We start from the raw sequence: 72,089 nt of genomic DNA, 5'->3' as shown, positions 1-72,089 counted from the left end.
TCTAACAATGGGTTTTATATATATTTGTAATTTCACAATGGCATGCATGATGGTTGCCAGTTCATGCACACTAGAGTAGGCATGCGTTGTATATAGTGTCAAGCCATTGGTAAAAGCTAGTAACCTTATTGGTTCATTGGAAAAGGTTATGTCAGATTCCTTAGGTTTGATCTGCTTATATGGAAAAGTTATGACAAAGCAAGTAGGCCTTTCCTTTTTTAGTGTGAAAATCATGATTTTATGGCAAAAGGCTTTCAAGGATGAATTGTTATAACATTGTGCTGAAGCCTGAAGGCAGGTATTTTGTTACATGGAATCTCACAGATTATCTTATGTTGGGACAGAAAATCCTTCTTCATGGTAAAAAAGACGAGCAGCCCTCCCTTGAATGCCCAACTTTATTTATATCTGAAACCCTAAGGCTGACTTTTGTTGTCCTAGACAAACAATGGATCATGCATGTGTGTCATGACATAGGTCTGTCAGATTTCAGTCTTATTGGACTGGGAGGGGCCCCCAAAGTGTAACCCTCATAGTGGTGGAAGGCTACTGCCTTCATCAGAAGTAAAGCAGCATGGGCAAAGTGGTGGCAGCATACCGTGTAGTGATCAGTTGCAATGAACATGTCCTTTTTACCATGTATGACTGAAGTGAGGCCTACTGGATCACTCACTTTTAAAGTTCTGCTGCTGTTTGCATAACTCAGCCTTAGCCTACGTTAGATTGTTGTGAAGTGTTGCTCAGCACAGGAATGGTGTATCTCCACTGGGCGCATGTGTGACCCTGAAAGGAGCAATACTGGGATAGTGCAGGACTGAGCAATGCATGCATGGTGTATGACTGTGCTGGATGTGCATGTACCTATGAGTGATCCAGCACCTGACCAATGTAGTTCTCAGCAGTTTGTGCATGTGCTGGGTTTAGGTGCCAGTGAGTGGTACAATACATGAAGGGTGCAGTGTGTACAGGATGAAAACCTGTGCTGGCTGTACATGTGCTTATAAGTGCTACAATACATCAAGGATACAGTGCTGGGCAGTGCATGCATGTTAAATGCAAGTGCTGGAAATATGTGTGCTTCTGAGTGATATAGTACATGGAGAACACAGAACAGTGCAGTGCCTAAATGCTGTATACATGCGCTGGGTATAAGTGGGCCTGCAAATGGTAGAAATACATGGAGTGCCCTGGGTTCCATTTTCGAAGACCCAGGCCTGCATGGTGAAACATGGAGAGGAGATAGAGAGATTCCTTTGGACAGATTTGTGTATTGCTGCATCCCTGTAAACTGGATGGGACACACACTGAGGAGAGGAGGACAAGTTCTCCCCTGTACACTTCAAATGATGCTCTTTGATTTAAGAAGAGGTCACAAGGAAGGGGCTTGAGTACATCTGAGAAAGGAGATGGGGCTGATAATAGACCCATAAAGATTAGCGCTGGGGCCCTGGGCTAACCTATTTGATGCACATAGCACTGTCATCTAGGCTTTAGAGTGACTCCTGCTGTGACAAACAAGTTACTTACCTTCGGTAACAATGTACCTGTAAGAGACATCTGTACTTAGATTCCTTACCTTTAAAATTACCCCCAGGCATCGGACTTGACCCAGGGATTTGTTCTTCAGCAGTAGCCCTGCGCGTCTGTAGGTGGTGTTGGTCGAATCTCTGTGTCTGTTGTGTTCGCCGGGATGATGCCCATGCGTGCTGAGGTCTATTCTGACATGACTTTCCACGCCAGAAGCTCAGAGCCATGCATGACACTGACCACTGGCGCACATAACTAGGGCCCTGAAAGGGAGTCCCTATGTAGAGTAGTTCCTATATTCCCAATAGGCTCTGCGCATTGCAATAATATATCCTATAGATGTGAGGTAGGACTTAGGTCGACTAGGTCTCTATCGAATATAATAAACTTAATTGTGAGTGCCAGCTAGCTCAGAGGTCACTAGAAACTTTCTTGAATAAACAAGAAGGGATTAGTTTTTGACAACCGCATAAACATGACAACTTTGTTTCCCCAAGATAAAACTTATCTTCAGAGTCGTGGAAACAATAGATAGATATTTTACTCAGTCATTCGTGCATGCTTCGTTTCACCAGGGGTGCAGAGAAATAGAGAGACAGGCGTTTTCAATAAAAGTATTTATTGAACAGTCTTCTTTCTCATGCAGAAGAAACAAACTGCTACAATCGTAAGACTAGTTGTAAAGTATAATACGTACAGCAGGAAGAGTATTATAAAATAATACTGTAAAAGCATGGTATGGTTTCTAAGCCATAAAATACATACATAAATAAATAAAGACTAAAAGTACTCAACTGGTGCTTCTACAATACACCTAACCTAAGTCTAGTACGAGGTAAGAAGTAAGTGTGGTGTAGCATAAGTTTAGTATTCTTTTGCCAAGAATCTATCCAAGATTTCTCTTAGGGTCTAATCAGCTCCGTACCTTGGTTTAGAATGAAGGAGGTGTGGTATCTCTCTGTCTCCGGACTCGATTTTCCAACACCCCACAAGGGGCGCTTGGAAACACTGGAGCTGGATTTCTCGGCAAGAGAAAAGACAGCGTCTCTCTCAGTGCGTCTGCTGGAGGGTCGTCTTCCTTCGGCACTTGCTGTAGTGAGATGCGTCGGGCAAGTAGATAGTGGAACTGCTCCAAACCACCGTGTGTTTGCTATGGCAAGTGTGGGTATATTTATACCTTGAAGGTGCCGAGTTTGAAGTACAGTTGGACTTAATAACGTCATCAAATAGTCGAGGTTCTTTGAAAACTCCATGAGTTCTTGGACAAATCAATATTCAAGCAAGGGGAAGTCCCTAACTGCTGAAGCCGAGTTTTCCAAGAAATCGTTGTGGCTTTTCGAAACTGGTGGAAGTAGCCATGCCTTATTTGGACTGGATCGGTCATGTCTAAATATGGTTATGATTTCTATGCCTATATAAGGACAAGGTGATTTATACCTATATAAGGGCATGAATTGGGAAAATTACACTAGGGTCCTAAAATGCTATACAACACCTATCCCTAGAAGTCAGTTCGCAGAATGCGGAGGATGTGTGGGTTGTTAAGGAATCTTTACCTACATATGTCTCTTACAGATATATCGTTACCAAAGGTAAGTAATTTGTTCATTTGAAAGAGACTGTAGTTATAGATTTCTTACCTTTAGAATAGATACCCCAGCAATGCCAACCCCAGAGGTGGGTCTGCTAACCAAGTTCACACCAGAAAGTCCTGAAGAACAGAGCGGCTTAAGTAGCCGTCTCTCCGGACTTGGCTGTCCAGGCAATAATGTTTGGTGAATGTGTGCAGAGATGCCCAAGCCGCCGCCTGACAGATGTCAAGGAGTGAGACTCCATGCCCCAAGGCAGTAGAGGCTGCTGTTGCCCTGGTGGAGGGGGCACACAGCCCACTGGAGCTTCCTTCTTAGCCAAGGAGTTGCAGATTATTTTTTATTTTATTTTATTCTTTTATTTATTCAGTTTTCAAAAGTACAACATAAACAGAGGTACAATCACATCCTTTATTTCCCATACCTGACAGATTGTCATTCTGTCGCATTAGTAAATATGACAGGAAAGGCATCCATATATCCTTGGGCCTTGATGCCATAAGGAGTTCCTCGTGTAACAGGCAAATTGATCTTTGCAATGCACTATATCAGTTAGCCAGTGTTCAAATTTTGATGCCCTTCTGCCACCCCAGTTCTGCGCCACCTTTTGCTTTGCCAGCAGCAGCACGATAGCCACTAGCTTCTGACTCCTCGGCTGCTACCCCGAGACCACCCCCAGCAGACATTTGCGTGGTATGCACTCCACCTCCTCCGCCACCATATCAGCTGTAGCAAATTTTAATACATAGCACAACTCATCGAGAGATGGTGGATTTTTGTTCAGCCTGACCTTTTTTGGACCCAATATATCCAACAAAAGTTGCTCGTCCACCCGGAAATCTTTTGTGCGGTTGAGATAGAAAGACAGCGCAAGTTTTGGGTCCAGACAATGAAGTCTCTCCTCCTCCTTGGAAGGGGGCAGAGGTGGGAAGAAGTTCGGCAAAGTGATGGTCTGTCCTATTAGGAAAGAGGTAACAACTTTTGGAAGCCTTGTGCGAAGGACTTCTTTGTCCGGATGAACAGCAAGAAAAGGAGGTTTGAAAGACAAAGCTTGAAGCTCACTCACTCTTTGAACAGATGTGATGGCAACAAGGATAGCTGTCTTCAGACTGAGGAGCATGAGAGGACTATTGCAAAGAGGTCTCGAAGGGAGCGCACATAAGATAGGTCAAGACCAGGTTCAAGTCCCACTGGGGCATTATGAATGGAGAAGGATCAAAGAGATGAGTAATGCCCTTCAGAAATCTGTTGACGATAGGGGACTTGAAAAGAGAAGGCTGATCAGGAAGGTGAAGAAAGGCAGATATAGCTGAAAGTTAGCCTTTAAGAGTTCCCAGGGCAGAACCCTTCTGGGCCAAAGAAAGTATATACAAAAGAACCTTTAACAGAGTGGCAGAAAGGAGATCTACGGCTTTTGCTGTGCACAATGCCACAAACGTGTTCCATCTGCAGGCGTATACCATCATAGTGGAGGAGCGGCTGGCTGCCAAGATTACATTACAGACTACAGGAGGAAAGTCAAAAGCTGTCACTCTGCATGTTAGGAGGTGGAGGCTGGACAGGTTTGGGTGGAAAACACTCCCATGCTGCTGCAACAGAAGATCCTCCCACAGAGGCTGTCTGATCGGAGAATCGATGGCCATGCTCAAGAGCTCTGGATACACCAGAATGGCTTGGCCCCGTCACACTTGATCTTCTTCAGCACTCTGGATAGAAGTGGTACAGGTGGAAAGGTGTACAGGAGGCCGCAGTTCTACTTGCAATGAAAATCGTTGTCAAGCAAGTGCCGCCTTGGAAATTCCAGAGCGCAGAATTTCTGACATTGCGCATTCTCTTCTGTGACAAACAGATCTAACCAAGGCTCTCCCCACTGCTGAAAGAGACCTTGCACCACCATCAGTGAAGACCCCATTTGTGATCCACCAGGCACCAGTGGCTGAGTTCATCTGCCCTGGCATTAAGAGAACCTTCCAGGTGTTGAACCACCAGGGACATGCCTTGATGTTCCAGCCATGTCCAGAGAGGGTGAGCCTCTTTACAGAGGATACACAACCCCATCCCACCCTGTTGGTTGCAGTACCACATGGCGGTGGTGTGGTCTATGAACACCTACACCCCCTTCCCTTTCAGAGAGGGAAAGAATGCAGTCAGTGCTAGATGAATCACCCGGAGCTCCAGCAGGTTGATAGGGAGCATGGACTCCGCCGGAGAACAGACACCTCTTGTTTCTGCCTCTCCCAAATGACCACCCAATCCCAGGAGTGATGCATGTCACCACTGTAAAGTTTGGTTGGCGAACAGAGAGGGATCTGCCTCTGGCCCAATCTAGGTTTGTTAGACACCACCGCAGTTGTTGAGCAGTCCCCTCCGAGATCTGGAGGTAGCCGGAAACATTCCCCTGATGCTGCGTCCACTGGAACTTCAGGTCCACTGCAGAGCCGGCATATACCATCAGGCATGATTCACTAGCAAGAACCAGGAGGCCATGAGGCCCAACAGCCTCACGTTAATTCTCACTGAAATCCAGGATAAAGGCTGGAACATCTGTATCTTAGCCCGAATATCCCGGACTCGCTGCTCGGGAGGATAAGCCCGAAACTGTGCTGTATCCAGAACTGATCCAGTGAAAAGGAGCTTTTGAGAGGGAGTCAGGTGTGGCTTTGGCACGTTGATAGTGAACTCCAGCAAGTGCATGAGGTCTGCCGTAGTCTGGAGGTGGGAGACGACAGCCTGGGGCGATCCCGCCTTCAACAGCCAGTCATAGAGATAAGGGGAGACTGAAACCCCTAATCTGCGCAGACGATCTGCGACCACCGCCATCCTTTTGTGAACACCCGAGGGGTGCTGGTAGGGCCCAAAGGGGAGCACGGGGAACTGAAAATGCTCATGGCCTACCATGAACCATAGTAATGCCTGTGGGCTGGCAAGACGGGAATATGGAAGTATGTGTCCTGCAAGTGCAATGCTGTCATCCAGTCTCAGGAGTCAAGGGCAGACAGGATCTGAGCCAACATGAGCATCCTGAACTTCTCCTTCTGGAGGAAGCAGTTGAGGGCCCTGAGGTCTAAGATAGTACGCAGGCCTTTGTCCTTCTTGGGGACCAGAAAGTAGTGGGAATAGCAACCACGACCTACTTCTGGCACAGAGACCCTTTCAATAGCTCCCTTGGCCAAGAGAGCTGCAACTTCCTGGTGGAGAAAGGCCAAGTGATCTTCCGACATGCAATGGAAGGATGGTGACATGGAGGCATGGGTAGTCTCAAAGGTGAGGGAGTAGCCCCTTTGGACTATCTGCAATACCCACCTGTCCGACATGATGGTTTGCCAGTGGGGAGGTGATGGTGAATCCTGCCGCTCACTGGCCTCTGGTGGCCCAGAAAGATCGGACTAGGAGGCTGCTGCAGGGAGGATATGGATGGACTAGCCCACACACTGGCTGAGTCACACATCTGCAGTCATGCAGAGGCTTGGTAGCTTGCATGGACCAGTGGCCTGAGTGCATCAAATGTGGTGGGGCACCCCTTCTGTAGCCACGAAAAGGGCAGACAGAAGACTGCGTGGTGTGAGAGGTTGTCGCGAGACCCAAGGATCTGGCCGTAGCCCTAGACTCCTTGAAACGCTTGAGCGCAGAGTCTGCCTTGATTGCGCGATGTTATATCACATGCGATACATCGCATGCCATTACAACCTTGTGCCTCCTACAGCAAGTCGGTGTAATGACTTGCGTTGTAATGGTTTGCGATGTAACAAGGCGGTCGTTGTAACGACCGCATTGTAATGGCAATGTATCGCAAAGGCTTCGGGTTCATGGGCCGACAGTCAGGGCACAACTTTGGGTAGTGTTCGCTCTCCAGGCACCAGAGGCACATGAGGTGCGGATCCGTGATGGACATCCCTCGTGAACCAGTAGTCGAATAATCAAAAAAGGCATTGACAAAAAGTCCAAAAAGATTATTAAAAAATTGAAGAAGGGGCAAGCTCTCTCCGGATCTGCGCTAGGCTGGTGTGGAAAAAGAAAGAACTGACGTAAGTTCGTAGGCGGTGAGTGTTTGATTTCCTCGAGCGCTCCGTCCATCATCACCTCTGGTATAGCTTTGTTCGCCTAAGTTGGCAGGGTATGCCCAGATGTGGGTCCCTTGCTCACTTTGCCACTGGATTCAAGAGAGCCTAGTTGATGAGGGTTATGAACCCGAAACCGGTCCCAGGATGCTTGTTTCCGGTCCAGGGAAGACATGGCTTGGCAGTTCGGGCTGGACTGTTACATTGAGGCACAGGGTCAGACTGATTTGCATATGGCCATGGATGAACTGGGGTGGTGGAGTGAGCTAAAGAATGATGATGGATTAAACCCAGATCAGTTGAATGGGGGTGAGTGTTTGATTTGCTCAAGCGCTCTGTCCATCATCCCCTTTGGTATCGCGGTGTCTAAATAGACACTTCAACATCATCCCGGAGAACACGACGCTGATGACGGACGTAGAGTCGAACAACACCACCTACTGATGCACAGGAATACTTCTAAAGAAAGAATCTACGGATCCTACCTGATGCCTGAGGGTAATTCTGAAAGTAAGGAATCTATAACTACAGTCTCTTTCAGATAGACTTCTTTTCAAGAGGAAGAGGGAGCATAGGAGTGGACACTTCAAAAGAAGCAGAACCCCAACAGAAAGAAATCAAAGACTCAAACCTTAAATCACATTTGGTGTCTGGAAATGGATGGTAAGAAGGGGCGACTGACACGCCAAAAATTGTCATCTGCCAAGCTGCCATACTCGCTGTGAGAGGAGGGGAAGCTCTGCAAGACTTCTTCCTGTGACCAGGACTGGGAACCAAGGGCTGCTAGTTTCCTTGATTTGTGAGGGGACATCACCCCAGGAATCCAAGCCCACCTGCCCTGGAACCCGGAGCAATAGCACCTACCCATTTGCCAAGACCAGTGTTTCCTGTGCGGAAGAGGAGAGCGTTGGATGGTGCATGGTCCAGTGGGGAGCCTTGCTGAGTGGACTCCCTGTGCCAGGTGTGAGGAAACGGCTGCTGCACCAATCGAGTCATTACCCATGTACAGGACAGTCTTATTGTCAGTAGAGAGCCGCCGTGAATCGAGCTGTGTGTCTTGCTGCAACGATAGTACCTGAGCCCGTGTATGGTAGCATGCCTGCAAACCCAAAAGCCAGGAGAGACTGCCTAAAAAAAACGCCATGTGGAAAGGGGCTGCATCCCTGTGCGGTAGCAGAGTGGCGACCATGTATGCCAGGAGGGCTGCCAGAGGATGACTGCCCAACGGAAAGGGGCCGTAGCAAAATGGTGACTCCGAATGCCAGGAGGGGCCACCATAGAGAGTATCACCACGAGGATCAGGCCGGAGCTCATGGACTATGAGTTGTGGTGACCTTGTATGGCAGAGGAGGTCCCTGGGAGCATCAAAGACTGCAATTTGTTCATCCCTGGTGGAGAAGTGAGGATGCCAAGGGAGCACTGGTGCCCTGTCACCTTGGCAAGGGACCCAAGACAGGACTGTCTTAGTCAGCCCATTCTGGTGCCGAAGAACACTTACGTTGCAAAAGGAGCTGGAGGAAGCCTCCAGTCACTTCAGGAGCACGACAGCGAGTGAGAGATTCTGCACCCGCTAATTGCAGCCGCCTTTCAGCATGAGTCTGACTTACCTGAACTTGGCAGCAGCTACTGCTGTGAGCGCCTGGGGGCTGGGCTCACAAAAGACCTCCAACCCTGCACACCTGCTGGTGTGGGTAAGACTGGTTCCAGGCCTGTCAGCCCTTGGGAAACTTGCAGCTAATAGAACTGTGGCCCTAGAACCCTGTTAACTTTTACTAAAAGTCAAAGTGGACTCTTGACACTCGGACTACTAGTAGGGCATACCCTGGATGTTGATAATAGTAAGCATCGGCAAATTTTGCGAATCTGGCGTTTGCGAATTTGCGTATTTGCGAACTCGCAATCCGCAAAATCCGCAAATTTTCGCAAATTTGCGGTTTTTTTTGTGTTTGCAAGGGTTTCTGCCAGTTTGCGAGGGTTTTGTACCAGTTTGCAATTGCAAACTTACTTGTCGGCTCGCAACGGTCGCGACTATGTTGTTTCTACGTCTAGTTCATCATCACAGGTTCACAGCACCCTCTGTTTCACCACTGCCACCCTCTGTTTCACCGATGCCACCCTCTGGTACATCAATGCCACCCTCTGGTTCATCACTGTAGATTATGGGGGAGAAAAGCAAGCACACCTGCCCTGCTTCAACTGACATGATTTAATTTGGGGTTGAATTATTAATGTGTCACTGTTTTAAAATTGCAGTCTGGCACCTGCTTCCTTATCTGTAATTTGCTTTCTGTTGCAGTGCAAATTTTTTTTCCAGGACCTTTGTGGCCTACTTGTAGCTATTCTATGAGCCTGCTGTGAGGGTCAGAGCAGGGTCATAGAATAGTTGCAAGTAGGCAACTGAACTCTGGAGGGGCCCCTCAGGAAGCACTACAGGGAATTGTTACTAATGATGAGTTTGAACTTTTGCACCTGCTGAGTGCTTTCAGTTTTGCAAAACTCGTTTTTCTGCAGAACAGCAACTGTAATGCCCCAACAAACATAGGCAACTGAACTCTGGAGGGGCCCCTCAGGAAGTACTACAGGGAATGGTTACTAATGATGAGTGAACTTTTGCACCTGCTGAGTGCTTTCAGTTTTGCAAAACTCGTTTTTCTGCAGAACAGCAACTGTAATGCCCCAAACAAACTTACTTGTGAAAGTTGATTTCTAATCCAAAAGTGATCCAAAGTAAGTCAAAAGGCCTCAAATCCCCAAAAGTGCAGGCAAATGTCAACCTGAGGAGTTATTCTGATAAAAATCATCATTTTCAGAAGGTCTATGCTGCTTGCTAGTGGATTTCTTGTGCAGAATTGTAAATTTTGTAATTTTGCGAGTGCGAGATTGTTGCTGCCCGCCGCACCTACATGTTCGCAATTGCGAACTCTCGTGATGCGTCGCCAAACTCCCACGGGATCCCGCAGCAAGATCCAAAATGGTGCAGCACTCGCAAAATATCGAGAAAAACAACTCAGCAAACGCTGAATGACGGTAAGTGAACGCCGCACGCCGCAATATTGTATCACCAAGAAAAAAAATCCGCTGCGTGCGAATTTGCGGATTTTCGGTAAATTCGCGAGAGTTCGCGGATTGCGAATTTACCGAAAATTTGCAAAATCTGCGAGCGGAACGGATTTTCCGCCCATGCTTAGATAATAGGGAATGTGGAATGACCACTATAGCTAACACGAAGAGGTAGTGGGACAGGGAGACACCATTGTAAACCTGGAGTTCCTATCTCAAGAGGGGTTAGTGTAGTTGTCTGTGAATTCTGTATTTTTCCTTTATGTGGTTAGTGGTAGAAAAAAAATACTTCTCTTTTTTCATAAAAGTGAGCATTTGGCTGTACAATGATTTATAACTGCTGCTGCGTGCATTTTAGGTGGTGAACCTGTGTTCACTATTATTTATCCACACCTTCCCTCCCGAGGGAACCTTGGACTGCTCTGATCATGATATCCTGAGAGTCAAGTGCAGAAGGATTTCTTGGTCCAGTTACTCAGATCCATAGTAGGCCGAGCCCCAGGTCATCAGGAGTAAAAGGCCTCAACCTCTACGGTTGGGCCCAGTAGCGCTTGCGTGCCCCTGGTCATTTGAAAGGGGTTCTGACAACTAAGGGGCATATTTACAAGGGCATTGCGCCACCAGAGCGTCACGTTTTCAGACGCTCCGATTGCATAGTGCCGTGCTCTAAGCCATTTTGCATGGTTTCACACCACCTTGTAAATATTGCCCTCCTCAATGCAGTTTTGTGCAGCAAAGGGTTGTGTGATGGGTGTTGCTGAGGGCATTCCCACGCAACACCCATTCCTTTTTGGCACTGCTCCATATTTACAAGGATCTTTACATCTGAGGCGTTGCGAGAAACTAGCGTCGTTCAAAAGGAGGAGTTAATGTGGTGCAATGAGGAGAATTTATTTTATATCTCCTAGTTTTTTGCTCTTTCTATGTGTGCCATATTCTGCAGCACACATAGAAGCAGCAAAACACCATTAAAGATGGGCAACATGTTGGTTCTAAATGTGGCAGTGATGCTGAAACTTTAAAAAATGATAGAGGGATGTGGTCTGACCGAGCTTGGCTTAGGACATCTCCTGCCTGACCTAAGGACCCCAGAGGCCTTTCTTCAGGCTATTGTCCACAGCAGGGCCACCGACCTATATAACCTTGGCCCCTGGTGCTACCCGCTCCACACCAGGTGGCAGTGGAAGCATTGAGGCTTTACCTGGGTGCAGTGGACAGCGCAGAGAGGACGCTGACATCTTGATCGTAAGCCCGGGAGGCAGCGTCCGCCAATTAAGTAGGGTTGGCAGTTACCAATAGGCTGCTGATGTACCTCGGGGGGGACTCTACCTGGGGGTGGCCCCGGCAGCGGAGCTGTCTACCTGGGGGGGGGGGGTGGATCACAGGAGTCTCCGGCTGAGCTCCTGGAGCCTGAAGAGTGAAGGCTGCCCTGACTGCTTCTCCTGGAGCTCCTCCTCCCCCACAGCGGTGTGCACCCTGGCAGGTTCCTGGCTGTGCGAGCCCTGCTTGTTGGTGCCTGTTGACTCGGCAACAGTTGGGGGAGCATCAGTGGCGGTCCCGTCCTTGTGGGAGGTTCCTGACGCGGCCTGCTCACAGTGCTTAGAGCATCGCATGCCTGCAGCGGCCCGCTGTGTTCCCCGGTAGGGCATGAGCACCTACTTGTGGCCACCGTACTGTCCGGCTGGCAGTCAGCTGCTGCCCACCTGCTGTCCGGGTGGACACGAGTACTTTACGACAGGTCCCGAGGCTGGACATTGCTACCCAGGGAAGAGGTGAGGAGGGAGCTGGGGAGATGTACTGTGCTGTAGGTTCCCTGGACTCTATTGCCCTGGCTATTACCTGACAGATGCTTTTGCCCTGGACCCTTGAGTGCAGTGTGTAGCCACTGCATCCCCTCATTGGGGACCCCTGCCCTCTGAGCTGAAGGCGCCAACTGTCCAATTAATGGGGGGCCATTTTCCTGGCACCATGGGGCCATTGACACTGGACCTGCTAGTGGACCACCTCATATACGTAGCAGAGGGATTCTGTCATGAACTCGAGTGCCCTTTGTCCTACAGAGTGCCTTGGCTTGTTCCTTCTCTACTCCCTACCCCTCCCCGGTGCCACACGGTGATACTTGAACTGCGTGATATAAGTTTTGCCCCTACTCCTTGGCATGCCCTTGGCAAATCCAGTTGGGCCACTTCCAGTTCTGTAGCTAAGGACATCTCAGTAGCCTCCCTCTGGAATAAGGCGAATACAGTACCAGTGGAGTCAGCTACAACAGGGCTGGAATCCCCAACTGAGAGGACTCCATTCAGGAGCTTTGGATGGAGATTAGCTCCCTCGAGGCTGAATTAAAGACATGCCTTCATAAAATTCAAAGAGATGTGGAGGGGCTCAGTAAACGGGTTAATGACATGGAACAAACTTTGACCTCTCGCAATGAAGACCTTGAGGCACTCTGGTGTCAGAAGGCTACCCTGGAAGACCAGCAAATTGATCTTCAGTTAAAGCAGGAAGACACTAAAAAGCGTAGTTAGAGAAACAATGTCCATGTCAGAGGCATCCCAAAGGGCATGGAGGGCTCGGATTTCATAGGTTTCAAGGTGGATCTGCTCCATGGCATACGGGGGGATCCAGAGGCCTTCCCTCCAGTTCTAGACAGGGCACATCAAGTGGCGATGACGCCGGGCTAGACAGACTTCCGTCCCGATATTCTTAAACGAGTGCACTACTTTGTAGAGAAAGAAGCAATACTACAGGCCTCTCTGAAAAAAGCGAAAAAAGAGTGGGAGGACAAATACAAGACTTATAGATTGTTGTGGGAAGCCTCCTGTCTTTTGAACATACTGCTGAATCCAGAGGGGACACCCCTTCCTCCCCTAGTTCTCCAACTTGCCGAGCGCTACACCCAGCCTGGTCTACTCTCGCTCCTTAGATGCTTCCAAGCAGAACAGGGAGTTTATGTCTTGTGAAATCAAAAGGGACATTGTTCAGCACCTTCCCAACATAGAGGAATCAACTGCGCCCCCTCCTTTGACATCGGAGTCGAATTAAAATGCTGCACTAGATGAGGCCCCCAGGGGTAGAGATGGCCTAGAGATCTCTATCCCCTCTTGGACAGACTTTTGTCGTTGAGGGCCTGTCCCTGATGGGTAGAGGTGATTGGAATCGGCATGGGCTGTGTGTTGCATGGCCTGGACTGCTCTCCTACCTCCCTTACGGTCTCATTATAGGTGCTGCTCCACCATAGGGGATACATTGGTGTCCTGCTGGGTCCTGGGGTCTGGAGGCCCTGGAATGTGCTGTAGCCATTGACCTGTCCCACAAACCCAGACAACTGGGGTGGGTCAACCCCTGTATGACCGGCATTGTTAGGCGTAGGTCCTACCCAGTTCTGGGTCACTTGTTCTGGCCCGGTTGGCCTTTGATACATGTTCACTTCCACGCACACTTTTTTTCTTCAAGGAAAAGGCAAAACCATCACCTATGCACTCTGCAAGTTACAAGCCTCATTATATAGCCCCTCTACAACAGGTATTCAAAGAGTACTCAAAGCTAAGCTAAAGCCGGCCCTCACTTATGCTCAACAAGCGTTCCCGGGTAAACTCAACAAGGACTTAGAAAAAATACACTGCAGAGCTTATAAGAGACTGTTCCACTTACCAAGGTGCACCAGAAACACGCTCGTCCGTCTAGAGTTCTCGCTCAACCAGCAAAATCTGGAAGAGATGGCCGCCTTAAGTAAATATTACTTCCTTACAACAGCGGCACACTGGAACAAACTCATGGCTGTATTGAAACATATCTTCACGGAACCTGGGAATCCCTGGTCAGCCACTCTTAATGCGGCAAAGGATCTTCTCCACCTAGCCACAGAGTCCTGGAATCCCGAACACGTCAGTTATACTGCGATCAAAAATGCAATTAAAAAACAAGTACGTGCGCGTTCGCAGGAACTAGACCTGGAGTCATTGGTTAAAAGAAACTTTCACGAGTCCCTATGCCTGCCGCACACTGTGCACAACCCTAAATCCCACCTCACGCAGGCTGTGGGCCGTGCAGCCCTTCACAAGATTTTAGCCTACAGACTACACCCCCTGCCCCTAAAAGAGCTATACGCCACTGAATTGGCTGGTCTAGCTGCATGGGAATATAGGCTCTGCAGGTACAAACGAGAGTCACTGGCCCACCTCTTATTTTGTTGCCCGGCGCTGCGTATGGCTCGCAGTCTCTACCTCAGGCCTATCTTAATACAAGTGGGGTCACGCACCACAAAGGAGGCAATTTACCAACTATACACACTAACGATGGTAAAACAGATGGCCTCTTTCGGAAAATACATCGATCAGACACGGTCCAAGCTGATGGCCACCCAGGGCACACATGAATAGAGACCTTGCAGACACACATTGGGCTGCCCCACTATGAACCCTTCTTACTGTATCCACCAGCGCCCAGTACATAGACTTGCTTGCTGACACTCTCTTGGTTTTAACTTTTGCAATTTTGTATTCTGGTTTTTAATGTAATGGTTTTGGGTAACCACACAATAAAGTACTCATTCACTCATTCTTAGGTTATTGACTGTCCATGTGGACTACTTTTTAGACGTACAGTTGCATCAGTTGCAGCACATGCATGACACATTCTTCCGACTCACTGGAGAGGACCTATCCTTCCCTTCCTTCTCCTTGATTCTCCCCTCCTCCCCTTCGCCTATTGTCTCTGTCCTCCCTAGAGACACTCATATCTGTTATGGGAGTATATTTACCAATCCATGCATTTTACTACTGAATCCGGGGTTAAAATCCTTACCCTCAATGTGTAAGGATTCAACGTGCCCAACAAGACAAACCAAGTGTGGCGTTATCTCCTTCAGCAGAACGCCAATATTATTTTCATCCAGGAGACCCATATCCTCAGACAAGATACTCCCCGCATGACACACCCTGCATACCCCCTCCGTTATTGGGCCTATGCTTCACCAAGACGGCCGGATTGACGATTTTTTGCAAGTCCACATTCCGTTCTAGGGACTTGAGGGTGTTTCAGGACTGGGAGGGTCGCTATTTTAAATTAATGGTACAACGAGGCTTTCGCAGCCTCACTCTTCTTAACGATTGTGCCAAATCAGGCCCAGGACGCATACCTTAGGGACTTGCTCAAAGTCCAGTTATGTTGGGAAGGGGGATGTGCTTTTTGGAGGAGACATTACTCTACTGTGGGATTCTGACCTCAATTGCAGCGCAGAGTACTCCAGGGCAGAGGAGCTATGTCTGCAGCCTTTAAACAAGATATCACCGGCATGGGACTGGTTGATGCTTTGCAACATCTGCACCCAGACGGCCGAGACCTTTCATTTTTTCGCACTTTCAACAACTTTATTTGCACATTGATTATCTCTCTGTTTATTGCGCAATCTAGACACATCCCTGATATCGGACATTTCAATATATGACCACGCTCATCTCAAGCTTCTTTGGACATTACCAGAGGGTAGGACTCAGTCTTACTCGTGGTTGCATCTTCCACTGCCACTACTGTGTGCCCCAGTAGATGTGGGGAACATCCGACGAGCTATAGTTGACTACTTCGAAATTAACTCACATCCTGATACCTCAACACATATCCATCGGGATGGATTTAAGGCTACCATTCGGGGAGCCATTACCACTATCTCAATTGCCTGGACTCAAGAGGCCAGGCTGGCGGAGACAGGCTTTACAGCCGATGTTAGGGAACTGGAATGCCTCAACCACTCTTCCCCATCCAGGAGTACTAAATGGTGTTTAGAGTTGTTGAGGGGCCAGCTATGGGTACACCGCACTAACAAGGCTGAACAACATTTATTCTCACTTAAACAAAGATAATATGGGGGAATGAGGTGGTAATCCTTCTGGCACAGAAGCTTCAGCAGCAGCAGACCCGCACCTGGTTTATTGGGCTTCGGAATGCAGATGGCACCTGGACAAACTCGGAGGAGGTCAGACGGCGGCTGTTTCATGACTTTTACCATGCCCTTTATAATGACGAGGACGCTTTTTGGGAGACTATAGAAGACTATCTTGTGGGATGCAGATGGGAGGCTTTAGATTGGATATACTTGGAGGCCCTTGAGGTTCCTGTCTCTTCTGAAGAGCTTCAACTTGCTCTAAATGCTGTCTCTCTGGACAAGACCCCGTGCCTCAACGGCCTCCCGTAATCCTTTACTGTACATTCTTACCTCAACCAACAGGTGCATTTACTTACACTGTTTAACACATTCACAGCCAATTCCGACTTTACCCCCACATGTCAGAAGCTGAGATCACCTTGATGCCGAAGCCAGGCAAAGATCCCTCCTCCAGTGCTTCTTACCTCCCCACCGCACTGTTAAATGCAGATGCCAATCTCTATACAAAAATGTAAGCAAATAGTGGAACCCTATCTTTCAGGTCTTATTGAGCCTGACTTTATTCGTAACAGACGGGGCAGACAATGTTCGCCAAATGGCGTACCTGGTAGAAAAATCACACAGCCACGCTATTGCGTCTTGCCTTCTCTCCCTAGACACAGAAAATACTTTTGATAGGGTCAGTTCGCCATTTCTGAGGGCAGTGCTTGACAGAATAGGCTTGGGGCCTTTGATGACCTTGAGAATAATTACTTCTTATGTCTCCCCCAGTGCCAGGATTGGGGGAAATGGAGGTCTGTCTCAGTCCATCTAGTTGAGGAGGGGTGCACAACAGGCCTGTCCCCTTTCTTGTTTTCCCTTGCAGAAGAACCCCTGGTGATTGTCATACGACAATCGGAAGACTTTGTTGGTCTATCCTTTGGGGGGAGCCCTATATGCCTATGATCTCATATTGACCCTTGCCCAGCCTGAGTCTTCTCTCCTGGCATCGATGCAAGCATTGATCACCTTTGAACAGGTCTCTGGCTTTAAAATTAACAAGGCTACATCCCAAGCCTTGAATTTAACCATTGCCCCCAACCCTTACCTCTGGTGCAACCTCTTACACCTTTTCAGTGGGCCCCTGCACTCTATTCGATATTTGGGCCTTAACCTGACACCCTCCCTAGCTATGTGGACGAAGGCCAACTGGCCAGAGTATTGGAAAACCATTATGGAAGACCTTCGCAGTTTAAAGCCACTTCAGGTTTCCTGGCTCAGTCAATTACATGTGGTAAAGATGTCCCTCCTTCCCAAGCTCCTGTACCTCTTCCAGATACTTCCTACCCCGAACCCTCAAGATGGGATTACACGCCTTCAGCGTGACAAACGCTTGTTCATCTGGGGGAACAAACGTTCTTGTTTTTCTAATTCCATATTGATGCTACCCCAGGACGGGGGGGTGTGTTTGGGTTGCCCCAACATTCTAGAGTATTATTGAGCAGCTCACTTGCGATTTACCTCAGAGTGGGTGGTGAGGGAAAGCGACAAGCACTGGTTCCCCATGAACCGTGCCGTGGCGTGTCGACCTCTATGGGATTTGGCATGACTCCCTAAGCATGTGAGGCCACGGAGTGCCTACATTGCTGTCCCTATGAAAACTGTCCCTGAAATATGGGATATGGTGGCCTTAAAACGAGTTCTTACTACCTTCCCCTCACCCAATACCCCTCTTGCACGGAATCCAGAATTTGTCTCAGCCTTGCAACCACACTATTTTCCACATTGAGATTTGATTGAGGGTGACTCATTCGAAACGTTCGACCAATGCCGCAGGACTTTGGTCGCCCCTTATCCACAAAGCTACAATATATTCAACTTCGTCATTGGGCCCTTTCCCCGCCCAACGCCCAAGAAGCCACTCGTCAGCTCTCTGCTTTCAGGACCTTGGTCTGATCGTTAGATGGGACTCAAGGGCTGATCTCCTGCACGTACCAGGTCCTACAGCATTCTACCCCCAGCCCACATCCTTATCGAACACAATGGCGAGGGGAGTTTGGTGAAGATATAATCACGAAACAATGGGACAACTTTGGTGAGACATTCCTAAAATACCTAAATGCATTACACATCATGAAGCGGCATATAAGATAATGACACACTGGCATCTCACACCTAAGCGCCTACACTTTATCTTCACTGCCACCTCACCACTCTGCCGGCATTGTGCAACAGTGCAGGGACACTTCATACACATATGGTGGTCCTGCCCCAATCTTTTGGAAAGACATTCTTAGTGATATTCCCCCTCCCAGAGTCCTACTCGACCATTATTACAAGCGTCCGACCTCCGCTCTTGCAAGCCATGTCAGGTACGGACAGGCATTTCATCAGCCACATGTTAGGGGGGCAGCCAAACAACTGATAGCGTTACATTGGCAAAAACCACACTCTCCCAACGTGGCTCAATGGCTTACGCACATGCGGCAGGTCCTCGCTACCCACCTGGAAAAGAGAGTCACTCGCATAAGGAGACCCCTAGTACTACATCTATCGAGATTGAGGCACTCGTGCTTCACACCCCCTAGGCTTAAGGCCCTCTGGCTCTTCAATTGAATTTTTACGCCTTGTTTCCGCTGCCCGTCCTTGCTTTCTCTGCCCTGCACTCCCCATGAATGGATCCTCAAGAGATATTCCCTGGAAACAGACAACTGTCTTAAACTATACGCTAACTCCCCTTTTACTAGCATGTTTTTATTTTTTTTCTAGGTTGTATTGTTGAATGTTTATTTTCTCCATTAGGCTGGCACGTTAGCTAGATTACTGGCAAGGTTCCTTTGGCCCTTGGTGATTCTGTCATAATAATGGGGGTGTAAAATGGCTACACTGTGACAGGTGACCCCAGTGGGACATCATACTGGAATGTTGCAACCTTGAGGTAATCAGATGATGTGGCTTATTTACTGCTGTTCTTGTACACAAAAACTGTTAACAAAGAGATCTTTAAAAGAACTTTAAAGAATGATAGTCGGTGGATAGATGAATGGATACTTGAGTGCAAAAAGGAGTGCCAAAGTACTTTTATGATGACCTACTGAGTGCCTAAACCTATCAGTGACACAAGAGGCACCACTTTCATTTATGAGCTAGACCTATTGCCATTGCGTGTTCCTTCTGTGTATGTGTTCTTTGTTCTACAGCACACATATGAAGAGGGAAATTCCTTACAATACAGTATTTGTACCAGAAGGCACCCCTTCCTGTACAAAAACTATGGGGCATATTATCAAGGACAGGCGATACATTATCGCCGCTTTGATCGGCAGGAAACTGCTGATAAAGCGGCGATAATGGCCTTGATAATATGCTCTATGAATTCCAATCGAAGCCCATGTTAGATGTGTTCACATTTAACATGGGCTTCGATTGGAATTCATAGAGCATATTATCAAGGCCATTATCGCCGTTTTATCAGCAGTTTCCTGCCGATAAAAGCGGCGATAATGTATCGCCTGTCCTTGATAATATGCCCCCATATTTGCAATAACGCAGACACCCTTACATTATGGCGTAAGGGTGTCTGCGTTGGTACTCATCAGCCAAAGGTGGTGCAGGGCCAGAAGAGAGCAGAACAGCAAAATCTCTTAGTAAATGTGACGCTGTTCTGTTCTTTTCCCTTCCGTGCTGCAACTTTACTCGCTGCGATGTGTTGCATGATTTCGCTGTAAATTTGGCTTCTAATGTATTGCAGAAATCAATGGGGCATATTACCAAGGCAGGCAAAATGAAATTATCGCCGCTTTTGCAGGCGTTTTCGGCCGCAAAGCAGCAATAATTTCATCGCCCTATTAGCAAGCTGTCTCTAACAACAGTTAGCGACAGCTTTTAGGTGACAGCGAGCGGTTTGGGGCCCACTTTGCATGTCAGCGATATTTATCGCTAATGACATGCAAAGTGGGCGTACCCAACCTGTTAGCGACGGAAAGCAGTCGCTAACATAGCTATCGCCTATTATCAACGCAGGCTTAGCGATTAAATAATTCGCGCTAAGCGCGAATATCGCTGAAAACTATCGCCTGCTAAGACCACTTCTTAACCTGTATATCCAATGGGAGTTGGATATTCAGGTTACGACCCTATTGACGTTAATGCCTAAATATCGCTGAATTCCCAGCGATATTCACGCATTTCGCCACTATTGCCGGATATTTTATCTCATTAGAGATAAACGTTGCAAACAGCACGTTATCGCTGCGATAAAATCCGGCGATGCGTGGCGATAAAAAAACATGTTGCTAAGCTTATTTAGCGATAAATATCGCTAGTTGTTGATAATATGCCCCAATATTCCTATCCGGTTGAAAGTATTTGGAGTGACTTGGGGGCATATTATCAAGACAGGAGATAAAATTATCGCCGCTTTAGCGGCAGAAAACTGCAGCTAAAACGGTGATAATGGGCTTGATAATATGCTCTATGGAATTTCAATTGATGCCCACGTTAGATATGAAGGACATCTAAACTGAGCTTCAATGGAATACCATAGAGCATATTATCAAGCCCATTATCGCCGCTTTAGCTGCAGTTTTCTGCCGCTAAAGCGGCGATATTTTTATCGCCTGTCTTGATAATATGCCCCTTGGAGCTTATTTTATTCACCAGTATACTTCGCCCAAGGGTACTCTCTTAATTCACTTCACTAAGAGGCTGGGCCTGGAAATCTCCCGGATGGAATGCGTACAACTGGATCCAATTCCAAATCACAACTTTCATGCAGGAGTCCTACATGATTTCAAAAGAGTACTTACTTACAGTGAACTATGATTGCAAATGGTTAGTTTCTTTGGTCTGCTACACACTTAATGATAGGTGCTTAACTGTTGCTTTCCCACTCTTGTCCTGCCCCCCTCCCGCCTTCACACATCTTTGGACAACTCGGCTTCAGTCTTTAAAGCTGCCATCTCCTTCCGTCACAATAAATTGCTATAATTGGTTATCATTGAATGTAAACATCAACAGAGAGTGGCAATCTTTTTATTAAACATTTTGCCATGTTTCCTTGAAATTGACAGTCACTTCCCTCAAGGTTCCTTCTGATGTTCTGGGGTTCAGGCCTCAGTTGGCCGCGATGATCTGGTCAGCCCAGGCCCTGAGCTCGGTGACGCGGGCGTAGACGCCAGGAGAGGATGGGGAGCAGGTATTGCTGCCCCAGGAGACGATGCCCACCAGGGTCCATGCACCATTCTCCTGGCACACAAGAGGGCCGCCAGAGTCTCCCTGGATGAGGAAAGAAACAGGAGTGAGTTAGCAAGTTATGCTCTCAATGCTGGCAAAGCCTATCGCCTCATTTGTAGAACCAGAAACCATCAGCCTCCCATCGGTCCATGTCTGTCCATCTCAACAACTAGTCCTACCGGTGATGGCACACTTGACACATTCAACTCATATACAACTCTATGGTAAACTTCCCACACCTGGGCCTACCCTTCTTGCTGGCAAATCATTATTTGCTGTGTTCACTTTGGCTGGCTCCATTTTGAATCCTAACAGTTTATAATCGGTGTTCATATCCTTACACATTAGATAGCCGCCAGCTTCCCTCACAAATGTCTGCACTGGATTCTGTGATAGAGTTGGGCTTTCAGACCCAATGATTGCTTGAGTTTACTTTGATTACAATGTGCACACTGCAGATGGTGGAGGGCCCGATTCACAGAACTAACTTAAGACAAAATCCTAAACTTACTACTTTTGGTATTCACAGAAGTTAGGATTTTGTCTTAAGTTTGTCTTAAGACAGACTTAAGATAGACTTAAGACAAAATCCTAACTTAAGTCTGTCTTAAGTCTGTTTTAAGACAAACCTAATACAAAATCCTAACTTCTGTGAAAACCAAAAGTAGTAAGTTTAGGATTTTGTCTTAAGTTAGTTCTGTGAATTGGGCCCATAGAGCGTAGGCACTGAAATGGAATACATACATGAAAATGGCATTTAGTATGACATGATCTTACATAATAAAGTTTAGCACCAGCTTACAGAGGCCAGATACCCAGGATACAAAGATCAAGTTGCAAAGTTGCATAGGATGCATAGGATACATAGACAATACAATGTACCTGGCCGGGTGCTATGGCTGGGCAGTGTAGAGTAATGGGACTAGGACCAAGAGGCAGTTGCAAGGCCTAATAAACATTAAAATGACGAGGCACAAACATATATGAGATTATTCAGTAAAACATGTCAGGAGTGGTATTGAGGCAGCAAACAAGATCAAAAGGAAAAAGGGTGAAAAATAAATCGAGGGGCAGATTTACAGCAAAGTAACGCAGCACGGTGCAGCAAGTCATTTTGCTGAGCCGTGCTGCGTTAGTTTGGAAAGCACAGAGATGCGATATATTTACAAGAATATGTTGCATCTCTGTGCTTCCCCTCTGCTGGCGCACAAACTGCAGCCATGCGCCGGCGCAGGAACACTTGCACCATGGTGCAAGGATGCCTGCGTCGTGGGGAGATTGTTTTTGTGCAGGAAGAGACACCTTCTTGTACAAAATCAATCACAAGAGGTAGTTTCCTCTTTCAATGTGTGCTGTAGAATGCAGCGCGCATTGAAAGAGGAAAAAAGGAGGAGAAATGAAAACCTTTCTCCTCGTTGCGCCTCACTACACTACCTTTAGGGTGGCGTAGCATTCACACGCATCTCCAGATTTACGATTTCTCATAAATCTGCACGTGTTTTGTTCCATCGGTGTTGCGTGGGAACACCCATGGAACGCCCCTTCCAAGCACAGTGCTGCGTGTGAAGGGGCCATATTTACAAGGAGATGAAAAGTCATGCAGGGTGGCTTTTCCTCTCCTTGTAAATAGGGAGGAGCCCCCTGCGCTACCAGTACGCCATGAAATGTGACGTAGTAGTGGAGCAGGGGGCTTGTAAATCTGTCCCACAGTGTTTAGAAAAGGTGAGTATTGAGACTCATAACTGCCTCGTTGATGAAAAGCAGTGTGTTTTCACGGACAGCTTGTGTTCACGAGGCGAGGATCTGCCCCAGTCATATAGGCGGGGCTGGAGGATCGAATCTGAGCAGTAAAGGTTCCTTGATGAGGTTATGGCATCGTTTTTTTCTGCAAATAATTGTGGATTGCGCCTTTAATGTATTTGTGTTTTGGCTAGAACATCTTGGGGCAGATTTACAAGCCCATTGTGCCACTTTTGCGTCACTTTTCACAGGTAAAAAGTGACGCAAAATTGGCGCAAGGGGCTTGTAAATCTGCCCCTTTGTAATTCTTTCTCTTGCAGGCAGCCGGTGTAGACTTTTGAGGTGCCCTGCTAGAGGTGCATGTATTTTCAGACCACGAATCAACCACCCAAGAATGATTTGCACCGTACGGAGTGTTTTGTTTTGATTTGGTTGGCTGACTGGCAGCCAATGGCACAACGCGTTGTCCATAGTTCAGGCATAATTTCACCAATACCCCACACACAGGATGGTACTGGATAGAATGAATGGGCGGGTTTGTCCTATAAATCTGACTTGATGGAATGAGCTTTTTTTTAATTATTGAGTTTCCTTAACACAAAAAGTTTAAGAAAAATAATCTACATCTGTTATAGCTAATGTTGATACATATACTACCAGTGACAGAGGCTGGCAAAATATATAGGGGCATCAAGAGCAACCAATCAGGTCTCTGCAGTGATGAAAGTGTAAAAACACCGTTACATAGACCAGACTACAACTAAAATATCAGCTGTTTCCAACACCACTCATAATGTGTGCCTCTATTAGGACAGCGCAGTACGAAACGCAAAAAAGTCACTGGCGAGCTCACAAGCAGTGTGACAGTATTTTAGAAAAATTGTAGCAGAGCCCGGATGTCTTTCAGTGGATTGGCAAGAGGTGACATTGAGTAATAAGAGCCCAACAGTCCATTGCAATATATCATGTCCAGCAACCACCTTTTAACCATAGGTGAACGACTCCTGCCAGTAGGAGCACCACCGATGCCCTTAGGAAGTTTAAATGTATAGCACCATGGGAGGAGCTTAATAGGTTTCGCCTGCACAGCGCTTGCACTGTGCTAATGAAATCTCTTGTATTTACTATATCTTAAAAGGGGGCTCTTATCATTTCCCATAGCCAAATTATGGTGTTCATTCGTTTTTGTGTGGAACTTTTTTTTTTTACTTCCCCTGGCTGCACACATTTATGATACTTCTACTAAAGCTGTTCAAACTGTTTGAGCCCCATTTACTGTCAAGATCAGATCTCTTCCCACAGAAAAGGCAGACAGATTCTCACACAGTATGCTGGGAGGCTTGCTTCTTAGGTTTTGCCTGCACAGTGCTTCCACTGGGCTTGAGAAATCTATTGTTTTTAATATAAACATAAAAGGGACATATATTCCTCTCTTTCCTGGTTTCTTATTGCTTCCTGTGTGTGCCAATTACCTTTCCTTCATTTTTATTGGCTGTTGCATATTTTCCTGTATTTACCAATGTTTGTCATCTGTTTCTCTCATCAATTTCCTGCCGCTGAAATACTGGTAATATTCGCTTTGATGGAACTATAGTTTCATAAGGTTTTGCCTTTTACTCTTGCAGCATATTTATATAACAAGTTATCACACGGAGAGATAAAGTGATTTGTGATTTGCATAAAATCACAGGATGGTGCAGGGCGCCGCCGAGACTCGAACCGGTAACCCTAACTCTCGAGTCAGCAGCTCTAGCTGCTATGCCACATCCTCTCCACTACTGTGTAATCTGTCAGGGAGCTCTTTCCTTCTCCCGGACAATGATTGATTAAAACAAATCTTTATTCATTACAAAGGCGAAACCGATGCATTACCAATGCTTGTTTTTATTTAGTTGTAAAGGAGATGCTTTAGCCTTCGAACATTTGTGGCATTTCCTATTCATGCCTCAGTACCTTTCTTTGCACTTTGTAGGCATTATCGGATAGATTTTTTCAACTTAAACTATTTGGTCATTGCAATCAAATTCTAAATGTTATAATAAACATTGAGCTTTAACAATACAGACAATATACAAGAACTAGGCAATATTTTCCTACTAAACAGACAGCCACCATTACAGTTACCTTGGAGAAAACAGAGTCATGATTTGAATGGTGCAGCAGTTGCAGTGGCACTGGGCCCAAAAATTGTCATAATTGCAGTTACCTTGAAAGGTTGTCAGAAATCCTCTAAACACCTAATATTGTTATTTTGTACTACTATACAGGCAGTCACAATTGCAGTTACCTTTCAGTGAAAAGGGGCTTGATTTAAATGGTGTAGCAGGTACAGTGGCACTGGGGCCAAAAGTTCTCATAACACCACTAAACACCAAATATTGCAGTATTTTACTACTACCCAGGCAGACACAAGTGCAGTTATCTTGCAGGCAACACAGACCTAATTTGAATAGTGCAGCAGGAGCAGTGGCACCAGACCCACAAGTTATCAGAAACAAGCCGAATTGGTATTATGGACTAAGGGCGCACAGCTATGAGTATGGCTAATGTAAGATTTCAAGATGTATTAGGCGACTGCTACTAGGCTGGAAGGAAGGTTACCAGACTTCCTTAATAGTCCTGGACTAGTCCAAGATAAAAATGAATTTCTATTCCTGCCGAGCAATATAACTCCAAGTTATATTAAAAAACAAGAGATGTGTTATTAATCAAAGTTAAATAACAAGTTTGACGACAAAGTCCAAATTCACATCAGATAAACATTCAGACACCCGAATCTTGGAGTACATCAATCCGTGTTTAGATGCCAAATTTCAAGGGTCAATCCTGTTTCTCAAGTCTTTTTATTCATTCAGAAGTATATTCTCAATTTCGAAGTTCATTCCAAAATCAGATTCCAAGTTTCACAAAAACGTCCACTGCAGCCTGGATTCGGGTGTCTGAATGTTTATCTGATGTGAATTTGGACTTTGTCGTCAAACTTGTTATTTAACTTTGATTAATAACACATCTCTTGTTTTTGAATATAACTTGGAGTTAGATTGCTCGGCAGGAATAGAAATCCACAAGTTATCAGAACTCCTCCAAACACCTTGGGGCTTTTTTACAAGCCCCTTGTGCCACTGGGCCGCTGGCACAACCTCCTGCCACATATTTACAAGGATACATTAAGCCACCCTGCTTCCTTGTAAATATGGTCCCTTCTCACGCAACACTTTGTGTGAAAGGGGAGTGACATGGGTGTTGCTGTGGGTGTTCCCATACAACACCAAGGTATTCTGCAGCATTTCCAGATTCACGAGAATTTGTCAATCTGGAAATGCGTCAGAATGCTACGCAACCACAGGGAAGGCGTAGCTAGGAGATATGTTTAATTGTATCCTCGATTTTTCTTATTTCCAGGGGTGCTGTAATATGCAGCACACATAGGAAGAGTAAATCACCTCTTTTAATTGTTTTTGTTATTGTTTTTGTGCCGAAAGGTACTGAGGTTCCGGGACGATTTGAACCCGTGTTTTCAAGTTTGTCGGAAATACATAATATTGGTATCAGCGAACCGCAAATGATCCATTTAGTATATCCTGGTGTTTTCGCTACGCAACGAGCAAGAGCACTCCTTTTATAAACACATTTCTGATCTACCCACGGCATCCATCTTAGATCATGGCCGCCATTTTGTGTTTCTTGCCCTCACATACGCAATAACCTCTGATCACTTCCCCTTCCTGCACAGCAACAATCTCCCCACAACACAGGCACCCTTGCACCATAGCGCAAGGAACCTGCATGGTACATGGCCGCTGATGGTGCGTCAGCGCTGGGGAGCGCACAGGGATGCGTCATATTGTTGTAAATATGACCTATCCCTGTGTTTTGAATGTACTGCAGCATGGCGCAGCCAAAGGGCTTGTGGTGTTGTTAATGTTAATATATATTTATAAAGCACCAAATCACCAACGCTCTCTAAGCGCTAACACATTGACCCAGAACCCAAACACCCCCTACTGCCAAACGATCAGACAAAGGTGGGGAAGGTTATCCAAATGCCTCAATAAACAGAATGGTCTTCAGCTCCCTCCTGAAAGGAAGTAGCGTTGATTCTCCATGTAGGCTCTCCGGTAGCTTATTCCAGAGCTGGGAAATTACTATGGAGTAAGACCGCCCTCCCAGCGTAGTTCTATTAAAGCGCGGACAAGTCAGCAAATTTCTCCCGGATGAGCGGAGACACCGACTAGGAGTGTACGGCTTCAGTCGATCTTTTATATAGCTGGGAGCTGCTCCGTACTGAGCTTTGTGTGCAATACACAGGCCCTTTAACCTGACCCTCTGCTTAATTGGGAGCCAATGTAGTTGTTGTAGCAGGGGTGAGGCGCTAGTTTTACTTGGCATCTTAAAAATCAGTCTTGCCACATCATTTAGTGTCACCTGGAGTTTCCCCAGGAGTTTCTCTGGGAGTCCAATGTAGACTGAGTTGTAATAATCCAGACGTGATAGAATTAATGCGGACACAATGGTACGCATGGTGGAAACTGACAGCAGGGGAACCAATTTCCTTAGTTGTCTCAGCAGATTCGCCCAGCTCCCTACAAATGCTGCTTCCTGATAATTCATTGTTAGCTTGGTATCTAACCGATGCCCAGGCTCTTCACAACTAGCACTGGTATCGGAGTGGTGCCACGCTCTTGTGGCCAGAAAAGGCTGGATAATGGGTTAGCCCCTGCGCTGTGGCACTTTCTTGAGGCCCCTAATATTGCAATTTTAAGCAGGCAGTCACAAATACAGTTATCTAGCAAGTGTCATGATTTCAATAGTGCAGCAGGTGAAGTGGCACCGGGAGCAGGGACCAAAGTTGTCATAACTCCACTAAACACTAAATATTAATATATTTTACAACTATACAGGCAGTCACAAGTGCAGTTATCTTTGAGGCACTAAGGTCATGATTTGAATGGTGCAGCCGGTGCAGTAGCACTAGGAAAAAAAAGTTCTAGGCACGCCACTAAACACCTAACATTGCTATATTTTACTACTAAACAGGCAGTCACAAGTGCAGCTACCTTGCAGGCAACAGGGTCATGATTTGAATGGTGCAGCAGGTGCAGGGGCACCAGAGCCAAAAGCTGTCAAGACTCCTGTAAACACCAGATCTTGCTATATTTTACGACTAAACAGCCAGTCAAAATGCAGTTATCTTGCAGGCACTAGGGGCATGATTTGAATGGTGCAGGAGATGCAGTGGCTCTAGGTCAAAAAGTTGTCAGAACTCCTTTCGAGTTACTGAGATGTATGTCATTCAGACTTCCTTGTTTCATGATTTTGTTTTGATGGGAACTTACAAAAAAGAGATTGGGGCTATCAGTGGACATCTATAGGTAAGAGAACAGCAAGGCTAGGGCCCATGCGTAGCACTGTAATGAATGAAGGGTCGCGGATGTGTAGTGCAGTGATGGTACCTTGAATCTGTCACGATTTCTCATTTTAACTCATTACTGTAAGAGAGTGGAAGCCCTAGGCCATGATGCTCTTTTACCTACAGATGTATTGTACCCACCAAAACTAAATCGTGAAACATAGGAAGTCTGTGTAACATGGATCTCAGCAACTCGAATGTGAGTCCCCTAGCAAAAAAGCTCCTCCCATGGTGCTGCTGGGCTATACGTTTAAACTTCCTAAGGGCATCCAGCACCTGGCATCGCGGCGCTCCTACGGGCAGGAGTCGTTCACCTGTGGTTAAAGGGTGGTTGCTCCAGTGGACAGTTGGGCTCTTATTACAGTTCTACGCATGGGCAGTGGGAGGGAAAGGGACATATATCTAGAAGGACAAAAGAAGCAGAAGACGAGCTCTCAAGTGACGCCATTTTACTTTGTGCTTTTAGTGCTTTTATTATGGCACTAGCATACTTATAAGCATTGTTTGAGGAAAAAGAGGTTGAGTTTTTAAGTTTGAGAACCACTAATAAGTATAATGATGACAGAACTGGACATTACATCTCATGATCTTTGGCAAGATGATGACATCACAGGATTCAACGTTATGTGTTGAGTGACCCACATCGGAGAAAAGTGCCACAGGACTTCTGACCTAATGTCATCAGGAGAATTGAATGTTCTGCACCATTATGTAAGGGTGACTGCTTTGGCGCTAGGAAGCCAAAAGGGCACCAGCGCTGGGGAAAAGGCAGGAATGCGCCGTATTTACTTAAATAACACGCATTTCTGCGCTTTCTCTGCCATGCTGACCCTTGATTTTTCCAACATGGATAGTGTGACTTCTAGAGGCACAAAATGACTCAAAACCTGCAAGAAGACGATGCATTGCTGGTTCTGTTTGGGTTAGTAGTACCACGTCGTACGCAAAGAGCAGTATTGGCTCTTTGTTTATTTTTGTTATGTCTAGATCAAGGTTCGTTAACGCTTTTACAACATCATTTATATAGCAGTTAAATAAAGTTGGTGCTAACCTGCAACCTTGCTTAATGCCCTGTTCTATTGGGATCTCTGCAGTGAATTCACCCATTGTGCTGTATTTTTCCTGAGTGGTAATCTCAAAATGTATTATAACTAGCAGATCAAGGGGCATGTTATCAAGGACGGTGTTAAAATTATTGCTGGTTTAGCGGCAGAAAACTGCTCCTAAAGCGGCGATAATGGGCTTGATAATATGCCCTGGAGAATTCCAATAGAAACCCATGTTCACACTAGAACACGGACTTCTATTGGAATTTCCACGGGCATATTATCAAGCCCATTATCGCCGCTTTAGCGACAGTTCCTGCCGCTGAAGCAGCAATAATTTTTAACACCGTTCTTGATAATATGCCCCTTAGTGACTTATGGGGGACACCCTGTTGCTTTAGAATTTGCCATACAATGGAATAGTTAACGCTGTCAAATGCCATTTGAAGATCAATAAATACCAAGTATAAGGAAGATTTTAAATGGGAAATGGATTTTGAGCAAATGAGATTTCATCTCATTATTTGGTCCACTGTGCTCTGGCTCATCCTGAAGCCTGCTTGATATGGAAGTAGTAGATCTTTTTCAGTCAACCACTGGTCTAGGAGAGATATCAACAATTTTCCAAAGATTTTTCTGACTCCATCAAGCAGTGAGATTGCCTAATAGTTTTCCAGTTGTCTCTCGGCCCCTTGTCATATAATGGGACAATTGCTGATTTTTTTTCCAAGAAGATGTAATGTCTTCATGAAGCCAGATGTTTTTAAATCACCTAGTCAGTGCAGTTGACCATAAATGTAAGTGGTTTTCAGAAAACATCTGTTAGGAATTTTTCTGGGCCAGCTGCTTTACGCAGTTTTTGGGCTCGAATCGCTTGAACAACTTAATATTTAGTGGATTCGTTGATTTGCCTTGGGTTTAAATAATATAAAGGAGCGCCTGTTGGATCATCTGACAGAATGCAGAAATTTGGCAAATTAACCAGGGTTCTTAAGCGGGCTGTATTTTGATGTACGAGTTTCCAATTCACGCTCATATGTACACTCCTATTTGCCTTTGAATCAAAATATCTGAAAATGTTTTTCAATTCCTTTGATACATTTCAAAGGGATATTGACCTTTAGGTGATCCTGGTTTTGAATGACTTGACCATTGGTTATTAATAGGAGTTTTACACCTGTGTTCGGATAAAGGATTGCATAATGGTTGAACCCGGTTTGTGGGCTTATGTTCAGCTCTAGGTTCCTTGCAGGGTCCTCACTACCAAACAAGTAGTAGCCTACCTCCGAAATCAGTGGGGTCGGCAAATATGCAACGTTGCGCGTAATCCCAGCTGGGATACCCAATTGATACAAATCTGAGAGTATCAATTCTCTACTGGGGATAAATGTATGAAAAGATCCAGGGAACTATCATCTCCTCTAACATATACTCAATGATTTCCAAGCTATCTTGCAAGCAGTAATGCCATTAAACCATGACCAGGGACATTAAAATTCCCCTTGTTCTTTTACTTAATTTCATGCTAACTTAGTAACGTAGCAGACATACCTATGTGAATAATTTGTATGACCTTCTTTAGGGTGGAAGATTTGCAGGGCATAGTTCCTCTGTGTATGTACTCTCAGCTGAGTGCCAGGGAGCCGATGCCCACAGATGGCATTTGACCAAACCCTAGAGTATTTTACACCCAAGCTTAGGGTTTGAGGATCAATCATTCCCATATCGGTGCTGGAGTTGGTGAAATAACTTCCATGTCTGACATAGTTAGGGGCCAGATTTAGCAACACTTTGCAGGGGTGCAAAGTCAACGAAAGCGACACAAACTGGTGCAAAGTGTTGATTTGGGATTTACTATCCAGTGCAAAACTTTTTGCATTACTTTTCATCAAAGGCCGTACCCAGGGGAAGTGCATGGGCATGCCCACTCTGTCACCTTTGGTTTTTGGCACAACACCCTATCTGCTAACGATGGAAATTGGGATTGTGCGCTAAACCGGACTTCTCCTCAGGGCAGACACAAAATTGGAGGAATGCTTTTACTCCTTCAAACTTTTCGGACTTTGCACATGTGCTGTGTACAGCACACATAAAAAGTGTAAATAGTTTTAACGTTATCTAGGCATAGTATTTTCTACTTGAAGGGTCCCTTTCTGTATAAATCCTATGAAAGACTCATAAACACACCTTTGTACTATGGTGCAAAGGTGTGTGCATGGCCCTAGGCAGCCTGTATGTGTGCCAGCGCATGGGAAGAGAGTAGCAGCATCTATCTTAGTACATGTATTGCAGTCTTGCTCTCGTCCAATCATGCAAAGAGCAGGGTAACCTGAAATATCAGCAAATTTGGTCCTTAGAGCCATAAGATACACTTCTTCAGAATTAGTATTCCCCTCATGACTGCTCGTGCCTTTTCATAACCTTTGCAGATTTCATTGTATATTAGGGTGATGCAATAAAAAGAAGGAAAACACTTTTAATCTAAATATTACTATTATTTTTAAAAGGAGAAATGCGACTTTCATCCCAAAATGTAGGCAATGTTTAGCCTGTGGACACTGACGCTTGGAGGATGAGCCGCAGCAAGTTTCGGACCCAATTAAATTTGACCACCATTAGACTGGACCATGTGGTCCTCTTCAACAAGGTCTAAACATTGCCACCACCCATTTCAACCCTTAGTTACAGTATTGACCAGTGCCTAATTTGACCATGGGGTGCAGGAGGAGCTCATTGGCACTCGTTTTGGGGGGACCAGCACATATTATTCCTCAACAAACTATGTTCCAGAGCAAGAAAAAACCAAACAGCAAAGGGGGACAGAAAGAGCAAGAGAAAGATGACAAAATATTGACAAAGGGAGAAAGCAGGGATGAAAAATAACCCGCAAGAGTGAGATAAAGAGGCAAGGAGGGCCCGATTCACAGAACTAACTTAAGACAAAATCCTAAACTTACTACTTTTGGTATTCAAAGAAGTTAGGCTTTTGTCTTAAATTTGTCTTAAGACAGACTTAAGACAAAATCCTAACTTAAGTCTGTTTTAAGTCTGTCTTAAGACAAACTCCTAACTTCTGTGAATACCAAAAGTAGTAAGTTTAGGATTTTGTCTTAAGTTAGTTCTGTGAATCGGGCCCGTAGTGTCTTGTGGCGGATTGAAGCAGCATTAGGTCGAATAAAAACTACGCAGTCTTGGTATTGGGCTCCTCAACCTTTCTAACATCAACGTCGACCTTCTGAACAAAACTTTGGGCCGCTTGACGTATTCATTTACAAATGAAAAGGAAATCCGAATTGAAATCTGCCAAGATGCTACATGTGCCCTACTCATGTCCCTGTTCAATCTAGCAGCACTTTAGGGATGCCTCGAAGAACCAAGAGGCAAAATGAACCGTATCAGGACCATTGCACCCCTGAACCTGGAGGAGTCCCCAAGTTTCCTTTATGCACAAACATGATGTGGTGGAGAAACCCTGAGACTGCGCAGAATGTGGGGGCATTTTTACCATTTTGACTGTTTTTGGGGCATGCATGCACCCTCCATCACAAGGGGAACTCCATAGATCCCCTGGCAGTACCACATCCATGCATGTTTCCTGTGAGACACCCAGAATTTTTATTTTATCTGGGTTACTTGCACACTACATGCAAGGAAAAATACACTCCAGGCCTCATTTATGGCATTCTGCAGTAGGACAGTGCAACAAGGCACCTAGTTGCATTGATCTAGGCCAAAGTGAAAGGGATGGACTGCACTGTATTTAGGCAATACGATCCATTCCTGTCTTTACGCATGGTGCTGGTGCCATTTTGGCAGCCTAGCGCAAAAGTAGGCACCCTTGCGCCATGGTGGAAGCGTGCCTCCATTGCAGGCAGGATTGGTTTTGTGCAGGAAGCGGCTCTATCCTGCAAAAATACAACCCTACAAGGCGTTTTTCTCTGCAGCACACATGGAAAGAGGAACTCCTTACACCTCGACTCGGGAGGCCCCCGAATTTGGAGCTTCCCCTGGTTTACATTGCATTGTAAATCTAGGGCAGCGACAAATTCCATGGGACTTGCAGAGGAAAACCCACCTCAATGACCATGGGACGTCTCCCGGGCGAAGAATAAGACGACGCAGTGATTTGTGCTGCATCACCTTACTCATGATTCATGAGGCCACTCAAAGCCACGCACTGTGGCTTTCCTTGGCTTCATAAATCTTTATGAGAGACCTGTGTCATGCATTTACCTGTTTACGTTGTGCAAAAGTGATGCAGGGCTCTCATAAATAAGCCACTCCCTGACCACAAGGAGAGGAACACAAGGTGCTGACCCAGAGTTCCAGGGTGAAAGCACCTGATGTTGCTCTCCTGGTACTCAGGCGTACCTAGGGTTTTAATGGGAAACATCCTTTACAACGGAACCGTTACAACGCGGTACCGTTACCACGCAGGATTTACAACGATAGTCGTTACAACGACTTTCGCTGGAGGGCGCTCTAGGATAGGGGATAGTTTAATTTACTATCCAACACCTTACCTACTATCCACGGGGACTCGCGTTGGAATAGTAAATTAAACTATTCACTATCCACCGACCCCCAACGCAAGTCGTTGTAACGACTTGCGTTGTTAAACCTGCGTCGTAAAGGTACTTGTTGTAACGGTACGCGTTGTACCGTCATACATCCGGTTTTAATGGCCTCTCAGTCTGTCTCTAACTAAGCACCTCTATTACATATCCCACCATCTTGTCTTGCTATCTGGCCATGCGAGAATTGGTTAGTGAGTACCTCCTCCACATTTCCAATGGCACAAGTTTGTCAGGCCCCTGATTGGCCGTGGATCACACCGCCTAATTCATGCAAACTATGCCTCTAAATGCTGCCTTTGGTGGCACGTGATGGGAACTTACCAGAAGGAGGCCACAGCTTTTCTCTGCCGAATCCTAAATGAGCGAGAAACATTATGCCACAGGAATATGGAACTGAGATTTGATATAAAACACTGTATTCCAGATAGAGGTATGCAGTTGGTTATACTGGCTGGCAGGCAGATGGATGGGCATGAGGCGGGGGTAGGTAGTCCTATGGAATCTTACTGAGCATAGGGTCAGATGATTAAATGAGAGGATATATGAGTTAATGGGGCATTTCGAGTTGGGGAATCTGCACATTTCTGAATGACATGGATGGGTCATTTGATTGATGGATCAGTAACTTTGACATGTAAGTAAATACTGAGGGCCTCATTTAGAGATTTTGTGCCGTAGAGCAGGGAAGCGGGCCTTGCTGCTGCGCTGCAAGGCAAAAGAAATAGGCAGGAATGGGCTTTATCTATTAGATACAGTGCATTCCTGTGCTTTTCCCCTACGCTGGCGCACAATGGGCTGCCATGCGCCGACGCAGGCACCTTTGCACCATCGTGCAAGAGTGTCTGTGTTGCGGTGATGACTATTTTTGTGCAGGAAGGGAAACCTTCCTGCGCCAAAACAATCACAAGAGGCTTTTTCCTCTTTCTGTGTGCTGCAGAATGTGTCCCTTAGACATCCCTTGGGGAGGATTAAGTTGTTGGCGCTGCCTCAGACTTACGATTCTCGTAAATCTGGAGAATGATCAAAAAGCAATGGATGTTGATGGGAACGCCCCCAGCAACACCCATGGAAGGCCCCTTTCATGCATGAAAAGGACACATATTTATAGGGCCACGAAAAGCCATGTAACGCTTGTAAAAATGCCAGTGGCACATTGCACCACCTGAACGTCCAAAAAGGGACGTTAAGGGCCTCATAAATGAAACCCTGAGAGTTACCATTCCAAGAGGTGAAAACGACAGACAGAGATGCTGAACAGATACAATGGACAAAGCAGGAGTTGATGGACAGGTGACAAGAGGAGGCTGGGTACACAGACAGCCAGTGAAAGTGCTAGATGTGTTACCATGCAGGAGGAAGCCCCATCAGCTCCGGCGCAGATCATGACGTCGGCGATCTTGTTGCCCCAGTACTGCTTGCACTCAGGGTTGGTCAGGAGTGGCAGGGCTACTTGCTGCAGCTTCTCGGGGGTTTTGCTTGCTGCAAAATAAAAGACAATTACAGCTGCCATTGATCTATAAATACATCCTACGACCCCCAGCAGTTTTAAAGTGCCCAGCACTCCAAAGAAACATGACATGGCTGCTAAATGAAGGCGGGTTTGTTAGGCATGTTCAACGAATGCAGGTCTCTTAAGGCTGCCCATGAAAGAAGCCAAGAGAACTCTTTCTCCAATGAACCACAATGGCTTCCTACCATAGCCAACATTTTTATATCGATCTACAACACACTTTTGCACCGCTGCTGCGTCACATTTTGTTATGCAGTAACGGCGTAAACAATGCACCACATTGTGCCATATTTACAAGGTGGCGCATCTAGGCAGATGCGTGACCTTATAAAGCCCTGCACCACATTATACAACACAGCCTCGTAAGTGTGGCATGGTGAAATGTATTAGATTTATCTGCACTACTTCTAGAACGCCACTGCGTCAAAACCTTACGCCTGCCTCATAGCAGGCATAAGGGTGACGCAGTGCTATGCGTGTGGGCCTGCCTCATGCATTGCTGGAGTTGCGTCTTGCTTGCGACACAACTCCAGCAATGCATAACTTTTGTGTAGACAGACACGTCCGGTTCCTGATGCACCTGTCACTCCTTGCAACATGGAGCACCATACAGTAAATACAGCGCATCCATCGTGTCGCAAGGAGGGCGCAGTGAAAAAGGTCCCATCGCTGTTATCACGCAGCGATGCATCTGTTTTTATAATTAAGCCCCATTGATTCTACAATATCAACTCCTAACATCATCGAGTTCAGGAGATGTGGAGTTACAAGAGTAAGTTTATAATTCTGCATCTTTGATTACCTTGACGATGTTTATAGTCAATACTGTAGAGTGGATGTATATGTAGGTACAAATTCATGAACTCGATATTTTGGCATATCACAAATCTGCCCACTCACAGGTAAGAGTCAAGCAGCAACAATAAACTAGGGGTGTTTGAAATTTGTAGAATAATTGTTTTCCTAATTCCACAAAATTCGGTGAAATTGTGCAAACTAGCACACAGCGCTACATTTTATTAAAAATTGCAAACACACAAGCGCTGTAAACAATATCCACTAGCATTCTGTGTTTTCCCCATGCTCCTATGCCAATGTGTTCTCGTTTACACACACTCGTAATATCATATTTTAAGGTATTTTGTGTAACAAGTATAAAACTATGAGGCATATTATCAAGTCCCTTATCGCCGCGTCATTGGCACTTTTCTGCCGATAACGCGGCGATATTAGCATCGCCCTATTATCAAGGCAGCGTTAAGTCAATTAATGTGGCTTAAAGCCACCTTAATTGACTTAACACTGCCTTGGTAATAGGGCCCTTTCACGATAAACTCCTCGTGAAAGGGGGCGAGCAGTGGGTGTTGCGGTGGGCGTTTCACTGCAACACCCATTCACTTTGACGCTTCCACCTATCATCAAGAGAGGAGATAATAGGTGGCAGCGCCGAATTTAAGAACAGGAAAGACCAGTTCTTAAGGTGGCGAAACGAGGAGAAGTGCTTCATTTCTCCTCTTTTTTGCTTTTTCCATGTGTGCTGCGTTGTGCAGCACACATGGAAAAAGCCAAATGCCAAGGTTTGTTTATGTACAGGAAGGTGTCCCTTCCTGTACATAAACCTCTTTTTAAAAATGCCAATTTGTAACTTACATGTGTGCTGCATGAAGCAGCAACATGTAAGTTACAAAATGGCATTTAAGCATTGTTTATGTGCAGGAAGGAACACCTTCCTGTACATAAACAAACCTTCCCTGCCTGCGCTGGCGTTAAGTTGTAAAACTTATCGCTATCGCAGGGGGAAACGCTAGGCTGCACCAAGCCCCCTTCTCTAGGAGTTGTCTGCACAGTAATGAAACGAGTAGAAGCTGTCAGTAGGCGCTCCACTGTTCTACTCTTCGTGGTGTCAATCAGAAGCCCAGAATGAATAGTTGGTTCGAACTTTATATGTGACTTGTCAGTCACATCAAGACCTCTCAAACATGTTCAACAATCACTGACTTGGTTGGGTGGGTCACTGCCCTGTGTAATAAAGAAGTGAAGGGTCTGCTAAAGGCTGCGCCCTAGCCCTTGAGACCAGAAACCATCCCTTCATACATGAAGTCTGGCGCCAGGTCCACAGGGACAATACTCCACCGTACGTACCGCTGGAATCAGTGAGGCCCCATCCGGTGGTGACACACCTCAAGCCACCGCTGAAGCTGTCAGTTGAGTCCGCCAGGCAAACGGGGGACACTCGGGCAGTCAGCTGGGCGGGAGATGCCAGCTTCAAGAGGGTGATGTCATTCTTGATGGTGAACATGCTGAACTGGGGGTGCTTGAAGACCTAAAACGGAGGAAGAGAGAGGAAACAAAGACGTCACACATACAAAGTACAGAGAGGAGAATTGCGCATGTGGCTCAATGCGCAGTGACCAGCTCTTTCACCCAGGGCTTTAAGTCAGCCGGGTCTTGCCGGTGCTGATCACCGGCAGTTCTAAAACAAGCATTGGAAATGCAATAGGTCTCGCACCATTAGAGTTAGTGCTTTTAGAATTGTTTATGGTTTTTTTTTGTAAATGTTTAGCATTTTTGTTTCCTTTAGCCAATGCTAAAGAATTACAAATAAAAAAAGCCATAAACATTTTTAAAAGCTCTAACTGAAATGGTCTGAGACCTATTGCACTGTGTGAGGGTGAGGGGTTGAGGGTGAGTGAGGGTGAGGGTGAGGGTGGGTGAGGGTGAGTGAGGGTGAGGGGTTGAGGGTGAGTGAGGGTGAGTGAGGGTGAGGGGTTGAGGGTGAGTGAGAGTGAGGGTGAGTGAGGGTGAGTGAGGGTGAGGGTGAGTGAGGGTGAGGGTGAGGGTTTGAGGGTGAGGTGTTGAGGGTGAGTGAGGGTGAGGGCGAGTGAGGTGTTGAGGGTGAGTGAGGGTGAGGGTGAGTTAGGGTGAGGGGTTGAGGGTGAGTGAGGGTGAGGGGGAGTAGTTGAGGCTGAGTGAGGGTGAGTGAGAGTGAGGGTGAGTGAGGGGTTGAGGGTGAAGGTTTGAGGGTGAGGGGTTGAGGGTGAGTGAGGGTGAGTGTGGGTGAGGGTGAGTGAGGGTGAGGGTGAGTGAGGGTGAGTGAGGGTGAGGAGTTGAGGGTGAGTGAGGGTGAGGGTGAGTGAGTGTGAGGGGTTGAGGGTGAGTGAGGGTGAGGGTGAGGGTGAGGCTGAGGTGTTGAGGGTGAGTGAGAGGTTGAGGGTGAAGGTGTGAGGGTGAGGGTGGGGGGTTGAGGGTGAGTGAGGGTGGAGGGTGAGGGGGTGAGGGTGGGGGGTGAGGGTGAGGGGGTGAGGGGTGAGAGTGAGGGGGTGAGGGTGTGGGATGAGAGTGAGGGGGTGAGGGTTAGGGGGTGATTGTTAGGGGGTGTGAGCGTTAGGGGGTGTGAGTGTTAGGCGGTGTGCGGGTTAGGGGGTGTGAGGGTGAGTGTGAGTGAGGGGGTGTGAGGCTTCGGGTGTGTGACGTTGCGTGAGTGTGTGTGAGGGTGAGTGAGTGTGTGTGAGGGTGAGTGAGGGTGTGAGAGGTGTTGTTACGCAGAGGGTGTGTGACGGTGTGTGAGGGTGAGGGTGTGTGAGGGTGAGTGTGAGTCATTGTGAGGTGTTGAGGGTGAGTGAGGGTGAGTGAGTGGTTGAGGGTGAGTGAGGGTGAGGGTGAGTGAGGGTGAGGGTGAGTTAGGGTGAGGCGTTGAGGGTGAGTGAGGGTGTGGTGTTGAGGGTGAGTGAGGATGAGTGAGAGTGAGGGTGAGTGAGGGGTTGAGAGTGAGTGAGGGTGAGGGTGAGTGAGGGGTTGAGTGAGGGTGAGGGTGAGTGAGGGTTGAGGGTGAGGGGTTGAGGGTGAGTGAGGGTGAGGGTGAGTGAGGTGTTGAGGTTGAGTGAGGGTGAGGGTGAGTTAGGGTGAGGGGTTGAGGGTGAGTGAGGGTGAGGGGTTGAGGGTGATTGAGGATGAGTGAGAGTGAGGGTGAGTGAGGGGTTGAGGGTGAGGGGTTGAGGGTGAGTGAGGGTGAGGGGTTGAGGGTGAGTGAGGGTGAGGGTGATCATGACGTGGCACAATCCGCTTTCGTAGAACAGAGGCTTGGCTTGGCTTGGCTGTTTCCAGGCCTCGGGCGAGACATTACAAAGACACAGGTGCAATAGGGTGCGCACTTGGCAAAGGTGAGTGCGTTCCTAGGACACCACGAACTGTGAACACACAAGAAAGGCAGCAGTGTGACGGAAGACTGTTGCACAGAGAGGGCCAGGAGCGGCCCAAGACAAAAAAATTACCAGCGCTTTTCACCCCACATACAAACTACGGATATTTGTCGACAGCACTCAAAATGAGGATCCGAAGTTAAGCAGGACTGACACTTTTCTGCAGTTCTGCAGTTGAACATAATGTGAATGGGAAGCACTGCCATACTTAAATGGAACAGTACTGACACCTTTCAGCGGCGCTGCTGTACTTTCAAGGAAACAGTGAGTCACACCTCAGCAGAGCGGCCACACTAGGAAAGGGCAGTGCTGGCACTATTCTTTGGCAGGGCAGCACTCGTCCTCCCAGGAGCACCCTCTCATCAGTGCAGTGTCTTCTATGGGTGGCTCGCTATATATGCAGATGAGGCAGATGTAACGATCCAAGCTTCTGAAATCATGTAGTAAAGTTCACCTTTACACCACGCCACTCTCTCAAGTCAGCTGGTTCGTTCTTGGCGATCAGTGTCTGGAGGAGGCGTTTCACGGCGCTGTCTAGATTGCCATATTTAGCCGTGGATTTCCTGCACCTATATTTGTAGACCACACTTTATGAATTGTACACGCGAATTACTTGGTTGTACAGTTCACCTGCACTGGCATAGTAATTTAGCCAAACGGTATGATAACAAGCACTTTAACGCTTTTAAGAGGCACAGAAGCAGCACTTTGAAGGGAGCGTGCAGTGAGTACTCGCACCCAGTGCTCCATGTCAGACCGAGGCTGCTGGCTCGGGATGTTCGGTCTGTGCTCTCGGCCTCAGCTCCGTCCGCTGACTCCTGATAGACAAAGTGGCAGGATGACCCACTGGCACCTTATATCCTTGCTAATTTGCTAACTATTTTCAGCACAGCCTGCAGCACTTCCGGGAGAGTGTCACATGCTGTCAAACAAATTGTTGATGCCCAGAGCATCCCAGTGGGTGGCGCTAGCATTCCACGGTGAACATGAAAAGGCCGATGCGTCGCCCTAGGAATGCGTGGATGAATCAATAGCCTTCAAACATACATTATTGGAGGAGGGGGTGGGAGCGAAGACATCCGGCTATAAGCGGCCTTTAGCATCATCTCTTCCCAGGAAGGCGTTTAACATGGTTAGAGCCCTGGCTTTGCTCACGGCCGGAGCCCAGCAATGAATCGGCCATTGTTACTCTGCAAAGTATTCAACGGCCACTAATGCTAAAAGTGCACAAAATGTCACCTTGCCAAAGTGTTCCACGGTTCCTGCTGGAGAGAGTTCAGTGGTCTATACAGGACATTATCCTATGGAGCCAGTGAGATGCTTTTCAACTCCTTGCAGGGAAGCAGCCACTGTTTTCTGTAAAGGGCTAAAACGTTTTAAACCCAAAACGCGTTCGAGACGCATAGAAACAGACTCCGATATTCCATTGTTCCGTGGTACAAAGTATTAGATGATCCAAACTAGAATACAAAGTCCTCTGATGCAAGTCGTTCAAGGGTCTCATACAAGAAAAGATTACAACGGTCCCATCATGGAAGCTTTCCAGGGTCAATGGACGGAGGCTTTCTCTCAATGGAACCCATTGGTAGACATGGCAGGCAGGGGAGGGGGCGGAGCGGGGGTGTGGGAGGAGTGCGGGAACAGACGGCGAGGGGAGGAGAGTAGGAGGAGGAGAGTAGGGGAGGCACGGCCTAGCGGCCGTGCAATCAAGAAGTGAGGGGGCGGGAGAGTAGGCAAGGCAGGCGGCTGGGGGCATGTGCACGCGCTTTTAAGCTCAATGCGCATGCGCATTGAGCTTAAAAGTCACGGGCACTGCAAGGAATCGCCACGATTCCTTGCAAGTTGGACAAAGAGTGGATAAGCCCCCATAGTCTCGCTTGCTCGATGCGCATGCACATCGACAGGTGAGACCTAAAAAAACAGGGGGCATATTATCAAGACAGGCGATACAATTATCGCTGCTTTAGCGGCAGAATACTGCTGCTAAAACGGTGATAATGGGCTTGATAATATGCTCTATGGGATTCCAATTGAAGCCCATGTTAGATGTGAAGGACATCTAACATGAGCTTCAATTGGAATTCCATAGAGCATATTATCAATCCCATTATCGCCGTTTTAGCGGCAGTTTTCTGCCGCTAAAGCGGCGATAATTTTATCGTCAGTCTTGATAATATGCCCCCAGGTGCTGAGACGGAACCCCATCGGGCCCTCTGCTTTTGCGCTCACCCCCAGGGTGAGGAACACATGTTAACACTGCAGCAGTGTCACCCTTCACTGCCTTTGATGTAACTACAAAGAGATACCTTGGGGCATATTAGCAACAAATAGCGATACTTATCGCTAAATGCGCTTAGCGCATTTTTTTTATCGCTGTCTATCGCCAGATATTATTGCAGAGATAACATTCTATTAGCAACGTTTATCTTTAATGCGGTAAAATATCCGGCGATAGCGGCTCAATGCGTGAATATTGCTGGAAATCCAGCGATATTCAGGCATTAACGCTAATGGGGACTTAACCTAAATATCCACCTCCTATTGGATACACAGGTTAAGTCATGGTCTGAGCAGGCGTTAGGTTCTGGCGATAATCGCGCTTAGCGCAACTTTTTTAATCGCACAGCCTGCCTTGCTAAAAGGCGATAGCTGTGCTAGCGACTGCTTTCAGTTGCTAACAGGTTGGGTACGCCCACTTTGCACGTCATTAGCGATAAATATCGCTGACATGCAAAGTCTGCCCCAAATCGGTAGTTATCACCTAAAAGCTGTCGCTAACTGCTGTTAGCGACAGCATGCTAATAGGGCGATGAAATTATCGCCGCTTTAGCAAGAAAAAGCCAGCTAAAGTGGCGATAGTGCCCTTGCTAATATCCCCCCTTGTTCTTTCACAGTCTCGTCATTTCAGAATGGAAGCATTTTCAATGCTATATACAATGAAGCCATAGTTTAAGCAACAAATAACCGTTGAAAAGGAGTAGCCTTGGCTTGTTGTAAGTTTAATGTTACTTGTTGTATCATATATCTGGATGCAATGACAGAAGCAGCAAAATACCAGTCAGGCAGAACACTATGCTAAGCACAGATTTTAGTTTGTGATTTTGAGTCACACCCTTAATTACATAGACCATGCCACTTTTAGAGACCCCCGCCAGTTTTTTCACCCCACTTAAAGGCCTGCTTCTACCTGCCTCAGGGGCAGCAAGTGGAGTTTAGCGAGAGGAGGACCAGGGATCAGCACACCCCTTACCTTGGCAATAGTCATGACCTGTATGTCCTCGCTCGGAGAGGCGTGGTCGAATTCTCCCAGAATCACTCGATGGCTGGTTCCAGAGGACAAGGTGAGTTAGAGATGAGCCACTGGCCAGAGGCAGCATCTAGAGATGTTCTTTACTTCAGTGGCAACAGCTTGTGTATGGTAAATTGTTACCCCGCCCCTGAGTGCCCTACTGTCCTTATTCCTCGGGTCCTGGCCACGCCTCTGCTTTTCTTTAACGCACAGTCCTGAAGCTGAAGCAGTGGTTTAGGAGCAAAAAGATGGTTGTAAAATCAGTGACCCCTGTCCATTGAGTATTGAGTTGGTCTTCTTGCGTGAATTCAGCCACGTCGCGGTGGACCAGGTGGAGGGGTGTGGGGGGGTCATCACTATTAATAGGAGGGAAGGGGCTTTACTGGAGAGCTGTGGGTGTGTAGACAAAATATTGGAGAACAAATATTGAGTGGACAAAATATTTTATCAAGAATATAAAGGACAAAAATATCGCCAAGGTACGTTTCCATAGATAAGCAAAGATTTACTATACATAACTCCACATACATGTACCTTGACGATGTATATATCTCTTCAAGGTACGTAGATGTGGAGTTATGGACAGTAAATCTATACTTACCTATTTGCACTTACCTTCTCAATATTTTTGTCCTCAATATTTTGAACGCAATATTCTGTCACTGCTCTGAGCTGTATAGGTCCAAAACATCCAGGGGCATATTAACAAGCCCCTATCGCCACCAGAACGTCACTTTTAGTGACGTTGTGGTGGCTATAGGGGCTTCACCTTATTTTACAAGGCAGCTTTGTAAATAAGGCCCCCTTTCACTCTATACTTAGCTTGAAAGAGGTGGGCAATGGGTGTTGTGGTTGGCGTTCCACCACAACACCCATTAATTTTGATGCTGCCCCCTATTTACAAGAGTGGCATAAATAGGAGGCAGCTCCAAAATTAAGATCAGGGAAAACCTGGTCTTAACCTGGTGAAATGAGGAGAAGTGCTTTATTTCTCGTTATTTTGCTGTTTCTCTGTGTGCTGCATTGTGCAGAACACATAGAAACAGCAAATCTCCATGAATTCATGTTTAAAAAAATTACTTTTTGCACATAAACAATCCAGAATGGAGATTTCAAATTCCTATGTACAATAAGGGAGACCTTCCTGCACATAAACAATAATTCCCTCAACACAGGGACCTTTGCACTATGGTGCAAGAGTGCCTGTGTGGGTGCTAGGCAGCTGAATGTAGCACCAGCGCAGGGGGAAACAAAGGGGTGCTCTATATTATTGTAAATATGATGCATCCCTGCGTTTCTAAAGTGACGATGCACACTGTTAGCTATTTTGGAGCTAACCCCCTCACCGCCATTTTGTTAAATATGCACCTCGTTCTTATCCAGAATAGGGGACTATAGGTGTTGAGTTGAATTCAATACAATCAAAAACCTTCATGCAGGGCTACAGGAGTTATGGAGCGGGGAGGTCCAAATTATGCGGCAGGTATGACTAAATTATGTGGCAAGAAAGTGCGAATCATGCAGTGTAGTGCCTGCATATTTTTGAAGCAGTGTTCACTACTTTATAATTTTTACACATTAGTACTGCATGGACAAAGGTTTCACCACATTAATATCAGGTTAACATCTAAATACAACAATCTGCATCTGTGCGACAGAAGGGCTTCCCACGCTCAACAACACATGTGGTAGCGTATTTTACTAAGTTTTGATCTGTTTGAGCTGGGAACAAAACTACAATTTTTTATTACATTCTGTAAATTATGCAGTTGGTGATGGATAATGTGACAAGTGCGGCAAATCCATAACTATGCAGAAACTGCCTCAGGATCGTATAAATGCAGTTGGCCTGCTTCTAATGGGAGCTTTACAGACATTCGGAAGAAACCATTTAGCCAAACGTCTGGTGTAATGTCCTGCAGCATACTGCCACTTGTGGTTGGAATTTATCTGAGTTTAACCCGTTCCGCGCTGCACGTATTTTCGCACTGTGCGGACGTTTTATTGAGTGGGCAGAGTTCGTATGGCCGCGGCCGTCCTCCGCACATGCCCACCGTGACGTTGGATGGCTGGGGGCCGTCCGAAGCACACAAGGGGTTAAAAGGATACACACAATTTGCGGGAGCCCCATCGATACAATTCTGAGTGCAACGGACTATGCCAAAGATGTAACGCGAACCTCTGCCGTGTAATGGCAGACGATCAGAAGGGCGGGCGTTGGAGTGTGTAGCAAGTAGGCCATGAGCTCTTTTGAAAGACTGTTGCCTGACTTGATACTAAAAGACAGTCAGAAATAAAAACAAAGTGGGTCTCTCATGCACTTTGGTCACGGTGCCGCTGCACTGTGCCCTGGCTGGTTGACCTTGCAGTGGGCTGCACAGTTATGAACAGTCATTGTAGCTGAGATGGGTGATTTTGAATACACTCTTAGCCACAGTGTCACATCCTATTAAAACACATGGAAGACGTTCAACAATCATCAGGAGACTGATGCTCCCTGGGAGGTGTTGGCCAGTCCTGTGTGTTGGCAGACCCTAGCAAGGCACCCTACGGATATGGGTGCTCCTGAACTTGATCAGTGGGTGAAGGTGGTCAGCTGGTTAGCTGGGGTAAGTGAGTAAACAGCATTCACATAACACAAAGCCTTAGCAGCATCCTTAGGTATGACGTTTGTACACCCTGCTATTAGTCCAGCCAATGTTAGTTTGTGTACTGGGGAGTGAGCGCAGATAGCGTCTAAAAAATTGATGCGACAGAAAAAGGGATTTCTTTTTTCTGTTGCATGCATTTTCAGATGCTTTTTGTCAGTACTCACTTCGTCTGGGTTGCTGAGCTGCTCGCTGACTGATCATTATTATGGTGGCCATTTTGTAACAATAAACGGATGAGTATGTAGTATTCTGTTGAACGATGGCCACAATTTCTACAACCATTGGTGAGCATACAGTAACACTTGGGAGCAAGCAATGGCAAAAACACCTGCAACATGGCAGCAGGAAAGAAAGCAACATTTTTAGGTCTGGCTTGACAGCACAGCTGAAGGTTACCTCATGTTATCAACCAAAAATATCTTTGAGATCTACTGAGAGAAGGGCTTAGACTTTCCCCACATTTTGGCTACCCTGAGTACTTGATTTGATTGGCCAGAAGTTGTGTGCTTCCACTAAAAAGAGTGCTTGTACTGTTAATTGTAATCTCCCAGATTACCACAATAGTCAGGGATTTTTCATGTTGACCACCCATTCAAACAAGCCTTGAGGTTTTTCACTGTGATGATTCTTGTTAGGCCCTATTGAAAGGGGATGTATATTGCCTGGCAAACTGTATTTTTCTACATATTTGTAATTTTATAACTGTACTCATGATGGTTGCTAGTTTATGTGCACTTGGATAGGCCTCTGTTGGTTATGGTGTCACGCCATTGGTAAAGGTTGTAGGCTTTATAGATTCTCTGTGAACAGGTATGCCAGATTCTATCGATTTGGCCATATTCTTGGAAACATGAGAAAGCCAGTAGCTCTGACCTGGGTGGTTCTAGCGGTACAGATATATACAGTGATTATCTTAGCCCACTTTATCTTTGTGGCTGATGGCGTGGTAACTCGCCTACTGTAAGTGTTCAATTTCTTTCAGCAAAAACGAAAAGGTGGGGGGATTCTAAATTGAAATAGGCACTAACAAGAATTGCTGAACTGAATCTAGGGATGTACAGAATTTAGACTAACACACTTTTTCAAAATGTATTAATTTCACATAATCTCAAAAAAACATACGACATATGCAACATTGTGGCTCACAATCAATAAAAAATATATACACACAAACTATTGACAAAACATATAAAAAGTACAAGGTGAAAAAGGTGTCCACAAAAGACGGCGAGCTAGCCCTTATTTGAGGGCACAAAAGAAAACACTGTCTATAGGTACCAGTATCTATTCCTTTTAGACTGTCTAGTGTATTTCTAAAGATAATTTGTGGAAACAAAAATTATGTGGTCTTCGCCCAGTCTGGGTAATTGTCTTTGTCTCATGACTAATAAAGTAATCAATGGTTTTGGTCCTAGATTGTAAGGGCGATGCGTTTCGGCATCAAAATTGTGGCCTCTTCAGAACAAAGCAAGACTAGGATTACCCAAATTGCATGTCTCAACCGATGTTTATGGGGTGCATATGGTCGTAGTATGGATATGCCATCACAAAATATAAGTATATATCAGTACTCCGAAAAGTGGACCAAGAACCTCATGTGGCGAAGGTACAGAGAGAGGCACGGTATAACAGCTGCAGCCATCACAGCACCATGAGTGAGCACAACTGCCACAAGGGACCTGACCGGACAGACCTGGCACCACCGCTGGTAGTTAGAACATAGATGAGAGAATAATCACCAGCTGAGATTTCCTACTTACCTTTGTTGCAGTTAGGCCGGCTGAACAAAGTAACTTAAATCTTGATCTCGGAGGGTTGCGTGGATCCGCGTAGGCCATGCGTTGCCTAGCCGAGGCGATGAGTTGGTTCTGAGATGCGATGAGGCTGTGGTGCGAGGTCTTGATGTGTCGAAGTTAAGGATCCTGTTGATGGGGCTTGTGATGTGAAGTCTGGTGTCAAGGATGAAAGGCGCAGCTGAGGGGCTGCGTCCGTTCCGATGAGCGGTGAATCTGGGATGCAAAGTTTCATCATCTTCATCAAAGCTGCTGGCGACGATGGATGCAAGAAGCTTGCCCAGGGAACAATGTTGTGCAGCAGCCATTCCAAAGATGATGTGATGGTCTCAAGATGTGGGTTGCAGCGGTGATGCAAGTCTTTTGCGACGGGTCCAATTCACGCAGCAGCTACAATGAAGCAGTTCTACTCGGGAATGCGCCACTCAGCCGAGAAGTTGCGTTGGTTCGGCTTGTGGATGTATCACTCAGCAGATAAGATGCATCAGTTCCACTGGCAAGGGTCTAGGTCTGGGGAGGCACCACTAGGCAGGGTAGACTCACAGATGTCAGAGTCCAGGTACGGGGTTGGAAGCCTTGTATGTTCCTGAGGCTTCAGATCAGAAGGCCAGCCTCTAGCCCTTGGAGTCACTCTGGGTTCTGGGGTCGAGTGATGCAGTTCCAATCCTTTTCACCCAGGCAGGAGGGCAGCAGACCAGCTGGTCGGCACAGCAAAGCAGGAGTCCAGCAGAGTAGTAGTCCAGCAGAGTGGCAGTCCTTCAGCAGTGCAGTAGTCCTTCTTCCTGGCAGAGTATCCACAGGTCCAGACGTGTACTGAATTGGTGATGTCTGAGGTCCAGTACTTATACCAAGTGGTGTCTTTGAAGTGGGGGAGACTCCAAAGACATGCCTTTGAAGTGCACATAGGCTTCCCTATCTGCCCTGGCAACAGAATCACTAAAGAAGGTATGAAACCCTTTGTGTGTGGACTGGACAAAGCCTATTTGGGTGTAAGTGAGGCTGTACCTAGCTCCTTCCTCCCATCCTGTCAGAGATGGCCCACTGAGACACACTTATGCTCCCATTGTGTGTGGCTGTCTTCGAGCAATACATAACCATAAAAAACATTATTGTTCAGTTTATTAAAGCTTACAATTTATTCAAGAGATCAAAAGTTAAAACATTGTGCAATAACATCCATGTTTACATATATTTGTAGTTAGCCTTCATTGGTATACAAATTTAACATACCTAATCCCCTAAACAAGTATCATATTAAAAGGATTAATAATGAATTTACAATATAAAACAAGCAAGATTCTTCACGCAACAAGTGCAAGGCTAAATCGGAGAATCAGAAGAATCAGCAGACATGCTACATAATAGCTTTGTTAATGCCAAAAAATTGCGTAGTGCTTAACATGAGTACCCTGTCGTCATACAGAGGGCAGGAATCACATAATAGGTTTACAAATGTAAAATCATAATAGGTCAAATACTCAAGGAAAGCTGCTTAGTGCTTGAATTGGTTAGCAAATCATCAAGAACACAAGGAGTAAAAACTACAAAGTGTAAAGCATAGCTGTCGTGATGCAATTCTTCTTTATCATTAGTTTAAAAAATCATTGTAGGTCAAATGCTGAAGGAAAGGTGCTTAGTGCATACATTGGTTAGCAAGGCATCATACTAAAACACTAAAGATAAAAACTGCTAAGACTAAAGCGTAATGGCTGTCCTTATGTGATACTTCTGGGAGAAAGTTCTTATTGCTTTGAAATTGGGTCCTCCATCATGAGGACCAAAAAGAAGATATCTATTTGTCAAAAGACAAAGAAACCAGGAACTTAATACAGCATACTCCTTCTTTAACACTTTCTTTGTTAATTTTGAATCTGCAATGCACATAAACTTGAGGAATTTCCCACAGAAAAAAAGAAAATCATGTCCTGTTCATGAAATCTGTCTAAAAGTATTTGTGAGAAAGTTATTACATTCAAAAAAAGTTTGCCCTTTAGAAGACTTGTCTAAAAAATATTACAATTCACTTAAGTGAATTATGAAGAATATGTTAATAAATCACAAGGGTTAATGACCATTAACTTATTGGTGCTTTTTTGTTGAACCAGTACACAAATCAGGAAGCTAGATCTTTTGCTTACATTATATTGTTAAGATGCCTACTCTAGTTGTCATTAAGTGTCCACCCCCTTTCTTTTATAAAACATTCTAAATGTGGTATTTCCAGAATTGCAGTTTAAAATATGACTTCAACATTAGTTTGAATTTTAAATTGTGATATCAAAGACAACAGACTGGAAGGGTTTATCTCTTTCCAATTGGGAATTACACTTTTAAAATATAATACGTTAATCCCAATGTTATCTTATGATAGAGATAGGTCTTGCAATAATGAAAAATGAATTCAAGAGTTTTTCACTACCAGGACATGTAAAACTTAAAAGTACATGTCCTGCTTTTTAAATACATTGCACCATGCCCTCTGCATTGTTCAGAAGGACCATAGGGGTGACTTATAAGTATTTAAAAGGAAGATTTGGACCTGGCAAAAGGTTTATTTTGCCAAGTCAAAATGGCAGTTTAAACTGCACACACAGGCTCTGCAATGGCAGGCCTGAGGCATGTTTAATGGGCTACTTAAGTGGGTGCCACAATCAGTGCCACAGGTCCATTCGTAGCATTACAGGCCCTTGGCACATGTATTGCCCCAATACTATGGACTTATAAGTAAATTAAATATGCCAATTGGGTATAAGCCAAAAATACTACGTTTAGAGAGAGCGCAAGCATATTAGCACTAGTTAGCAGTGGTAAAGTGCTCAGAGTCTTAAGACCAGCAAAAGCAAATTCAGCAACAAGTGGAGGAGGAAGACAAAAAGTTTGGGGTGACTCTTCAGGAAGGGCGATTTTTTAACACGCATGTGGTAATGTTTCAGTCCATATTAGTCATTTGCTATCTTACCCTGTGAATGACGGCATTTTCTGATCATGTGCGCACATTTTCATGAAAATCAGTGTGTTTTAGTGTCAGGGCTGGTTGGCCAGTCCTCTATTTTTTGTTTTTTTCCCTTCTATTGTTCCCCTCGAATTTGTTTTCATCTCTCTTTTCATGTAACATTTTCTTAAGTGGATGCTACAGCTCCCCGGGCAGTGTTAATAAACCGTTTTTTGTCATTCATTTCATCCATGTTGCTACTTCCTCTAAACCAGGCAGCCATTATTGAATACTGCTGTCCATAGGGTATCATTCGTTTATCATTCCAAGATGGCTAGCATGCTGGTTTTGAATGTGGCGGCCATGCTGGTACTTTAAAACAAAAATAGGCTGTGTACAGTACCACTGCAAGATGGGCACCTACTGCTGTTTTAGATGAGGTATTCCAAGCATATGCCCACATCTTTAATAACAGCATGATTATATTGTAATTTTAAGTTTGTGTGTGATTTATAATTATTGCTTCAGAGGTTGAATACATTAATGAGCCAGCCGATAGATGAATGGATGCATGATGGACAAGGTGACTGGCATTATCCATCTATGATGACTTATTGAGTGCTTAAACCTATCAGTGACACAAAAAGCACTTTTATTCATAAGCTAGACCCATTGGCATTGCCATGCTTCTTTTCTGCAGCATCTATTTTTCAGACTCCTTTATCACCTTTTACTCCCCCATTCTACTGGGCTGCTAACAGACTTAAACTAATCTCTCATAATTTCCAGTGCAGCTGAAGGACTGACAAGCCAATATTAAAATGACCACATCAATATACGCTGGTGGCTGAGCCAAGATGTGATTGACTATGTTGCATAGCAAGTGTCCACGGTCTCAAGGCAAAAAATACCCACTGGTTGAAGGTGGCTGACGAAGCCCCTTAACCCCTTCGAAGCTAATGACGAGCTGGGCTCGTCATGGCGCTTACCTGCCGTGCGCGGATGACAAGGCCAGCTCGTCATGATTTATGGGATTTTTGTTTTTTTAGCGCAGGACGGGAAAACGCCTAGCAGCCATGTGGTTAAAGTAAGCATAGAATGCAGTACGTGCTCGATGAATGGCACAAGTGCCTTACAGGTGAAACCTTAAAATCACATCATACAATACCTGACGTTGCAGTGGGCTGCAGTCACCACCCAATTCTCGTTAACAAGAGAGCCACCGCAGAAGTGGAATCCAGTGCTGTCCTGAAAAATAGAAGGGATTGTTAGCAACAGATCTCAATGATTGACGATGCCAGTTGCTCACCTTGACTCAGTGGTGTTGTTACCACAGTGTAGGGTGTCTTGGAGACCTTGTAGAGTGCATGCATTTTCTCGTATAGCACTGCAAACCCCCACATTTCTACACTGAATATTACACCTTCTGAGGTTCATAGCAGAATATTGGGACAGACTCACCTACAACACGCAGACTGCCCTCTTATTAATCTGACTGTTAGTGGGACTTTGTTAGTTATGGTGAAGAGAGAGACCAGAAGTTTTCAGTTTTCTGTACTCTCCACTCTCCTATGTTAAGCTCTGTATCGACTCTCAACACTTTTCTTTTTTCTGTGAGCACATAAGAAGTCATTGAGTGAAAGGTGTTTCAGCATTCTTAGAGTCTGAGGGGTCTATTTACTATAGCCTTATAGCCTGCCGCAGAGGGCTATACCAACTATTAAAGGCCCTCTCCAGCGTCAAAGGCCCGAGCCGAAGGCGAGGGCCTTTAACAAGGGAGAGGAACTTTAATAGCTGGTATAGCCCAGCTATGAAGGGCTATAAGGCTATTAGAACATTCTGCCACTAGAGGGCAGAATATTCTAACAAAAAAGAACACAGCCTTATGGGAGCTGTGAACAAAGAAACATTGGAATGTTGGAGCTCCAAGCTTATACCAGCCATTATAACCCAGAGCACTCCATTGTTTTCAATGGAGCTCCCAACATTCCAATGTTCTAATAAGATTTAAAGCAATGTTTGCATCACAAAAGTGATGCAAATTGGAGAAAAATCTTTTTGACCTATTTACCTTCCACGGTTAAACTTGTTTATTGCTGGAAAATCACTTGAAAGTAATGCAAAGCAGCACTATGCGCTGCTTTGCATTACTTAGCACCAAGTGGGCATTCCATGGGTGGTGCATGGGCATCCCCATGCAACCATCCAAGCGTTATGACGCTAAGCCCTATTTTCTTAAAAAAATAGGAGGAGCAATGCTTTCACTTCTCCTTCCCTTTCCGACTCCGCATGTGTGCTGCACTGTAAAGCACACATACAACGTGGGAAATAGTTTAAAGTTAGTCTGAGCACAGTATTCACGCAGACACCCTAGCACTATGGTGCAAAGGGGTGATTGTGGTGCACGGCAGCTAATTTCAACACCAGAGCTAGGGAGAGGGTAGGAGGGTGCCATATTTCTGTAAATATGGTACTCTCCTGCTCTCTTCTTCTCGCGCAACCCAGCACAACTTTTTTACCTACTGAGCTGCGTTGCGTTAAAATTTGGTAAGTCTGCCCCTGAGTGTCCGAAGATACGCCACCACCACATCGCTTAAAGGTTTTCAGGGAAAACTGAGATGTGAGTCATGCGGTCGGCTCATATGTTACTTCTAAAGACAGACATCAAAGCAGGGTTTCATCTTCGGAAGTAACATGTCTAATGTCATCCACACACTGAGGGGAGTCATATTTCTTAACAAATCATGCAGGGCAGCAACTCTCCTTGCTGCACTGCAGGATAGGGAAAGAGCAGGAATGTGCCGTACTTAGCACTGTATGGAACATTCCTGCCTTTTCCCAAAGTTGTTGCACTATGTGCTGCCTAGTGCCAACACAGACACCCTTGCACCATGGTGCAAGGGTACCTCCGTTGGACGCAGGATTGCTTTTGTGCAGGAAGGCGCCTCTTCCTGAACATAAACAATCCTAAGAGGCCTTTTCCTCTGCTGCAGCAATACGAAGAGGAAACAACGAGGAGAAATAAGGTTATCCCCCCCCCCCCCCGTTGTGCCGCTTGGGGGAAAGTCTACAGTTCTGACGCATTCCTAGTTCTATCGGGAATTCGCCAGAATACATTGTTAGATGCTTGGGAACACCCATGCTCTACCCATGTAATGCCCTCACCACGCATTGTACCGCAAGGCAGTGACTTGCGTTGCCTTGCGTTACACTAGATTTACCAAGCCACGCAGGGTGGCCTTGCATGGCCTAATAAACCTCATTGTAGGTTTTTCACCGCCCTTTGTGGCTCAGGGCGACACAAAACCTGAAATAATTATCCCTCTGGGAGTTTCCTCATGGGGACATTTGAGGACATTCTTCTTGTCTCATCTGTTTTAGACTATTTCATAAAGTTTTCCCTGATTTCTCCTACACAACACTTCGGGGCACCTTTATCAATATTCCATGCAGCGCAGCAAGTCACCTTGCGGCGATAAGGGAAAGGGAAAGGCCAGGAATGCGCCATATTTAACATCATACTATGCTTTCCTGTCCTCTCCTTGTGCTGGTGCACAATGTGCTGCCTTGTGCCAACACAGGGACCCTATGGTGCAAGGGGGCCTGCACTGTAGGCAGCATTGTTTTTGTGCAGGAAGGGACATCTTTCTGCACAAAACAATCCTCTGAGGCATTTTCCTCTTTCTATGTCATAGAAAGAGTTAAGAATTAGTAGAAGTAACGATATTTCTCCTTATTACGCCTCACTTGGGGAGGCACAGCATTTTGACACTTTCCCAGGTCTAGCATTAACCCCTTAAGCGCTGCCGTCGGCCAACGATCGTCGCGAGCACTACCTTGCCAGTGCTGCACACGACCGTTGGCCGACGGGCCAGCGCTCGTTATTCGAACGTTCAGCACTGGGTGCTGAACGTTCGACGCAGCTATGAGGCTAATGGAAAATCTGAGAATGCTTCAGAATCCATGAGCAGATGTGTAGGAAGCCCCACGCTCCACCCATGGAACGCCTCCCTGGGGAAGAATAACACACACTGATTTGCGCTTCATTACATTACTCTGGAATCATCAGGCCACTCCGGGCCGTGCAAGGTGGCATTGTTTGGCTTGATAAATCTTACTTAGTAGTTGCGTCACTCTTGCACCCCATTGTGTGGCGCAAGGGCATCACAACACTATGATAAATTTGCCCCAAGTCTGCAAACAATTGGCTCCGTGCAAGGCGACCCCTCTGCTAGCAACATGTGTGAACAATGTAATAAAAATTAGTCAAATGTCAGTTTCCATTTGCTTTCACCAGTTGAAGCACACTGAATGAGTTTTTGTCTCGCTCATCTCAGAAGGTAACTTTTGCACCCTCAGATGGCGCAATTCAACAAATGCCTATGTATGCCTATCAGAGGGCTTTCCCAAGCAGGGGTGTGGCTTGGGGGGAAGGGGGTGCGGTTGGGGTGTTCCACCTCTTATAAATGTATTTTCTGGTAAATATTCGGGTATGGGTGCTTTCAGTCAGGTATGGTGAGATGTCTGTTGGATTTCACCAGGAATATACACAGAGAAAAATGCACACACTCTATCCCTCTCTCTGTTTTGGAAGTCTTCAAAAATGTTTATTTTACAAAATATTCTGGTTTCTCTTACTTAGGACTCATTCCAAAACGCATTCCTCTTTCTTTTCATGTCATGCGCCCTGCTTGTCGTAAAATGTATTTTCACATTATATGATTGTTCTAAAATCTGAAGCTCTTATTGACCAAGCTACGCCCGGTAACTAAGGGGGCCATCGACACATTTTAGTGCATCACTGACAAGACAAAAAGTCGGCTTCTCACCTGCAGTGACACCTGCCAGGGCCAGGATCCGGGCACGGCCTCCTCACCGTTCACAATCCTGGCATAGCCGGAGAGCACAGGCTTGATGGCGGGAACACCGCAGCCTGAGAAAAGCAAGGCAAGACATCTGTGACATCCGCGGCAGATTCATGCATGACAAACACTTGCAGCGGTACATGCAGGAGAAAATAAACCCTCTCTGGGCTCAAAAGGGATGCAGTGTCTGCCCTAACTCCACAATGCATTTAATGGACACTGCTTACTATACTGAAAGGCCTGCTCAGTGACACTGAACAAAGGTGCATTTTGCCCTGGGACAGCCTTGTTCAATGATGCTAAACAACCCTATCATGCCTCCTGGAGCAGCCCTCTGGACTGGTGCTGATGCAGACATGCCCACTGTGAAGAGACCTACCATTCCAATTGGCAGAGGTGCTGTCCGACCCACTTCTCGATACTCACACCTAAAGGGGCGCCTCTAACCACTTGGGCTGGAAAAGCTTAGGTGCTGGTAATCCGCCATGTAAACCATCCCTACTTCCTGGTGGTAGGACTGGCCTACAGGCTAGCAGTAGGAGACTTTCATGACCATACGTAGAATACAGGTTATACATAGACACAGCGCAGGTTATGAATGAGTAGGTGAGGTTATGAGTCTTAGGGACAACATCTCCCAGAAGATCTGGGGAGAAGCGAACACTTTCAGCACCAATCACGAGACTACATACGCTCCACCTTCACATGATCAGGTGCTTGTCGAACTGTATTCAAACGGCTTCAGTGAACCTTGCCAGTCGGCCGCGCTGGAGCGCTTGCCTATTGACTGCCTTTCTGAACACGACTCTGCTAGTGCAAATTTGTTCCTTGTGCATTAATGGTTAAGGACATGCTCTCATGAGGTTCCATGACAGGGGATAAGGTTGCTTAGCTTCAGACATCACCTCGCCGTTCTCAGGACCTAAGGTTAGGGACCTTCTGTCTGTACCTGACCCAGACCCTACTAGACGAGCCCTGCCAAACAGCCTTTACTACGACAACAAGATTTTGCTTCTTCACATGTTCCCTATTTATTAAATCTAATACAAGTCGGCCAGCTTCTTATGATGCAAATATTTTGTTGTGATTAAGAACTAGTAGCCAAAGAGTATCTTTGTAGTTTCTTTATTGGTCTAAGATACAGGATGGTAATCATGTACTTCAGCCCCGCCGGGAGCAGCCTGCCTGCTGCTCAGCCCATCTTCTACTGTCACACCTCACCACACAGGCACCCAAACATTCCAGTCCTCTCCATCACACCAACATTCCACTCAGAACACTCACACTGGCTGAGCAGCTAGGAGCCAAAGTAACAGGGGAGATGCATGAGAGCCTAAGAAGTATATAACATATCCTCCCCATTTGAAACAGAAACTAAAATTAAGTTACTAAGTGGGGACAACTGTTCACAAAAATGTACACATGAAGAAATAGTTCAGAACCCTAGGATGTAAGGTAAAACAAAACATCTCTGGAGAAACTGAACAGTAAAGATCGCAGCGAGGATGAATAAATAGATACACAAGAATTGTCACCCATTCCCCCATTATAAAACATAATAAAAAGAAGAAACAATGTCATATAAAATGTCACAGGAAACTAGCCAGTTGACCAGGAAGTACTGAAAAGCACTAAATGATAAACTGATACACATCCAGGCCCATGAAAACACAGCAGACATGGGTGTGAAGCACCCGACCTTACATCTCAATACAGGGCAGACAAATGTAACGAGTAGCCATGGGTGACACGCACCCCCAGAACCCTATCACTAATGTTAGGGACACAAGAGGGTAAAAAATAGACATGGGTATACTGCACCCCATACAGAGATCCCTCATGTAAGGAATTGAAAAGTATATGTGAAAATGGGACTAAAACCTATCTTGACACCCCTCATGCAAGGGTCAATTAATTGCAGAAATGGGACAATTACCCATAAAGGCATCCCTTGTTTAAGGGGTTTTATTGTAACTTGTGTAAATGGGACTGACACCCATTTAGCCACCACTCTTCTAAGGGTCAGAAAATAATAGAAATGGACTACAACTCATATTGAACTCCCTCATGTAAGGGTTTGTCATGTGGGGCCTAAAAATAGGACTAAAACCCATTCCCATCCCTCATGTAAGGGAATGTAACGTGCAATGCAAATTCAGGCCAATTTCACCCATATGACAATCCCCCCAGGAAAGGTGTATAACTACAAACCTAGAGATGGGTGACCACCACTCACTAAAACATTAAGACCACTCTCATGTAAGGGTACCTAGACTAACCAAAGAAAATGGGCCACTCCGGCCCATAACACAATCCCAAGAGTAAGGGATATGTATGGTCAAATGCAAATGCAGCAGCGTGCCATGAAATGTAATGTAAAATGTCAGTTTCACAACCATGCGTAAAAGAGAACATGCAGCCATGCAAACATAGCCAAACCACCAAAAATAGTTTCTCCTGTAAAAATCTTGAAGTTCGTCTAGACCAACAATGAAGAATTTTACTAGACCAACCACATCTATGTCGCTGCATCACCACAGTAGCGACACTTTTGAGCAGAAATAAACTTGCGGACACTATAAAAGCACTCCATATGTTGCAGCAGAAACCATCCAAAGGAAAAAAAAAACTTTGTTCATCATGAAAGACAATCAGGCAGAAGCAAAGTGTGACTTGGCAAAATAAACACTTTGCCAGTGAGCAAGCTCTCCCCCAAATAATATCTCTCTAGGCACACAGGAGGATATTACCAACAACTAGCGATAATTATCGCTATGTTGGCTTAGCGGGAATATTCCTAACGCCGCCCTTCACCTGTTTTTATCACTGAGATACCTTGCTATTATCAAGGTTTATCTCAGAAGCGATAAAAAACGGGCGAAATGTGTCAATATCGCTGTCAATACAGCGATATTCAGGCATTACCGTGACAATGCTCTTAGCCATGTTATCCACCTCTCATTGGATAACATGGCTAAGAACTGGTCAGGGCAGGCGTTAGCTTTTGGAGATATTCGCGCTTAGAGCGAATATTTCCAAAACTGAGCCATTGTTGGTAATAGGAGATAGCGATGTTAGTGACTGTTTCCAGTCGCTATCATCTTGGCACGCCCACTTTGCATGTCACTAGCGATAATTATCGCTGACATGCAAAGTGGGCCCCAAGATGATCGCGATCGCCTACTAGCTGTCGCTAACTGGTGTTAGCGACAGCTTGGTAATAGGGCGATAAAATTATCGCTGCTTTAGCGGGAAAAAGTCCCGCTAAAGCGGCGATAATGGCCCTTGGTAATATGCCCCACAGTGTTGTATTGCGCACCTCATAAATAGTCTTTCTCCGCAGTGGAAAGGAAAAAAAACGTTATGCCCAGTCATAGCCAGATACTAGAACCAATACGCCTGCATTAGAAAAACTGACAATGGTGAGAAACTTCTCCTCCCACCGCACCCGCCACCCTACCGCTCTTACCTGCATGGGCCGCGCCTGATATACTCTCTGGTCTTCGAGCAGGCTTGCACACAGTGACAGATACTGACACTGTCAAGCCCACTGCTCAAGTAACCACCCGTACCACTGGTAATGGACCACCCTTAAGCATTGTCACTGGAAGAGTGCAGCGCGTCACACTGGTACCAAGGTATTCACCCCATAAGAGGTTTAATCAACTCTGAAGCCAAGAAGGCTCCCATCAACGAGCTAAAGAAAAGAGACGTCATTGCCCTGCAGGAAACCTGGGCTTTCCATTTGTCTCCCAATCAGACTTCATAGTTTACAAAGCTCCAGCACCAGCTTCACAGGCAGGGGGCCATGGCTCTGGCAGTGTGTCGATTTATGCGAATAAAGAATTGGGGGCTACAAATCCTACCGTCCCAAGGTTCGATCTTGTACTTGGGACAGAAGAAGCTTTGTCACATGTACAGCCAATGCTAGGAACCTCCAATCCATTCACAATACATCCCTGCCCAGACTGTTATCTTTCAGACAAGCGTTAAAAACCTGGCTTTCCTGTAATCAGTAATTTTCCCCATCCTGTTCAGCAGAGCCAGCGCCAAGACACCTCTGGGTAATCGAGCGCTTTAAAAGTAGCCTTACAACTAGCATTAAATATGGCACATTCCTGCCCTCTCCCTGTCACGCAATGCACGCATAAAGGTTTCACGCTGCGCTCCTTTGTGTGAGGTTTTGATAACTATGCCCCAGGATGACTACGTAGTCACTATTCGCTGCACCACTTGTCATTATAACCACATGCCTGGGCGATATTTCAATTACGCTACCATTATCTATGTAATTTTCACCATTCCAAGTTACACTTTTTGCATGAAATTCTGCCATTATACCAAACGGCCTCATTGAGATTTACTTGGATCAAAAATATCCTATTGAGGGATCTCGTGAACTACACGAATTGACAGAACAGTTGTTTTTTTGTAGCGCAAAGTGGCCCTCACGTCAGTTTTGGATAGGAGGATGCACTTCTTGTTAAAAAAAAGGACACAAATGCCAGATTTGCATTTTGCATAATGTTGCATCATTTGTCAGATATTTTGTGGAATTACACAAAAAGAAATTACGCAAATCTCACACACCGTTAATAACCATGCAACGATGAAGCGAATGAATGAAATCTAGTTTCAATGCTCCTCCACCACGCAATGTAATTTGCCTTCATGATTCTTTGAGGGCTCCCATCATCAATATACGTCGATTCACAAAAGGCAAGGCATTCAATCAGCAGCTAGCGCTTGATTGAAAATATGAGCAGGAAGCAGCACATTGATTGGATGAGCTCACCAGCCAGACAGTGCTAGTGTCAAGAAGGGAATCACTACAAGGTCTGAAAGCAGAATGTCTGTCTATGATCCTCCCTACAGATACCTGATGGTGAAGAGCATCTCATGCTAACAAGTACTGTCTGATCAGAATCTCACAAGCAATGTGCCTGCTGGTGAAAGCACTGCCACTACAAGAATACCCATACCTTCTAGGTGGAGCTTTCCCTTTCAAGGAAAGTCAGTGGAACTTACCATATGCAGCCCCAAAGAGGGCGACACAGGACAGGAGCCACAGGAATGCCATGTTTCTTTGGGGTCAGTATCAATTGGGCATTGATCAAGGATCCTCAGCTCCTTTTATGCCTTCAATTGGCCAATCAACGAAGAGCTCCATTTTTAGCTGTCTTAACAGATCAAGGTTGTGGAAAAGGTGTGGGAAGGGGGCCTGCAGTCTCTTATCAAGAAACCTTGGGCAGATAGCAAGAGCTTGTTTAAAGAACGTGCATTTCCAGGAAAATGTTTAACAGAAATGAAACATTAGTTACACAGACCATGGTAGGATGTGGCTACGGTTAGGCCAGAGATTCTATTGAAAACCTGTTTATGTTTTCTTAATAACTTTGGTGCCATTCAACAAATCTGCATGAAACTTTCTTTTTTTAAAGTTAATCCAATTTGGTTCAGCGCTGCAAATTTCGTGCACATCTGTCAAGTGGGAGGGGTAGAGATGAAAAGGGGAAGGAGGTCATAAAAGTCACATTTCTCATTGTTCTCCCATAGGAAATGTCGCTACATTCAATTGGCTGACTGGAATGAAATGCCTTTGCTTGGTTTGGTCTAAATCCATTCAGTAGTTTTTGAGAAATTAGCATTACAAAAATGCATGAGGTGGGCTTAAAGGGGCGTATTTACAAGGGAATTGCGCCACAGGAACGTCACTTTGAACAATGTTCCTGTGGGGCAATGCCCTGCCCCATATTTATAAAGTGGTGTTAAACTTTGTAAATATGGTACCCGTTAATGCAGATATCTGCGTGAAAGGGACGTGCATCGGGTGTTGTTGTGGGCGTTTCACTACAACACCCATTACTTTTTGGTGCTGCCCCAAATTTACAAGGATGTGTAAATCTGAGGCAGAAAAACTTTTATTTCACCTCGTTTTTGCTTTTTCTATGTTTGCTGCATTCTGCAGCACAGATAGAAGTAACAAATTGCCATTATTGATTGTTTGTTTATGTGCAGGAAGGTGTCCCTTCCTGCACATAAACAATCATTCTCTGCAATGCAGGCACCCTTGATCGATGGTGCAAGGGTGGCTGCGTTGGCGCTAGGCAGCTAATTTTAGCATCAGTGCTAGGGAAAACACAGGGGTGCACCACTTGTAAATAAGGCACATCCCTGCATTTTGGAAATGTTGGAGGGCAGTGCTACCAAATTTGGCGCAGGCCCATGCTCCATCATTTCCTTGTACATATGCCCCAAAGTAATATAAAGTTAGAGCAATCTGTACCATTTGCAGACCCAAATTCAAAAGATAATTGGATTTTCATTGGACACAGGTGCTTTTTTGTCTGTTGTTAAATCAGATCAACTAGTATAAAACTCAGTGGCATAACGAAACTTGAAGGGGACCCCTGCAAAGTTCATGAAGGGGGCTTCCCACACTCTGGACACTCAACTGATCCTCTCACTCACCAAAGACCCCAACACCGCCAAAACCAACCTACATGAAGGAATGAAAGAAGTGGCCGAGTGGATGAAACACAGCCGTCTGAAACTGAATTCAGACAAAACAGAAGTCCTTATCTTAGGTACCTCCCCCTCCGCCTGGGACGACTCTTGGTGGCCAGAGGCCCTTGGAAAAGCACCCATCCCGACGAATCACGCACGGAACCTGGGCGTCATCCTGGATTCCTCACTCTTGATGACCAGTCAAGTCAACGCCGTTTCATCATCTTGCTTCAACATTCTTCGCATGCTCAAAAAAACATTTCGCTGGATCCCCACCGAAACTAGAAAAACGGTCACCCACGCACTGGTTACAAGCCGCCTGGACTACGGAAACACCCTATACGCCGGAACCACCGCAAAACTTCAGAAAAAACTCCAATGCATCCAGAAAGCATCAGCCAGACTCATGCTAGACATTCCGCGTAAAGACCACATTTCTGATCACCTGAAAAACCTCCACTGGCTCCCCGTCAATAAGAGGATAACATTCCGCCTCCTAACCCACGCACACAAAGCACTTTACGAACTTGGACCCGAATGCCTCAACACACGACTTTCCTTCTACACCCCCTCCCGGAAGCTACGCTCTTCCAAACAAGCCCTTGCCGCTGTACCTCGCATCAACAAAACCACCATGGGAGGAAGATCCTTCTCTTACCTGGCGGCTAAAACCTGGAACTCGCTTCCCATTCACCTTCGCCTCACTCAGAACCACCTAGCATTCAGAAAGCAACTTAAAACCTGGATATTCGACAAGTAATTCCCCACCCTTCTTCAAGCGCCTTGAGACCCTCTGGGTATGTAGCGCGCTATATAAATTATTTGACTTGACTTTGACTTGACTTGGACCCATTCAGGAGCTATCAAGCCAGGGACCCCACCAACCGTGCACAGTCCAGGGGCCCCCCCGCACCGGAGGTGCTATTATTATGCCACTGATAAAACTGAGTTCACCGGCCCGAAGCCTCTGATTGGCTGGCTGCAACACAGAAAATTCTGTTGTAGCTGCCGTAATGGCACAGAGCTTGGTCCCCACTTCCTAAATATAAAATTGAAGGAGCCATAAGTGTACTGGGTGTTCAAGATATGGTTCGGATAGCTGTTGGGCTAGTTATGGACTGCAAGGCTAGTAATGTCTTGGAAATGTCAATGGATGTTAGGTTTTGTAACTATAACTGCACTATAACAGTGGTTTGATGTGAATAAATATGATGCATCTGTCATTAGAATGAGAAATCCCACCTTGTGACTGAGAAGTTAGAAGACACTGGTGGTCAGAGAGTGACCAAACAGGCAGCCAAAGATTCATAACTTAAAGCTTGAGCACAAGTTGATCTATAAATCGGACCCTCCACCTTACAGTGATTTGGCGCTGATAACAAAAATTGTATATTTGCCATTTTTAAACATCTTGCAACATTTCAGAAATGTTGTATAAAAAGCGCACAATCTGTCTGTTGCCTATCTGGCAAAATTATAATTTGGCTTAAAGAAAACACAGAAGCTGCCTTTCCAAATGCTGGAAGTACCTGGGTGTTACCAAACAACAGGAATTATTTTCCCAGTTATACTTCTAAATTTAGGGGGCATATTTACCAAAGTTTTCCTTCACCGTTGCGCCACGCAAGGTAACCCGAGTGTGACACGAAACCGAGGGCTAGATTTCTCAAGGTTTTGTGTCGCTCTTTGTAATAAGGTGGCTATATTATGTGATATGACTGGGGGGCCTTACCATGTAATATTAACACAATACTCAAAAGTGGACCTTGGATTCACACTAGTAATTCTTCTCTCACTCCTGGTAGAGTGGCAAAGAGCAGACAGGCTTACTTAGAGAAGCATATGTAAAGAATATTACAGTACCAATATTGACAACAAGTAATTGACACAACTCAAAGACAATCCAACACCAATTAAAAAAATTGAGATTTTTATTAACATACTTTTAGACACCAGAATGAAGTATGTACAGTTCGTATAACCAGAGTTATGGAATTTACAGTGATAATAGAATCAAAACTTTGCAAAGCTGTTAAACTTTATTATTATGTTCAAAGGGATAAACGCAAGATGACACTTGGTCACTTGCGGGATGAGCTCCATGGAGCCACTTGGAGTAAAGGTCTTGCGGGTCCCAGACCAAGCTTCGACAATCAGAACAATTTGACCTTGCCCAGGGAGTCCGGGTGAAGAAGTTATTTAGCTGAATGGGAGCTGCAGTTGCTAAAAAAGGAGTGTTTAGAAAAACTATACTTGCAGGCCGAATTCATGGGAGTCCCTTGGAGGTGAAGCTTGGAGGGGTCCCTGAACCAGGAATCACCAGACGGAGCAGCTCGGCCTAGCTTGAGCATCTTGTTGCTGAATGGGACTGCAGGAGCTAACTTTACCAGGCGTGCCAACGCAGACAGCTTTGGAATGCAAGTACTTGGGAACTACAACACAGAAGGAGAAGGTTGACAGAGCTTCTTGGAGTGGTGAATGAAGTAGTCAGTAGTCAGCAAGACCATTAACAAACCTTGGCCATTGCAATTGCAGTGATGTAAGAAATCTTCATCCACAAGTCTTGGGAAGCTGTAGAGGGCTGAGACTCGCAGGGGTTCAGGACTACGGTTCCCAGAAGGCACTGGCCAGTTACTTTGAGCTGGTTCTCGACAGAGCTCGCTGGACAGACTTTCTTTGGATTTTGGAAGTGCGGTTTGTGTCTGCGGACTGCAGGTGACTTTACCTCTTCTCCTAGGGAGTGCTGTTGAAGTCTTTGGGTCACAGAGGGATTTCCCTTCCTTTGGGAACTGGTCTCTGGTCCAAGACAAGTCATAGTCTAATAGGTGCAGGGGGCTGCCATGGGTGCAGTACTTCGTGCCTCTTCTTTGTAGAGTCCTGCCTTGTGCTGACACCGGTCTCTTCGTTGTCCTTTTCTACTACAGAGCAGATCTGGAGTCCTGGTGTCAGGGGTGCCCCTTAAATCCAGGATTTAGGGGTGTTTACGAGTGTGAATGCTAGTAGCCAAGGTGCTACTAGCCCTGTGGCTAATCTGCACCTGAAGTGATTACATCTGGTGGGTGTAAAATACTTTTCTACCCAGAATCCACCACTTTTGGGACTTTTCAAGATAACACTATCCATCTTCGGCTGTACAGTCCAGATTGCCCACCCTAGAGGTGTGGCCGGCATGACTCAACACCTGCAAATCTGACCGCCACTGCACACAACATCCTTGTTTAGGAGCTCTGAACACACCATGGGTCCTCAGGGTGTCAGAGAAGTGGAAGTATTAAAGTGTGAGCTGTGGTGTTCACTTTGGAGAACTTGTCCAAGAAAATTCTTTGGTCTCCTCGGAAGTCTCCGTCCTCTAACTGCACCACAGGAATACAATGTAGCCAAGGTAGCAGCTAAGTCCCGTCAAGACCCTGAATGCTATCATGGTCTCTGGTGAGGATAGTTATACCTTGCAAGAAGAGTAAGGCACGGATCACTGACAGAATATCGACAGTCAAAATATCGACTTCAAAATATCGATAGGAAAAAATATAGACAGTCAAAATATCAAATTTTTTAAATATCTTAAAATAATTTAAAAGTAATATAATAATAAATATAATTATTTTAAACATACTTAAAATACTTAACCCCTTCTATGCGGCCGCGATTCCCCTGGTGTGCTGTAAACAGCACGAACAGGGGCGGGCCGTGACGAACCCCAGCCGTCATCAGCACACGAGCACCGTAGTGCATGACGGCTGGGGTTCGTCATCAGCATGGAAGGGGTTAAATAAACTTACAATTAATAAATAATTAATGTAACTTAAAAAAAACAATATTTTAAAACATATATATATATATATACTATATATATATATATATATATATATATATATATATATATATATATATATATATATATATGTATATATATGTATATATACATATTATTAACAGCGTTGGATAGCGTAAGGTTAAAAATTGCTATTCCCACTCCAGTGAGCGCAACAGTAGGGAAAGTGTTGGATAGCGTAGGGGTAAAAATTACTATTCCAACTCAAAAGAGTGCAACAGTAGGGCAAGCATTGGATAGTGAGAGGGTAAAAATTACTATTACCACTCCAGAGAGAGCAACAGTAGGGAAAGCGTTGGATAGCGTAGGGATAAAAATTACTATTCCCACTCCAGAGAGCGCAACAGTAGGGAAAGCATTGGATAGCGTAAGGGTAAAAATAACTATTCCCACTCCAGAGAGTGCAACAGTAAGGAAAGTGTTGGATAGCGTAGGAGTAAAAATTACTATTCCCACTCCAGTGAGTGCAACAGTAGGGAAAGCGTTGGATAGCGTAGGGATAAAAATTACTATTCCCACTCCAGTGAGTGCAACAGTAGGGAAAGTGTTGGATAGTGTAGGAGTAAAAATGACTATTCCCACTCCAGTGAGTGCAACAGTAGGGAAAGCGTTGGATAGCGTAGGGATAACAATTACTATTCCTACTCCAGAGAGTGCAACAGTAGGGAAAGCGTTGGATAGCGTAAGGATAAAAATTACTATTCCCACTCCAGTGAGTGCAACAGTAGGGAAAGCATTGGATAGCGTAGGGGTAAAAATGACTATTCCAACTCCAGAGAGTGCATCAGTAGGGAAAGTGTTGGAAAGCGTAGGGGTAAAAATTACTATTCCCACTCCAGTGAGTGCAACAGTAGGGAAAGTGTTGGATAGCGTAGGAGTAAAATTACTATTCCCACTCCAGTGAGTGCAACAGTAGGGAAAGCGTTGGATAGCGTAGGGTTAAAATTACTATTCCTACTCCAGTGAGTGCAATAGTAGGGAAAGTAAATACTTCATATATAAATATAAATAACATAAATATTAATACCAATTACAAAATAATTAAAATATTTTACAATTTTCTAAAATATATTAATTAATCAATTAATATTACAAATAAAAATTAACTAATAATAAAAATTACCCACTAATACTAATTATTTACCAATTACCAATAAATTAATTGACAATATAAAAATAAATAAAAATTAGGCACAAAAAAATATTTAAAAAATATACTTACAATTAAATTACTTCCCAAGCTATTCCCCTATAAACACACAACCCACTACAGAAAATAATGTAATACAAGTAACATATTTATCAATTATTCAATTACAATAAATTACAAATTATATTATAATTAATTACCAATTAATTAACAATTAATTCTAAATAAATAACAATAAATAAAATAACATATTTAATTAATTATAAATAAATTACTTCCCACCCTATTCCCCTATAAACCCACAACCTGCTACAGAAAATAAACTACTAAAATTAACATATTTTTAAATTACTCAATTAAAATTAATTACCAATTATATTTTAAATAATTATCAATTAATAATTAATTAACAATTAATTCTAAATAAATAACAATAAATAAAATAACATATTTAAATAATTATAATTAAATTACTTCACACCCTATTCCCCTATAAAGTCAAAGTCAAAGTCAAAAAACGACTTTATTCGATTAATAAAAATTATAAAAGTAAACTATACATAATACGAAAATAGTGTCAGAATTTGATAAGTTCTTAGTAAAAACATTTTAAAAACATTATCACATAAAATCAGAAAAAAATTTAGTTTGTCTGTATACCATGCATACAGAAATGATGTCAAAATTTCATAGAAATCCTGCCATTAAAAACAATTTCACAATTATATCAATTTATCCCATTCAATGTAACTCAATGTGTTAGATGATCCTGTGCCGTTTGGATTGCCAATCTAGTCTTCCTACTTCGAATATATGCAACAAGGAAACTTGCAACACCAAACATGACTACCGGAAGTTCCATTATTTGTAAATAGAGTAATGCTGGTTTAGACTGCGTAAAACCCTTGTTTTTTAACAGTGGAAGAATAGACTTTGACCGACCCACAGTATAAAACGGACAAAAAAACATGAAATGCATTGTGTCTTGGAGGGAGTGATCATCACACTTACAAGGTGCAGCATCCTCCGGCCTACTCCAGCCCTTCAGATCACTTAATAACAAATAAATCTGATTAAATCGAAATTTCGTTTACAACCATCGGTGAAAGGGAATTGTTACAATAATAAGATATGGTTGAATGGATAAGGACGAAATAAGCAGATAATGGGCCCTTACCATCGGTTTCCTTAGTTCTATCGCTTCCCTCTCCAGCTCTCTAGTCTTTATGAAGTTAGTTTTAACCCAGTTTAGGTCAGCTTTTATCAGACCCTCTGGGTTTGTATAAATCTGTGGGCACCCCAGAATCCTAGATGTTGATTTAATAAAGGACAAGTACTGGATTTCCTTAGCTCTATCTAACTTCATACAGTCCCTAAGGATCTTATGGTTAAGGGTAAGGTTGGGGTTCAACCAAGTTCTAATCCCTAGTAAGATAGGAGCCATGTTAATTATATCTGAGATATATCCCATACCCAATTCAAGGTGGACCGAAAAGGTAGCCGATGATTGGCGAAGGGCTAAAAGTGCACAGAGGAATTTATTTTCCTCTCTCTGGATGGAATCAGGATGTTTATAGCCCCATATTGCAGCCCCATACCTTGCAATTGCGATGGTTTTTGCTTTATATATGGATAAAATCGCTTCACACGCTTTGCCCCCCAGTCTCTTAGCAAAGCCTAATATTGCAGCGGACGATCTTCTCACAGCTGTTACTTTAATGGAAGGTTGGGGAACCCAGGACCCATTGTCATCAAACACAACCCCTAGGTACGTAAAGACTTTCACTCTAGAGATTGTAGAATCATTACAGTAAAATGTTTTAATGCTGTTCTTTCTTGAGCCCAGTGACATAACGTGTGATTTTCCATTGTTAATCAATAAGTCCAATGAGTTCATAAATTCCCCAAAGGAGTTTAATAGTCTTTGTAACCCTAAAGGGGTCCGTGCTAGTAAAACGGCATCGTCCGCGTATAGGAGTACTGAGATGGGCGTTCCTCCTACACGCGGAATATCTGCTGTCGCCGTTACCAAATTGTCTTCCAAGGAGTTGATGTATAAAGTAAATAGCATAGGGGCCAATATGCACCCTTGGCGCACCCCCCTTCCTGATTTAAGCCCTGCTGTACATTTCCCCTCCTGTGTCATCCTAATGGTTGCATTCAGGTCCCTGTGTAACTCGGCCAAAAAATACATCAATGCCCGATCAAGGCCTAGATCTAAAAGCATGGTCCACAGCCTCAACCTATTAACTAGGTCAAAGGCCGTGGACAGATCCATAAAGGCCAAAAACATAGAGCCCTTTGCAGCGGTTGTGTATTTATTTATTAATAAATGTAAATTAAGACATTGGTCCTCCGTGCCTCTGCCAGCTCTAAAGCCGTATTGCGCGTTTGAAAGAATATCTTTCTCAGAGGCCCAGGCCGTTATTTTGGCTAAGATTACTTTCCCTAGAATTTTAATTGAAGAATCTAATAGAGATATTGGCCTGTAGCACCTTGGATCCCCCCTTTGGCCCTTTTTAAGCACGGGGATAATAATGGAACGTGACCATGTAGTCGGAAACCCATTTACAGCCGATGAAGCAGATGAATTAAAAACATTTGCTAGTATTATGGCCCAGTATTTGGGATTGGCCTTATACATGTCAGAGGGCACACCATCTGGGCCGAGTGCTTTATGTACAGCCGTACCCTCGATCGCTTTCTCAACTTCCTCTACGGTAAATCACAGGGGCAATAGTGGGGACTCGGTTATAGGGGGCTCAAATATTTCTAGTTCCAAGTTACTACCATAGATGTGTTCGAAGTGACTCAACCAGTCCTTATCTGCAATGTTAACTTCTAGCAATGCGTTCTCAGAGCCAGTGAACAGTGGATTGTTAACAATTGCCCAAAACTTGGAGCTATCCCTCATTGTAGCCTTATCCATTAATGCTGCCCAAGCCTCTTTTTTAATTTCATTTTTGCGTGCCTGCACAATGGATTTATACTCTTTCCTAAGCAGCGATACTTGGTGTTTATCCCTGGGTTTCTTTTTAAGGGCCTTCATGGGCAGGTTGTGGGCTCTGGAGCAATTGTGATCAAACCAGCCCTTTACTGATGGGCCTTATGTTGGGTCTTAACTGTGAGTTCATTAGCCACCTGACAACAGATCGCTTCTTAAGAGGCAATTACATCCCCTCCATACTTAAAAGGATCAGCACATGTATTTAACTCTGCCCCTACCTCATACTAATCATGTTAAAAAAGTCTTCGGGAATACCTTTATTCCATTTAAGCCTCCTACCTTGATCTTTATTTTTAACCTCAATTGAGATTTCTAAGGTGGCCTTTTTATTAAAAAAAGAAGTATTAATATCGAGTTCTAACACTACCGAGTTATGGTCGCTGAAAGTTGAATGTATAGCATTATAAAAAATTACAGAATTTAGGAGTTCAGGAGATATAAATATATAATCTATAATTGAGTCGCTATCCCTAGCTCTGTACGTTACAACACGGTCACTCCTATCCAGAAACCCAGCCTTTAACAAATCAGTATTAGAAAGGAGATCCTCCAGAGCTACCCCCTTGGTGTTATGTTAAAAATGTTGGGGGGTTGAATAATCGGGACCATCGTTATCTCCATACTGGCAGTTTAGGTTGCATAAATGAATCACCCATCAAAATATAATGGACAAAAGTGGTTTGATTTTCCTTGTATACTATTAAAAAGTTGGTCAGTGAGTGTAGATGCTCATTTGGGGACTCTCCTTGCATTGAGTTATAAAAATTAATAAGTAACAGTTTGGTGTTATTTATCAGACTTACTTCCACTATTAGGTAATTGGGGGAAATAGAGTTGAGCACTTTAGGTATGCCTGCTATATTAACTTAGATCAAGAGCATAAGTCCCCCTCTGTCTCTCCCAGCCATCGAGCTACGGGCAGCTGTGAAGTATGATGTATACCCAGTTACCCAGAAATTGCACTCTCTGTCCCAGGTCTCCTGTAGCGCAACTACATCATACTGTTTCACAAAATTTAACCAGACAATATTGTCTCTTTTTGTACGTAGACCTGCTACATTCCAACTTAACATTTTCACCGTTTCCCCCGTCCCTTCTGTGTAGCTTGCAATATTATGTTGTGTAATTTGGGACGAATTAGCTGGTCCAACCAGTCAATCAATCTCCCCCACTTTGGACAAAGAGGAAAACAGATTTGATAGAACCAGACCCTCCCTGGGCTCCTTACTGGAAGAATCGTAAGACTTAGGTAGACTTAGGTAGCAACCCCAATTTTTGTGTTACCCAGCTAGGTTGATTGGCAGGGCTTATTTCAGTAGGCCTACTTAGGTCACATGAGTTCCAAGCCGTGTATCTTTTCTCTCCCGAGTCACTCAGTCTAGCCCGTGGATAGAAAAAACCCAGTGGCATAGCTCTAATACCTCTAATACCTCCAGCCTCAGGGTCTAATTTTGAAGCGTCCCAAAGAAGACGTGTCGCCTCATTCGTTTTGTTAAAATTTACAATGAGGCAATCTCCCTTCAGATGTTTTTGTGTATAACCCAACCACCCTACACGTCTACCCATGATTATACTAGAAGAGATGTTTTTCCCCCGGTACAATTTTCATTACACCGGTTCTTTAGGTTTGTCAACAGTGTATCCGAGGACTCTACCTCTCCAGCTTTCAATGGGGGTACATTGACTAGTATAGCAACAAAAGGGGTAGCTTCGGGGGGAAGGTTAATATGCAGTTTCTCATTTCAAGAGTCCCTCCTAGTTTGCAGAGTCCTCTTGAGACGGGTGGGGCTTTTAGGGCCTGGGCCCATCAGAGGACCCTTAGAACCATTACCATCCCGGAGTGATACTGTGTTGTTAGGGAGCATAATGGGGTTTATAGGCTTAGTACACAATGGAATTGTGCTCACCCCTCTTACACCTAGAACCTGGTCTTTCTGGGCCTGATAATTAAATTGAGAAATGTCTGTTTGGTTGGGGGGGAGGTTGGTCATTTGCTAACAGAAAAGCGTTCAAGCGCTCACATTTTTTTTAAATCCCTGCTACACACTCATTCAAAGTGTCAATAATGTCTTTTGATATCTGTATCAATGTAGCTTCCAATTTCTCTGTAAAGATGTTCTACACCAGGTCCCTTAAGGAGCCTTCTAAGTTGCTGGGAAAAATTGTTCCTCTATTCTGCAGGGTATCATTTGGCAGCTTCGATTTTGTATACTGCCTCTTCCCACGTTTCTTCGCTGTGTTTTGCTCTCCCC

At 45.1% G+C, this 72,089-nt stretch overlaps 1 protein-coding gene across 1 annotated transcript; it reads right to left on the bottom strand.

Annotated features, from left to right (window-relative positions):
* Positions 1 to 21,115: 21,115 nt before the first annotated feature.
* Positions 21,116 to 60,502, bottom strand: LOC147677586 (chymotrypsinogen 2-like). The gene is made up of 8 exons (XM_086945245.1): positions 60,370 to 60,502; positions 55,306 to 55,409; positions 51,645 to 51,724; positions 44,469 to 44,474; positions 43,062 to 43,134; positions 37,755 to 37,935; positions 35,448 to 35,581; positions 21,116 to 21,371 (listed from the first exon to the last, which is right to left on the bottom strand). Exons 1-8 carry the CDS (start codon positions 60,419 to 60,421, stop codon positions 21,210 to 21,212), a joined length of 792 nt encoding a protein of 263 aa, XP_086801371.1. The 5' UTR covers positions 60,422 to 60,502; the 3' UTR covers positions 21,116 to 21,209.
* Between the last annotated feature and the right edge of the window lie 11,587 nt (positions 60,503 to 72,089).

The sequence above is a fragment of the Lissotriton vulgaris genome, chromosome 12 (assembly GCF_964263255.1).
Source record: "Lissotriton vulgaris chromosome 12, aLisVul1.2, whole genome shotgun sequence".
Taxonomy (NCBI): Eukaryota; Metazoa; Chordata; class Amphibia; order Caudata; family Salamandridae; genus Lissotriton; species Lissotriton vulgaris.
This window is presented reverse-complemented; position numbering and strand designations above follow the sequence as displayed.

Bases quoted from the DNA above. Each gene is read 5' to 3' on its own strand.
- LOC147677586 (XM_086945245.1), bottom strand. From the start codon at position 60,421: ATGGCATTCCTGTGGCTCCTGTCCTGTGTCGCCCTCTTTGGGGCTGCA. The intron at 51,725-55,305 runs GTGAGAAGCCGA...TCTATTTTTCAG, and splicing joins CCTGGCAGGTGTCACTGCAG to GACAGCACTGGATTCCACTT. The intron at 35,582-37,754 runs GTACGTACGGTG...TTTATTTTGCAG, and splicing joins GGGCCTCACTGATTCCAGCG to CAAGCAAAACCCCCGAGAAG.